Genomic DNA, 72,089 nt, shown 5'->3' on the forward strand with positions numbered 1-72,089 from the left:
ACTCTAAGCTTCCACTTCCACTCTGGAATGAAACTGAAATTCAGGACTGTGGGTGGTTGTAGGTCCAGGAAAAACTGTTTCCTGGTCTTGGCTTCTAACTAGTGGAGCAGTTTGTTGCTTGTTTAATCAAATTGGGAGTAGATTTACTGGGAAGTTTTGTATTTAGTCAAAAGTTTTTGATAAGTAGATCTTCTAATGTCTTCCTGTAGGAGAGCAAGTTGCATTCAGTCTCATAAGAGACCCAGATTTTCTGCTCTAGCCTTCTCTGTTTGAGATTCAGGATGCTGTGATGTGCATGGCGCAGTTAGTCTTTCTGATTGTTTCTGAGAGTCACTTTTTGAAGGGTCTTTATTTACCAGCCTCTAGAAAACAAATCCTATCTATGGATCACTCTGGGATCTCATCTTGCATTCAGCTCCATAGATGAATGTAAGCAATAGTTGTGTGTGTGCAAAGCAGTGGTTAAAGGAGGAGTGAAATTAGAAATGCATTTGGGACTCTGAGGAAGCAGGAGAACCCCAGTGTCTGCTTCCTAATTATGTTTCTTTGTTTGACTCATTGACTTTAGTGAGATGCTGCCTGTTACGTTTTACAGTCTACAGTCTCTCACCTCTCTTAGAAATACTGGTGGGATAGTATTTTTTCTCTCATGTGATTTTAAATACATTACTTACAATTTTTAATAGAACTTTTGTTGTTGTTGTTCTTAATCTGATGCAGTTGAGAAATTAAAATCCCCAAGTGTTTAACTTTCCATATTTTTCTTACAATGATTTTTTTTTTATATATACCAGCTGTAAGGACCAGAAAAATACAAGAAATGCCCTTTCTCAATTTGAGAACTCTTATTTCCTTTTGGTTTCTTAAAAGCTGTTGTTCCTTAAAAAATCCAATCTTTTACTTTCTGACATGGTGTGATTATGCACTTTGAAGTCTAAAATTAATGAAACAATAAAAGATTTTTTTCCTAAATTGATGTTCAATATATAATACAACATATATTGTTATTATTAATATTAAATAAATTTTGGTCTGTTTTTTATCAGGTATGAATCATGTCAGTTGTATTTTATCACCTGTGAAAAAAGTGAGCTGTATTGGCTTCCCACAGAAATATATGGGAGGGGGAAATATACATTTAGTAAATACACATTCAGTCATCTTTCCTATTGGAAGGCATTCTCCCAAACTTTGGCCCAAGATATGTCTGTAACAGGCAAAGAACTTGGAAAGAAAAAAAAAAGAGCGCAAAAAAACCCATTAGATGCCTAGGAGGAATCCATGTAGTACAGGGCGTTGTTGTGTAAGCAGGTAATTGCTCGCATCTCTAATTAGGGAAGGGAATGTGTGCATCACCTGCAGGGAACACGGCACTTGCCACGAGCCACACGGCCTCCTGGGAACAGCCCCGGGCAAGCTGCTTCCACTGTGCTAAACTCAGCCTCAGGGCATCAAACCTGGCTTCCAGCCCTGTTGGATGATGTCTCCGTGTGGCTATTTGCACTGTGGAGCTTACAGTGTTGAAGAACTGGGGTTTGTATCATGCTTAAGAAATAGCCCTCAGACGTAGATACCTATTGCAGGCCTTGCCCGTATCTCCAAGATGAAAATTCATTGGCTGTGTAGTGTGAAGCATCAAGGTTGCTTTGTGTACCTGCTGATAGAGGTGCAGGTTGATCTGCACCTCGGTCTTACCAAGGTGATCAGAAAAGTTGTGTCAGAGCATCCATTCTACCAGGCGTGGGGGAAAGCTTTGTGCAAGCGTGGAAATGCTGTTCACAGAAGGCCATTAGTCTGATGGGCTAACCGGGACCACAACTTGTGGATGGCCCTCTCTAACAGCAAAGCTGTGATGCCAAGACCTGCTGTTCCTGGCCAGCACTGAGGAGCACCAAGGTAGTGATTCACAGAGATAATATTTAAATATGTGCATAGGGGAAGCTGATGAGCTGAGGCAGAGTCTGCAGACGGTGCTGAACTCTTCCCTGCGGTCTTTTACCAGGTCAGCAATTTCTAGATGTGTATTTTGTTTGAGGCCTACGCCATTTGGCAGTCTTATTTCTGCTTAATTAGCTTCATGATTTAAAACTATTTGTGGCCTCCTAATGAACTGGGAAGAACCCGGCAGTTGTTAGCAGCTGGCTGGGATTTTAACAGCAGCCATGTGTGTTCGGCAGAACAGCAATAAAGTAGTGAGAAGAAAAGTCTAGCAGTACTGCCAGGGGTCAGGACATGCGAGGGCTATCCTCAGTCCTGTTAATGATCACCACTAGTGCAGTACAGAATTTCGGCTAGACATAAACAGCCTTGTTAAGTGACAGTGACAATGAAGGCTTTGACAGAAGGCTTGGGTTTGCGCAAAGCCCTGTGTCCTGTGAAGGAGGATTTGAACTAAGATGCTGGATGTGGAGCAGAGCGGCTGAGGAATGAGGGCGAGTTCCCATTGGACTTTTAACTACTTCCCAGCCCTGCTGAGATTTGCCAGGGACAATCTGTCAAAACCCTCAGGCACTGAGTTTCCCAGCTCTATTACACAGCCCTGTGGGGCTTTGCTGAGAGGTGGATGGACCACTGTGGGCGGTGGTAAATCTACTAGTTCTGGTTGTGCCTATGCCTTAGGGCTCAGCCCTCTGTTATGTTCATCACCAGTTTGATGTTTTCTCAGGCAAAGCAACTGAACCTGTATCCTGATTTCCCTGTGATCTGGAGGTGTCCTCCGATCTTTAACAGTATATGACCATCCAGGTGACAACCTCCCAGGACTACAGTCTATTCCTTCTGATACTTCTCCTTCTTATAGTGGTTCTGAGTAATTTCTCTGATGCAGATTTTCACTGAATTGTTTTGGCTGCTCCTGACACCACAGATCGCAAATCTGCTCCATCTATCAGGAAGATTTCTAGCACTAATATGGACAAAAGATGTAACATATGCTTATAGTTCGGATAGCTATACTGAGATGTAGTCTATAACACTTAATGCTCCATTTTTGCCAGTCTCCAATTTAACAAAACTAAACATAGATCACAGTCTCAGAGGACATACTTTTTGTAGCTGCCTCTCCTGTTTTGATTATATTTTCCTAAGTTTAGAGATAATGGAGAGCAGTTACAAAATTGCTGAACTTGTGCTTCAGTGATAAGTACTTCAGGAAAAGAAGCAGTATGTATGAAAGAAGCTATATGTTGTCTGGTGAATCATAGAATGGTTTGGGTTGGAAAGGACATTAAAGATCACCTAGTTCCACCCCCCCCCCCCCCCCCCCCCCGCCATGGGCAGGGACACCCTCCACTAGACCAGGTTGCCCAAAGCCCCGTCCAACCTGGTCTTGAACACTTCCAGAGAGGGGGCAGCCACAACCTCTCTGGGCAACCTGTTCCTTTGCCTCATCACCCTCATAGAGAAGAATTTCTTCCTAATATCTAATCTAAATCTACCCTCCTTCAGCTTAAGGCCACAACACCTTGTCCTATCACTCCATGCCCTTGTAAACAGTCCCTCTCCAGCTTTCCTGTAGGCTCCCTTCAGGTACTGGAAGGCTGCTAGAAGGTCTCCCCAGAGCCTTCTCTTCTCCAGGCTGAACAAACCCAACTCTCTCAGCCTGTTTTCATAGGAGTGGTACTCCAGCCCTCTGATCGTCTTTGTGACCGTCTTCTGGACTTGCTCCAACAGCTCCATGTCTCTCCTGTACTGGAGGCCCCAGAGCTGGATGCAGTACTCCAGGTGGGGTCTCACAAGAGCAGAGTAGAGGGGCAGGATCACCTCCCTTGCCCTACTAAGTCACGCTTCTTCTGATGCAACCCAGGATATGGTTGGCTTTTTGGGCTGCAAGTGCACACTGCCGGCTCATGTTGAACTCATCAATCAATACCCCCAAGTCCTTCTCCTCAGGGCTGCTGTCAATCCATTCTCCGCCCAGCCTGTAGTTGTGCTTGGGATTGCCCCGCCCCATGTGCAGGACCTTGCACTTGGCCATGTTGAACTGCATGAGGTTGGCCCACATTGGCCCACCTCTCCAGCCTGTCAAGGTCCCTCTAGATGGCATCCCTTCCCTCCAGCGTGTCAACCACACCACACAGCTTGGTGTCGGCAAAGTTGCTGAGGGTCCACTCAACTCTGCTGTCCATGTCATGGACAAAGATGTTAAACAGCACTGGTCCCAGTACCGACCCCTGAGGAATGCCACTCGTCACCGTTTTCCGCTTGGACATTGAGCCGTTGACCACAACTCTTTGGGTGTGACCATCCGGCCAATTCCTTATCCACCGAGCGGTCCATCCATCAAATCCCTGTCTCTCCAATTTAGAGACAAGAATGTCCTGCGGGACAGTGTCAAATGCTTTGCAAAAGTCCAGGTGGATGACGTCAGTTGCTCTTCCCTTATCCATCAGTGCTGTAACCCCACTGTAGAAGGCCATCAAATTCTTCAGGCATGATTTGTCCTTAGTGAAGCCATGTTGGCAGTCACCAATCACCTCCTGATTTTCTACGGGCCTTAGCATAGTTTCCATGAGGATCTGCTCCATGATCTTGCCAGGCACAGAGGTGAGACTGACCGGCCTGTAGTTCCTGGGCCTTCTTTTTATCCCTTTGTAAAAATGGGAGTTAAGTTTTCCCTTTTCCAGTCAGTGGGAACTTCATGACTTCTCAAATATGATGGAGAGGGGCCTGGCCACTTCATCCACCAGTTCCTTCAAGACCCGCGGATGCATCTCATCAGGTCCCATGGGCTTGTGCACCTTCAGGTTCCTTAGATATTCTCGAACCTGATCTTCTCCTGCAGTGGGCGGTTCTGCGTTCTCCCAGTCCCTGCCTTTGCTTTCTGCAACTTGGGCAGTGTGGCTAGAACACTTGCAGGAGAAGACTGAGGCAAAAAAGTCATTGAGTAGCTCAGTCTTCTCCATATCCCAGGTAACCAGGTTTCCCACTTCATTCCAGAGGCAGCCCGCATTTTCCCTAGTTTTTGTTTTATCGCTGATGTACCTATAGAAGCTTTTCTTGTTGCCCTTGATGTCCCTTGCCAGATTTAATTATCTCCTGATCCCTGGCTACCGTTTCTCTGTATTCCTCCCAGGCTACCTACCCTTGCTTCCACCCTCTGTAGGCTTGCTTTTTGTGTCTGACATTGCCCAGGAGCTCCTTGTTCATCTGTGCAGGCCTCCTGGTGTGCTTGCCTGACTTTCTATTTGTTGGGATGCATTGCTCCTGAGCTTTGGGGAGGTGACCATTGAATACCAACCAGCTGTCTTGGGCCCCTCTTCCCTCCAGGGCTTTGTCCCATGGTACTCTACCAAACAGGTCCCTAAAGAGGCCAAAGTCTGCTGTCCTGAAGTCCAGGGTAGTGAGCTTGCTGTGTGCCCTCCTTGCTGCCCTGAGGATCCTGAACTCCACCATTTCATGATCACTGCAGCCAAGGCTGCCCTTGAGCTTGACATTCCCCACCAGCTCCTCCTTGTTGGTGAAAATGTTGTTCAGATGCATAAAATATTTGACTAGCTGATGTACCTGTAGGAAGGTTGGCACCGGGGGCTAAGAGCATTCTCTTAGATCATTACAGCTCTTCAAGAAGCCTGCTCCATCTTTGTTCTGGAGAAAGATTTTTTTTTTTACTGTATCACAAACATTTTTTTTTTTTGTGAGAGTCAGATTACATTTTTGATAAAAGGTGGAGTTTCCTTAATATCTGTCAATGCACCTTTGAGGCCAGTATGAAATATGTCTGGCTCTGGTTTTAGGTTTTTCAATCCATAAATGATCCTCACATGTCCTCTTAACCAGTATTTGTGGAACATTTTGGTGCCTTTGAACAAAATTCTGTCTGGAGATCTGCACACGCTTCCTTTTGCTGTCTCAGGTGCTAATTATATTATGTGGAGCCTCTTCTCAGGATTAGCTCTGATGTTTTATTTTATGGCTGGATGGATTTCTTATATTTTCTTTTAATCAGGTTGATATGCACATTAATAGTGACCTTTACTTTACTGTGGTTTTTTTCAAGTGCTCTGAAAAATATGTCTGCAGTCATTAAATAATGCCCTGGTGTGGCTTTGTTATGAAAATGGTAGGTAATGGAAACAGAAGCAGCAAAGAGTAAGAAATTTAAGTATATCTATTCTGGGTAAGGGTTTCATAGTTCAGGCCAGGATTTCTTAGGTCCGTATCCTTGAGTTGTTGTCCAGGATTTGAGATCAGCAGAGCCCCTTGCTAAACTGAAGAAAGTATCATAAGAAAACAAACCAATGTGTAAGGTTTTTAACCTGCAAGCTACTTCAGGCAAAGACACATGGAAGCTGAGAATTTTAATCAGTCATTCCTTTTGATTTCCAGTCAATGCAATTGGGGATGCACTGCTCACCCACAGGAACTGAAGGTCTGGTCTCTCAGGTGAGGGAGATGTAGTCTTCTCTGCAAAACTGAGACTGCTTCTTCTGAGCATCTTCTCTTTCCCACCGTAGGTTGGGATGACAGCCCCCATGACCTCCAGGTGTAACAGCAGCTGCTGCTTTTTTGGTGTGGCAGTCACAGAAGATCTATATTGTAATATCAAAACTAAGACACTTATAATCTGCTTTTCCCTCACTGCATCCAGAAATGCTCTCGGCTGAACTAGTTGCCTATCTCCCATTCATCAGGGGTCCTTGAGTCTTGAGAGGCATGCCAGAAAAGCTGATCTGAAACTGCTAACCTCTTTGGGATGCCCAGTTGTTATTGCTAAATAGCCCTGCTGAAAGGCTTGACAAATTTTTCATGCACTTGAGGGTTTTTCTCCTCTTCGGCTGCCAGCTTATATCTTTCCCCATTTATTTATCTGGCTAGTTTGGAAACAGACTTCTTTAATGAGGGGAAAACTTCACCACTAGAAGATCTCTGTTTTGCTTCTCCACCTTCTATTGCCTGTGGGTTTGTTTTTCTTTTTCCTGCCCTCCCCCAGCCCCCATGCTGTAGTATACATCTTTCTGACAGTTCTTGACTTAGATATGTACATTTTGAAAGTAAGTTGAACTTTAAGAAATGTATTTGGGCTTTCAGTGATGATAGTCTAATCGACCTTGGCTGCAGTTTTTGTCATTGTCCCTTCGAGTCAGTTCTGTTGTCTTTATCTTTTTATTTATGGTGTGTACTTCTGTTTTTTGCAAAGCGATAGAATCCATTGCACGTCTTCATCCTTTTCAGAATATTAGAAACTGCCAAACCATCTGACCGAGCCACTTCTGGGAGACACAGCAGCAATGGAGTGGATATCTTACGGAAATGGCTTTTCATAGCCATTTCTGTTGAACCAGGATAAAGCACCTACAGCAAAGGCTTTTTCCTTCTGGGGTCTAAGTGTCTTCCCTACATCCTTCTGGAGCCCTTCCTTTGCAAAGTCGTTCTTTGGTGGCCTGACTTGGCCAAAAGTTTGGCCAAACCTTTTTTCACCTTTTTTTCTGTGTTTTCCTTCTAGAGAGAACTCTCATGTACTGTCACAGATTTCTTTTTTATATGGAGTACAGGGCTCCTCAGCTTTCTGTAACGCAGCTTCATAGTCAGTCTCTGAGGAAGCTGAAAACAGTTTTAAAAGTCCTCCTCCAAGTGCTGTGGTCAAAAATTACCTTAACTTCAAACAACTCTTCGTGTGTGTTTGTATCATCCCTTACAAATTCAAAGTGTCTGGTTTTAAATCCCTGTCTTCCCTGCTTTTAGAGTATTTCAGCTTTGTTGGGACTTTGAGCCACTCTGTTTTTCTTAGTTCACTCTAGTCTCACTATTTTGTGGCAGCCTGTAAACTCTCGACGTCTAAGAGAGGCCTGCTTCATTGCTGCACAGTACAGCAGCTAGCTCCATCTGGCATTTATGTCAGCCGTCAGAAATACAGATCCTCACAAATGTTACTTTTTGCTCTTTTATTTTTACTTGCCTGACAGTGAAGTCACCCTAACAACTCTTCTTTCCTGAAAAATCACAGATATAAATGGGATTTTAAAACATAGTTAATATCTGTCCTGAGGCTGTCTTTCATCTATTGCTGATTGACATTCATAGCTGTTAAGGCTGGGGGACCGTTATGGCTCTGGAACATGACTTAATTTCTATATCAATAACTTGTGGTGGGATGCAGATATAGTACTGTGGGCCAGTTTAAATCTTTTTGTAACCAGTAGGTGAACTGCTGTCCTTTTTTTTGATACTCACAAATATAATGAACAGTGGATCTCCTTCATTGAATAAAAATGTTGAAACTGTAACAGCTTCCATACAAAGCACAAGCATATGTCATTGCTTGTGCAAATGGACATGCACTTATATTTGTGTATCTCACCGTGAAAAAGAAGCAATTATAACTCCAGACCATTGGACAGAAAAGAAGCAAGAAGTCAAGCAGAGCACGCATTAAGTGAAAACCCCGAAGGATGGATGGGAACTTACAAAGACAGGTTTTTGAGTTCATTGTCAGCTAGATGGGAGTTGAGCACTGTGAGCAAATAAGCTATCTCCTACTGTGTTCAGGGAAATAGATTTTCGTGTATGCTCATTGTAAATAGCAAGACCATGTAAGAGATGTGCATCCTCTGTATCAACTTCTTTTTTAGAATAAAATGACATTTTGACCCTGAATTTCTGCTAACTTCTTGGATCAGAAAGGAGTAACAATGTTTCTGCTTAAACAATCTGGTCCTGATCTTAAACCTATTTACTGCTGGAAAATCTGACACCCTATGATAAACTGTTCAAATCATTACATATCCCCACTGTTTAAAAACATGTACTGTAGTTTTAGAATTTCAGAGGGAATTGGGAATGGCCTGAGGGAAGAGCTGATGCAAAGTCTGTAGGCAGCTGCATTTTGAAACAAATGAAACTTTGGAAGCCTTTTGCCAGTACTGTTTGCCTCTTATGCATGTTTGGTTTTTTTTTTTCTAGGTTGTAATTTTTTTCTTGGAAAACCTAATTTCTTTATTTAGCAGGCTGCCCCTCACCAACCTTCCCCAAGAAACCAACCATTAACACTTTCTCCTTTGTTCTTATTTGTAGCCAAAAATGTTTGGATTAAGCTTTTGACAGTAGCCAAGAAATTTTGAAGATGGCAGACACTTTCCGTGAAAACAGTTATTTCTGTAAACCTGTTTATTTCAGTCTAAGGCTTGCTGAGTAGCATCAGAACTCATTTTCATCACTGCCAAAATCTGAAGTCTGGAGGTGTCACTAAGCAGCTCTCTTATTGCAGTTTTATTTCCATGCTATTTGATTTCTTAAGTCATTCCAAACACATTAAGATGGGGAAAGAACAAGTTGGAAAGGTATAAACAGAGCAAGGAGAGCAAAATTGACAGAGAAAGGAAAAAAGGAAAAAAATGCTCTCTGCAAAATAGTAGAAATGTAGTGGATCTGTTTAGCTGCAGAATGAAAGATTTGCTTTGGTTTGTGGTAGGTCAAAGGCTACTCGCCCCCTTTTTTTAAATAAGCTGTTTCTTTTTTGTATTTTTAAATTGTTTTTCTTCCCACACCTTTTATGTCTCATTTACTTACTTTTCATTCCTTGTCTCTCCTTTCTTGGGAGGTAATTTTAGATGCAGTTCTTCACTGCTGGCATGCCAGACTCTCAGCCCTTTGGCAAGTTCTTCAAAGTCAAATGGATGTTTACAGTGAGTAATACAATGCTGGTGTGGGGGGTTTTTTGTCTTTTTTTTTTTTTAGCTTCCAAATTACAGGTGCAGTTCATGCCTGAACTTTCCAAACTCACGGTTCATTAGGAGTTATAAATCAGTGTGTATTAGTTGATTTGTGCTGGTAATTTATTCATTCTCCATTCTCTACAGATTTGAAATTGGAAAGAGTTGTCCCCAGTCTTCATCTTGGCTAGTGGAGTCTCTCATTGCCAATGAGTAGCTGTAATGTTCCATAAAAAATTTAAGTTACATCTTTATGAGAGGACATGCTAATGACTCTATGTGGAGTGGAAGGAGTTCACACATTTTCTAGGCCATGCTCACTATTAGTACCTGGGGTTTCTTTTATTCATTCTGTTTCCCCCTCTCCGTTCTCTTTGTGCTTCTTGCTCATTTTTGTCTTTTCCTCGGGCTCTCTGCCATCCCCTAGTCTGAGCCAGAAGGTCTGTGTTACCATGTCATCATGTTTGCTAATCTTTTCTTCTCAGCCATCTGGAAGATAGGAGGTTTTCTGCTGAGTGTCTAAACAACACACTCTTTTCCTCCTGCTGTCCCGTCAGTGACGTCTCAAGTGAAATCCTTCATTGGCCTACCTTGGGCCTCATGCTCCAGAGTCTTTTTCATTAAGAGTTTGGATAATAGAACAGAAAATGCACTGAGTTTTTGTGATGGTTTGCTTTATTAAAAAAAAAAAAAAAGTAGGGGAGTGCAAGCTTTCTCCAAGGGTGGTATTGTAGATTACTTGCCCCTTTCCTGTGAGATCCCAGATGCAGTACTGTGTGCAGCTTTTCCTAGCACTGTGACATAGATGTAAATAAATCGGAGGAGGTTCAGAGTGCAACAGTAGGAATGACAAGAGATTTAGAGAAAGTGACCTATGAGGAATACATGAGGAACTTTTTAAGCAGCGAATCTGTGGCAGAGATTAGGACCTATATTAGAAAAACTGCATTTATAAGGGTAGCAAAGTGGTGGAACAGACTGACTAGGAAGACTGTGAACGTGTCTCAGGAAGGATGGATGTAGGACAGGTTTGTCACAGATACCCTAGGAACTGTTTTGCCTGCTTTATGTCAGAAGACCTCTTCCAGCTCTGCAGTTCTGTGGGGAGGGGAGAGTGGTTATGCTGAAGGCAGCATGCTAGTGGTTGCCATCAGCCAGTTCCGTGACCGGCAGGCAATTCCTGTCCTGTCTGAAGCCGATGGCATTACTGACAAGTTGCCATGAGCTCTGAGTGGCCTCACTTCCCACACCAACATTAGCAGGCTGCTGGTCTCTCCTGCCTAGCGTATCCCCTTACATTTTTTTGTGTTCAAATGTGGCCGTGTTACTGCTAAGCAAACGAAGAAGTGCTGTTAGGGTGAAGAGAAGACTTAATTTTGTTCCCCCTCTAGTAGTTAGTAGTCATCATTGTTATCATAGGACTTGATATCAACATGTAGCTCAGTCAATGAGGAACACTGAAATGTGTTCTGGCCCAGATTCAAATGGACGAAATGCTACCTTGGTCCCAGCACCAACCAGTAGGATAGGACAGTGGTGGTATTCAGGCTGGCTGACTCCGTGCTCCTGTGTCCTCTGCCAAAGACATCCTGGTATCTTGACTTTAGCAAGGTTTCTGAAGTCCTAGAATCACTGATTCAGTAAGCTTTCTCTATGAATGAAAATGCCTGTTTCTCCCCAGGGTTCATTTCTTCTAGTTATTTTTTCTTTTCCTGTCTCTGCTTGAAGGATAGGATTGCAAAAAGATTTTAATTGGAAAAAGTGCTGAATCAAGAACTGCTTTTTTGTAGTGAGCAGTGAGTGCTCGGGATTGATACCCTACTGGTGTGGTAAACGTTAGCTCTCCAGTTATTGAACATTTGCCCTCTACTCTGTAACACTGCTTTGCTTATGAATTGTGTGATTTGGATCCTGTTCTCCCTTGGTTTGCTACTATTAAAACTGTGTTTCTTTTGAAAGTAAGATTTTGTTATCTGCAGGCCTGAGGTGTTAATGTTTTACCTCTTTATTTTTCTCATAGAAGGGATTAATGTGGGTGTTTACTCCTTGGCATTCATTACAAAGCCTGTGCCTGTGCTTTTTCCAGCTTCTTAGTTGGACAGGATTGCTTTATGGTCCCTTTCCCTCAATGGGCCCCACCAACCAGAATGGAAAAGTGCAGGAGAGAGTCCGGCACCTTACCGAGGGACCCTTATGGATCAACAGCCAGCTCGCTGTCTACCTACTTGGTATCTACATTACTGTGCATGTGATCATATGATCATGGTTGGCTTACAGAAGAGCTAATCCATCTGCCTTATCTGCAGGCATGAGTGAGAGCTGTGAAGCCTTGCAGGAGGAACTGCCATCAGCCCTCCCAAAGAGTCCTCCCTGTTACATCACTCGGTGAGGCATTTTTCACTGGGAGAAGCAGTGAAAATGTGTTGCCCTTTTTAGAGCTGCTGCTGCTTGTAGAGCATGACTTCCATGACTGATGAAGAGCATGAGGAGACAGTCCCAGCCTTGCTTTTCATGTCAGAAATCAGAGGGAGATGACGTGAAAGACTTAAGGTTGGTGGAAGGGAGCAGCAGAGAGGACAAATTAATTAATAGAGTTGGGGGGAAGTGGTGGAAGCATCTGTGGGAAGGGGAAGGTGGCAGAGATGCTTGTGGGAGGAAGAGAACTAAGAGAAGAACATGAGTGAAAGCCAGAGAAGTAAGGAGGAAAACAAATAGGTGATTGACAGCTAGCAGCTGTGTACATGGTACACTCCCAAATAAATTTAACTATCAATATATTGTTTAAATGTTATGTTTCTGGTTTGCCTATTCTGATATTTTCTGGGTGTAAACTCAACTTTTAGGAGTCTTCTTCAGGAAAGAATAAAATATGTAACCAACAATTAAGTCATGTTTTTAGAAGGAAGAAAACATTAGCCTTTCATATCCTCTTTCACAGGTGAAAATACTTGGAAGGAAGCATATTTTTCATTTGCCTTCATAGATGCCTTGTTCACCTTATGCTCCTTCCTTGAAAGTGGATCTCCAGCCAAACATTACCTGCTTCCCTAGCTTTCTACCCAGCATTTATAACCCCTGGCACTTTTCCAGTTCAGTTCTCCCATTTTAAAAAGTTACTTGTATTGTTAAATATGCAGAAAAGTAATCTTTCTGATACCAAGCAGCAAACTATTTTCAGGGATGGCTGTTTAACTGCTTAAAAAGCAAAAGTCCACGTTTCACCATCTCTTTTTTAAAAAAATATATTTGTTTTGTGAGCAGGTCTTCATGGTTATTATTTTTTGAACAATCTAGAACATGATAATTTGTATGTTTGTCTTTTTCTTTGCTGATTTTTTGAGTAGTTTTAAAGTTTGCAAAACCCACATTAAAAACTTTAGCTAATGAAATGGTAAAAAAGCAAGACTGTGAGGGTAGAAAGCTGAGCAGGTGAGCTGAGAGGCCAAGAAACTGGGTGGTTTGGCAAAGCAATTTGATGGCTGGAAATTTCAAGACAAATTAGGAGAAGCTCTAGGATCTAGACATGCAGTCTGTACAGAATATCTTTGTCTCCTGTTCTCCTGCCCCGCAGATGAGTAATCTCTAGTGATGTCAGCGGGCGTTATCCCCATGTCCTGAGGGTAATAGATTGGGCCCCTGTCGTGTAAGTAATGCTTCATTTTCTCTTAAGTTGGAAAATCATCTGAGTTTCCCTTAAATGTTTCACAAGGGAGCTGAGAGGGAGGAAGAGAGGTTTAATATTCCGTTCTAGTTGCATCACTTGCATGTCTCGCAGATGAACTGCAGAGTACAAACCCAGATTTTGGAATTGTTTAAATGACAACAGAGTTATTGCTTAGCTTCTCAAATATTTTGGCTGCTCACATACTCAGTCAAGCTGCAGTACTCCCCCCAACAAATGTACTTATGGGAGAGCAAATGGCAAAGAACAGCCTGAAGTAGCATGTCAGTGCTTTTGGCAGGGAGGTGCCAGCTGTCATTGGAAACAAGTTCAGAATTCACTGTGAGGATCTTTCTAAGGAAAGCGAGTCTTCAGAAAGGTTATAAAAGGAATCAAACCCAGGGCAGCAATTCAGCAATGTTTACTAATGATGTTTATGCTATTTTGTAAAAAAAGGTTAGTTCAAAAACTACTTCTGACAAGTTCCTTGTTCTATATAAAGATACACACACACAATTTTGGAGAAAGAAAAGTTGTCCTGATTCTTTAGGTTCATGAGCCTTGAGTGATTTAATTAAAAAGAAGGAAAAAAACCCAGCTTGTGCTCAGAGAACATGAAAGCCTAAACATGTGAAACTTTTATGAGTTATGAACATGGGAGCTGTGCTGTAGGAAACTTCCAAGGAAGTTCTGTAGCTTTCTAGTGGAAATCTAGCACAGAGCTATTTCAGATGTTTAAAGGCCTTTCCTTTCTTCAAGTAAATGCTTGCTTTCATTTAAAAAGGAAGAAAGGGGGGGCTGGGAAAGATGGGGAGAAATTACTAGAACAAATGTTAAGTTTGCAGATCCCAAGTGGAAGCAACCCAGATAGGGAGTAATTTCAGAGCTGGCTTTTCCAGGAGAAGCAGCTCTGCCCATGCTAGACAGGTGGCTGAATGTCAGCCCCGGCACTTGCAGGGTAACGTGCCAGGTGATAATGAAATTAGGGAGGGCTCAGGGCAGCCCATTGCTACCCCTTTTTCACTGAACAACCTCCTTCGAGAGCAGAAGGCCCCATGTTAAACTTGACTCTGTCCTAACTGTCCCACAGTTTTGGCTTGTTTTTACCAGAGTTGACTCTCTCTTTGAGTAAAGCAGATCCATAGCCTGTGCATACTGAAGTCTCATAAAATGCATCCTTTATTCATAACTGCCTTTCCAGCATTGCTGCAGCAATTCAGATTTAATTTTTGGGTAGGAATGATTTGCATGCAAAGAACAAGTACTTCAAAGTATGTGAAGATAAGGGACTTATGCAAAAACTGAGCAGTCCACAGTCCATAGGGTAACTGCGGTAGCTTTTGCATCCCAGTCAGAAACCATAGAGAAGTACCAGAACGAGAGAGCACTCCAACTGGAACAGCACAAAACAAGTCTTTAATGAAAGCAATTGGAATAACACTAAATAAACTGTTTTAATGGAGCTCCAAAAAGATGTGTAAAAGCTGCTAGTAAAGTCAATTGAAGGCCTGTCAGTGCCTCAGAAGTCCCTTCACAGCCCTCCTGCTAGCAGCAGTTCAAGTCTTTTTACAGCACATTAGAGGTAAGCACTGCAGTATTATACCAGGCCCTTTGAAAAACTAATAAAAATGTTCTCCCTGTGAGAGAAGCCCACTGCTGCTAGGAGAGGAACTGCGTGCTCTTTGGTCTGGGAATCATTTGTTTCTTCAGCTGGGATAAAGAAAGGTCTTTAATAATTCGCAAAGCTATTGTCATAGTTGTATTCCCTGCACTTGTCTCCTAGTAGCAAGAGACATTCATTGAAATGTGCCACTCAAAACCAGGTCTAAACAATACAGTTCAGTGCCCTAAAAGTTCTCTTTCAAGTTCTGGCCTGCATTGGGTAGATTAAACTGTAGCTTATGCCACGTAGCACCACCTTGCTGGGAGACTGTGCTCGGAAGTTCTCGTGCAGAAAGCCTTTTTGCTTGGGCGATGGTCTCTTGCTCTGTGAGGATGTGAGCACGGGTGTAAGTGTACGAGGTGAAGCTCTGGTCCTTTTTCTGTCGGCACCAGCCCTGTGCCATAGGGAGGCTTCTTTGGAAACGCAACACGATGAGGCGCGGGGAGCAGTGTCTTTCCTCTACGGTGATGGCTCACCTGGGAGAGCATAGGTTCTGCAGCACCTGTGAAACAGAATTTCCCTTAATGGGTGACAACCTTAAAAATTAATAGTAAATTGCCTCCACTGAGGAAACTGCTGTTCTCCTTTGCCATGTGCTGTGGACCTAAACTCACAGGAAACTTATCCAAGGGGATTTTGCCCAGGCCCACAAAACCCACAGAGCAGCATTAAGTCTTCTTTCTCCCAGGTATACTAGATCTGGGTTGTGTAACTGCAGAGAAGATGAGCCCAGAACAGGTGTGAATGCAAAGGCTGTTAAAAGTGTGCCCATATACTGAGATTGCAAATGTATTGCTACATTGTACGTAGAATATGAGAAGATTCATGGTGTTGTCAGAAGAGAAATTTTGAACTAACAGAGTTTGCATAGAGGACAAAAATCCCAATTCTCAGAATATTTTCATTAAAAATATGAAATTACTTAAAATATTCTGAAAAAGGATTTTCTTATTAATTTCATTTTCATTTTATCATCTGTATTTTACGTTTAATTTTGATTTTACTCTTCCGATATTTTATACTACAAAATATTTTTACCTCATAATAAAATGTTTGATAATTTCCTTCCAAAACCAAAAATGAATTAATATTCTCTGCTAAATGTTCTAATTCCTATCAGAACAGCATTTTTTTACATGAAATTGTTCAGATAGGAAGATTTCAGGTGGCCCTCTTGAGAGTCATTTGAAATGGGTACTTTACCAAAAAGTGAAAAATCCTTGGAAGAATTATCCTGGTCATCTTAAATAAGGTCCAAAAAATCCCTTATGCCATAATCACTGCATTCTGTACGTGTCATGTATTTTAGAAAGAAGTTATTTAAGATATGGTTCAGAGGCTTTTTAAAGAGTCATTTATCAATCCCTCCCTGTAAATCTATGCTCTGCTTAATACCATAAGCATAGCTGCATAGCCTTAATGGGAAGGAGGTTGTTAAACAAGCTGATTTTAAGCTTCTCAAACATGAAATGATTTCAACAGAAAAGAAATTTGAAGATGCTAGACATTAGGCCAAGTTAATAGCAAGGATACTCGGATATCTTATGAGATGTGGGGCATGGGAAGTGGATGCTGGTCCGTAATTATTCTGTGTATCATCTGACCTGTGTGTGATGGCAGGGAATTAGCGTCTGCGATTCCAGGTAAAAGGCTTCTCTTCCAGTGGGGAAAGACAATGCGGTGGCCAAAAAGGATGGCAGGCGTTGGATTGCCCAGAGCCCTGTGTGACCACAGAGTAACTTTCTCCCAGGCACTGGATTAGCAGGATGGGGCTGAGAAGAGTGAAATAAGCTAAAGTAAATGCATTCATCTCATGGCTGTTGCCGTTTTAGTTCCAAATTTGTATGCACACACGATTCTGTTTAGAACTAGACAGATGGAGAAAACTTTTAGCTGTCATTTTTGTTACATTTTAGACAATCAAAGTATCTCCCTGCGGCCACTTCTGCTGCACCCGGCCTAGGCTATGGATCACTAGTGACTCATAAAGATAGGGGTCTATGCTGTGTGATTCTCTATCTTTGTTTTTACTATCCGCCATTACCGGTAACAAAGAGATTTGTGCAGATGACTATCAACAGTTGCTGGAAAGAGAAAGAGAGGGAGAGAGAGTAGCCCCAAAGTATTAATAAAACCAGTATCTTCCATCGCAGGCTGGGTGAGGTTGGGCTGTGATCTCATTTCCTGTTCTTCAAGTGCACAACAGACCGGATAGTATTGCCACAGCCTCCCAAGGCCTCCACATTTTATGTTCACAACAGCTTCTCTCACTAGAAATAGGAGGTAAAAAAGGACTAGTAGACATCTGTTTGAGGTTTGTAATGCCTCGGGTGGGGAAGCCGTGCTCCCTTCACTTTTCCAGTGATGTATAATCATCCATTTGGCTGTATTATGATGTACCGCTGCAGAGAAGAGAGGCTGAGGTATCCGGCCATTTGGAAAATGGAGGATTTAATCACAGGGAATAGTTTAAGGATCTAAATGTACATACCTGCCGATGCTGCCTACTGCATTTGGGCTGCATGTGTTGGCATGTCTGGATTGATATTTCACTGTGGTCTTAAAAAGAGAAGGAGGACTTTAAGTTCTGTGTATGTTGAAGAAAATGTCTCAAAATAGTGATGCAACAGCTCAGAAAATGCCTCGGATGACTTTTTTGTCTGTGTTTATCTCAGTATTCAAGATGAAAGCAGGGCAGTATTGAGCTAAAAATTGACAAAGGGACTGAGAGAGAGCAGATCTGGACTGGGCTTTGGAGGTTGTGCTTTGGCCTTTCGTGGCTGGGGTGTAGGATCCTGCCATTCCACTGCCTGGCACCTGGTGATGGCATGTGTTGCACGTGGATACAAGCACACCGTTACCCTTGTGATCTGCTAGCAAATGCTAGGTGCCTCTCTACCACACCACTGCAAAAGCCTTGTGCTCTGGTAACCATTCTTCTGTGAAAAATACTTTTGAGCTTTTCAGAATAATTGGATGGGAGGATTACATGTTTAAGATGAACTTGGATTTGTTCCATTTGAACTGTAAGTGCAGTGGGTATTTAATGGTCCTATGTTGAAAAAGACTGTTTATTTTGTATCTATTGTATAGGCAAGGCCCTACAAGATAAAATACAAGAGTATTGAAGGAAAGCTTACATGATTTATAGGCTCAGGTGATTAATAAGGTGAATAGTTAAAAAAGAAAAAAAAAAGTGATTTGGTAAACTCATTTTCAAATTCATCCTTTGAATGACTGATCCTGGCAAAGTAGCTGTAAGAGTTATTCTTCCTGCTGTGCTTCCCTCTTCCCTGTGATTTTTCCAGCCTCCCTTTTCTTGCAAAGTCTTGACAAGCTAAAGGCTGATGTCCTTCCTGCTTGGCTCTTTTGATGCTGATTTCCCTCAAACCATTGCTTTGGTCATTTCAAACCTGAATCATTCGTAAACAAATGCCAAATGCCATGGAAACAAACTCAGCTCTCATGTAATGGGCTTGACCGTTAACCTCTTGTCTTAATGACTTCTCAACAGAAGCAATTGAGAACTTGAGCCATCCCAAAGCACCGAAAGGAGGAGAGGACAAATATTGAAGGTACTTTTAAATGCTATTCTGCTGACAATAGACACAATAAAGAATAAAGGGAAAAGGTCTTTTATCACCTCAACTGAGGATATACCAGAAATGCCAGGTTAGTTGAATCCCGTTTACTGCTTTCAAACAGGTTTTTTCCTTAAGGAAAGGGTTTTTATTCCTCCAGAAATGCTCTATACTTTTTTCTTTTCCCATTTTTATTTTTTTCTTTTTCCTTTTACTTTATCCTGGGCCATCAGATATGCCTGAGCAACCACATCAGTTCTCCTGGACTCCCACTGAGTCCCTGTTCACAACCAACTACAACTTCTCATTTTGGCTCTACAGCAGTACTGAATTAAACCCTCCAGAACAGAGTTTAAAAACTTATTTACTAGGGTACTGTATGAAAAAAAATCTGTATGTAGTAAGTATAGTTAAAGCTGTAAGTCCTTGAAGGTTAATAACAAATAATCATTAAAGAAAGGATTTGGGGGTGGGGGGAGTGTCATATGGGCAACCTGAGGTTTACAATCCATAATAAAGATTACAGATAGAGAATGTGATTTTGCACTGAAGTGTACATACTTAAGTTTCTTAGAATACTTGACAGAATGTTGCTAAATTGGTCGAGCAGATTGACGAAGACTTGTGCCCTTTTGGATTACGAGTTAGATCATGAATCCATCTTTCGGATACCAAAGCTCTGTTCTTTTTCTCTGCAGAGCTTCCTGCCTCCTTTTTCAGTCTTCACCTGACATTTCTCCCTTTTATGTATATTTCATCTGTGAGTGCATTGCAAGTGCTCTGGTTTTTAACCCCTGTCCTTGTTCTTTGTGCAAGAACAAGAATTTAATCATCATCTCTCTTCAGGAGAAAAATACTTTGAAGGCAGAAACATCTCCTGATTCTGCAGGAGTCAAACAAATCTTGCAAAAGATAGATTCTCTCCATCTGGTTCAGAGGTGATTTTCTATCTAAAAACTGATTAAAAAAAGAAAGACATACTGAATTTTCATTAGCAGTGACACACATACCTGTCTTTGTGTACTTCAAATCAGTAGTGCAATGGAGTAAGTTGTCCCCTAAATAGTCATCTCAGAGGAGAGGAAAGGCCAATGTAGTGCCTGCTTTCACAACTGCTATGAAGTCTGTGGGTTGTCTACCTAGGTGATTGCTGTATGTGTTGTCTAAGTAGCCATATACATGTGCATACTTAGTGGGTCATAGAAATAATCCTCTGTGGTGTAATTCCTTTCTCTTGTTTAAAGCTGGATTAATTGGCATCATTGCCAATTAATTGTTCAACTCTGGAGATTAGAATGCAAAATCCAACTTTTTGGATCGGGTTATGAGGCTTCAGCCTCGGATTTTGAGGCCAGTCTTCTAAATAGCTTTCCCATATCCCAAAGTACTATCTGCTCTAGTCTACAGCATGTGTTCCCTATAGCAATCCTGCATTTTCATCAATGATCCATGATCACTAAGTATTGATTGGCAATTCAGCAGAGAGGACGGTAAGGAACATTTCCTCTCTCTCTTAGCAGTACCCCTTGATGTGAAAAGGGTATAAAAGCCTATGTAGTTTATTGCCTGATATGGCTTTTCTGAAAATTCTTAGATTTCTAGAGGAATTGCTTCTCAGGGGTAGAAATCTCTGATTTTGATAATTTAGCTTTTTGCTCAGTTATGAGCCATATTTTAATGATGTGGCTGTTGTTTCACGTTCTTGTTATGGAAATGTAGCTGAGGAATTCTGCCAGGTGCCACAAAAATAAAATCACTGGTCTGGCTTTTTGCCAACAAGATGAAAAGAATAAGCATAAGAAATGATAAGTTTATACACTTGAAAAATAAATTCTATATAAAGCACAAGGGCAACATATCATGTAATGGTTCTTTGTTGAAATGAATGCTGGTTAAAAGCATTGTATGATAGCAGCAAGTACATGATTGCCATATGAGGAATTAATATTTGGAACTTACACAGCATTTTCCACTAGTATCTTGTTTCACACTTTTCAACAAATACTGCTTGAACATACAGATGGGAAACAGACCAATAGAATTGTGGGTTATAACACTTTCTTTAAAGTATGTCCTGAGGAGAGGTACTTTCTTAATAAATACCCTGAGTGAGTACTTTCAGCTTCCACTAGGCACAAATACACAAGCACTCTGCCATTCGCTTTGTCTGGGTTTAGATTATTTTGAAGTGTACCTTAGTGCTCACATAACTCACTCTTTTAGAGTCCCATCCCATTGCTATCTGGAGTGGGAACAACTCTTGGTTGTTTTCCTGTACTAAACCTACTGTAATGGAAATAATGTAATGTGGGAAGATGAGAAGCATGAACATCCCCTGCTCTCTGTACTGTATACTTGGAAAGAGGAACGTGTCTGGGAAGGTACAGAATGAAGCAAGACTACAAAGCTGGCAAATGATGTAAAAACCCACCAATTTTTAAATGCATTAAAAATAAATACTCTTTAATGTAGCATGTAATCAACTCATGGGATTTTCTGTCACAGGATTTTACTGAGGTGAATAGTTAGCAAGACTCAAAAAAAGGATTAGGCATTTATATAAATAGTAGTAGCACTTGAGGCTTTATTGGGTAGACCAAAGATTTAGAAGGGTCGTGGCAAGTTTTTCTTTTCAGGGCATAAACTGAAAAGAATGGATTTTCCACTTCTTTGTGTAGCATAGGTTACAGAGTTAGCCAGAGGCACAGGAATTTGATCTAGTCCAAAGACCCAGTCCTCTGAAGCACCAGCAGAGACCAATGTCACAGACCAGACCATGAACTGGTTGGGCTAGTTGCTTGCTTAATTACATCATTCCCTGTTTTCCTCAAAGAAGTGGTTTTGTGATAGAGGGCCAAGGGATGGATTGAAAGTGTAGGGGCTGGTGGTGGAACACCCAGAATTTCTGAGAATTTCTGTCATTCAGTGTTTTTAAATTGACTGCAGTTTTTACTGGTTATCTTTTTGTTGATTGTTGGTGATCATCTGAATACCTAGCAAGCAGTAGCTACTGAGTGAATAAGCTGGATGAAGGTGATCTACTACAAGCGTGACATGAACCTAAACTCTCTGTGGGTCTGTTTTGATGTCACTTTCTAGATTGCAGAAACTTCCAAAGTCCTGATCAGATTGTAGCCAGGGTAAATTCATTCCTCCTGTCCTTGACTTTGCTGTTTCCCTTTGTGAGGGAAACCAGAGTTTATACACATCAGTGAGAGCTTTGAGGTGGATCTGCCTGTACCTTTTCTTTAAGGTAAGCTCTCCAAGACAAAAAAAAACCCAAAAAACCCCACAAAAACCCCCACCAAAACCAAACAAAAACCCAAAACCAAACCAACAACAACTAGGCAATGTGGTCTAGTGGAGGGTGTCCCTGCTTATGGCAGGGGGGTTGGAACTAGATGATCTTTGAGGTCCCTTCCAACCCTAACCATTCTATGACTCTATGATTCTGTAACAACAAAAAACCAAACAAACAAACAAAACCCCAACCCCCCCCAAAAAACGTGATTCATTAGAATGTCCTTTTATAGGAAGAACGTAAAACTTCTAGGAATGTCTCAAACTCAGAGTAACTAAGACAGATATCATAGAAATTAGAAACATGATTTCTAAATAACCTTCTCTCCAAGGTGATCTTGCAATCAGCTTCTGAGACCTGTCGTCTTCTCTGTTCTTCCCAGCAGTTTCTCAGTCTCCTCTGTAACTGCAGGCTCCCATTTTGATGCTATTCGCTCTCTCCTCCCCAGCCACCCTGCAGTCTATAGTCTTCTTTCCCCTTTGCATGCTCAGTTACTTGCAAGGGAAGGAGTAATCCTACTGTCCTTTCAGGGCAGTCTGCTGCTCTTAAATGAACATAACACTCGAACAGAGGGGAAAAAATACCCCAATTAAACAGATAACAACTTTCATGAACATGTAGAAGATTCTTCATTTCTTGCCTTTTTCTCCAAATCACACTGTAGCATTAGTGATTTCTGAGGGTACACGTCAGTTCTAGGCAGCAAAATATAGAATAGAGATGCCTGAAACTGCATGGACCTGCCCAGGCTTGGGAGCATAGGCAGAAGAGCTGCATCAGATGGTGGCTTAAAGAACTCAGGCCTTTGTCTTGGTAAGAGGCCAAGCTTGCTATCTTGAGTGCAGCACAAAAGTCATTACAAAGTCATCCCAGGTAAAGCAGTGTGTTTACAATGCACTCATGTATAGACAAACTTCTTCAACAGTTTTTACTGAGCAGGAGGGTATCTCTGTACCAATGCCTATTGTGGGGTGGATTAGAAATAAGAACAGCTGTATTTTAGTCCAGGTTGCATTTTTAGATGGGTGAAAATAGTGTTGTCTATAGCTCATTTTTATAGCACTTACGAGCAAGACATGAATTCTTTTTTGGAGGCAGTAATCTGGGCTAGAAATAAAAGTAGTGGCTGGACCACGACCAGCTTGAATTTTCCTAGGTATTTCCTAGATTAGCCAACTCTTAGCTAGATAGCAAGACACCTTGAATTTAGAGGGACCAATGTTCCCTTAGTATATTGCTTTATGTGTAACTCATAGATTTATGGGGACCTTAAAGTGGTCTCCAGAAAGAGCCACACATTAACAACCTGATGATAAAACTGAAAATTTTTCATAACAGAATGTTCAGGCTAGCACAGCTCACTTTAGATGCATTTATATTGGCATTCCTTTACTTGAGCAGAGCAGAAACATGAAGCTGGTAAAGTAATGGAGATGAACTGTTTGGAAAGTCTGTGTGATCTGGGGTACACATGAACAAGGATCGCCAGGTTGTACCTTAAGGTAGTTACATGCTTTTATGGCCAAGTTGTATCTTAAGCAGAGTCAGGCCAAAGGCTACTTTGGCACTGTCATGCCAAGTACATGCAAACTAAGCTTAGGTTAGTTGTGACCAGAAATGAACAGGAGAATCTTGGTGTGTTTGTCTGTAAGATGGAGATTCCACATTTCACTGCCTCACCATCTTGTCTCCATCACTTCTTCAAACCTAACTTGGAGTTGTTGGAAAAGAGGGATGATCCGTTGTCTGGTTACTTATTTAGTTTGCTATAAATTTATGCTAACGAAGAGCTGGAGGATTACACCTAAGTATGAGCCTGGCTGGAGCACAGCTTTCCTTTTTCTCTTTGTATGCAGAGGTGATCTTGAGGGGTGCTGTGAGAAGTTCTGAGATAATGTGCTTGTCTCCTCTGGTGCAGTTACCTACTTCTAGAAGAATTGAATTAATTGAATATTTGAAGAATTGCTTAACTGCATATTTCAAGCTGCCTGCCAGGGTCCTTAAGGTATGAGAATCATGTCAACCATTCCTGATAACAGAGAGCCTTGGGCCTGGTGGACTAGAGAGAATAGCTTGGAAAGGTGGCGAGGTACAGTTAAAAGTCACCTCCTTAGACTGCAAGTATAATCTGCTGCAAAGGTGTGGAAATGCAAACATAAATCATTCCTGTTGTTTCTTGTCTCAGAGGAACGTGAGTGCTGTACAAAAATCAACTAACATGCTTGCACCTGAACCCTTTACATTATGTATGCTCTCATCTAATATGTTCACTGTATGTACATTGTGTATGTAAAATTATACAGATTTCTATATAATGATTTATGAGGAATCTGTGTCTTAGACAACTGCTATTATTTTACTGTGATATGTTGCAATACATTCAAAACTAAAGTATGATGTATATCATAATGATTCTAATTTTGTTGTTCACTTGCCACAACTATTTATCATACAGCTAAACCCTCTGTGGACACATACGAACTGAAACAAACCCATCTGCAAATTCACAGCAAATTTGAAGCTAATTAGATAAGCATTTACATTGTATGAAAGTTCAAAAGTTTTTTCAATGTTTTCCTAACCTTTTTTTTGGCTTATTATAATATAGAATGCCTTGTCCTAGAACTTAAAATTTAGTTAATCTGTTGGTTTTGGCAAAGACCGATGTCTTGACTAGTTGCAGAGGACTTGTTGGCAGAATTAATTAGCACTAATAGCATTAATAACATGGTTTCTGCATACCTCCAGGGCTTCACAGTGCTGATGAATTCCACATGGTCCTAAAAAAGGAATTAAGTGCTGGAGCAAATAGAAATGGGGTATACAGTCTCATTCTTGCTTATCAATGACGTACATTCTTGAAAGCCAAAATCATAAACAGTTTTCTGGAGCATAGCTCATTGGGAAATTTATGCTTACAAAATAGCTTTATCATATTTAAGGTGGCTATAGGGTATGAGCTATTTAGCTATGATAAACAAATGAACTGAAAATTAGTGGGACAAGAGCAGAGTCAAGGATGCAGAAAAGACCTTAATCACGTCTCTTCCTGACTCATAGTATTTGAGTTCATGAGTAAGTGTGCAGATGAATGTTTGCTTTTAAGATTGCTACATTTTTCTAAATATTTTCCCTTGAACAATATTTAAATTTTTGACATTTTGAGTAGCTTTTTCTCTGCATTTATCCACATACAGGTGAAACAGAAGACAGACTGGCTGTTAGAATGATATTTAGTCTCGCTGCCCATTTTCTTTTCTGTGCATCTGTTTATTCCTTTTCTAACTTGCTTTACGATTTGGTTTTAAGGATTTGTTCACCCACATTTAGATGTTTCTTCAATATCCTGAACACCAGGGTACTGTAGCAGAGCAGCACAATGCAGCTTTTAAAAATTATTTCCTTTAGTATTTCTGTGATAGGGCTTTAAGCTGATACAATGCTAGGAACACCGTAAGAAAGGTAAGGAGTAGTTAGTGGTGCTATGCAACTCAGGTAATAAGTTTGAAGTGTGACGTGAGCAATTAGATGCCGCACTAGCAAGTAGGGTGCCTCTGGTTTAGCGAAGGGTTATTAAAGGCCTACCCAAGGTGCCAGGAGAGTTCTGTAGATTAGGAATATCTAAGAACAGCTTTAAAAGAAAAAGCTGTGCACCAATCTGACTGTATTGCTAATGACTGGGACCTGTGCTCAGTGCGCCGGTGAAGTAACTTCTCAGTTAGAAAGCTCATAGTAGAGGACAACTGCTGCACAATGAGTTGTGTAAGGAACTGCTGAAAAATTTATAAGGTACAGTCAAAGATGGAAATACTTGAATTCTGGCTGCAGGACCCTTAGACCCTACTATATGCAGTTTGATTGCTGGCACGCATGGCTGGTCCAGTGTTGAGCCTAGCTGCATGGCTGGGTGAGCTGACTGGTTAGTTCCTGAAGGCAAGAGGGCTGGAAATGGGCTCTGGAGCAGTCATCTATGGTGTGTGGATCAACTGTATCCTGACATGCAGTTATGGGTTAGTGGAAGGGAAAGGTCGAAGAGAGATCATGGAAGATGCAGTGAATGATAGGGATTGACAGAATGTGTCTAATATATACTTTTTGCAGTACCATCAAGGTTTGGGTAGAGGTGAAAGAAAGAATGGTCTCCTGACATGCTTTGACGTGTGTTTTGTATTAAAGGAAGAAGCATTACTGCCTTTCCTGTAAGCATCTGGCCAGCTCAGATGCTATCTACCATGTTGGCTAGAACGACTAATATTTAAGTTTCAAAAAGGGAGTTCTTAAGTTTAATGAGGTACAGAGTTGCACTTGTGCACAGTCATGTCTGAAGTAGAAATTCTTTCATTTCACGTTAACAAATATCTTGATTTTTCTGATGCTAATTGAGGCATTTTAGATAGAAGTTTCTAAAGAACTGCACAAAAAATATAATTCAATGCATGCTCAAGAAGGTTTTGTAAGTAGGGGCTTTGCATCTTGTTTTGAGCCCCGGGCGAAATGTAAAATGCCAAGTGTGCAATAATTTGCCTTGACAATCAAACTATGTCTTAATTATGAGATGTGGTGGTGACCTGATGAATTGTGGAAAAGAATTTTCACAGAAAACCTCCAGAATACACTGTTTTAGCCTGTGGGTCGCTAAGTTCCAGCTATGCACAGTTGGATGAAATTAATAGTCTTCTTTACGGAAAGAACTGAAGCCTGTTTATACTATTTATTGTTGCTTTGCGGGGATGCGTGTTTATTATCTGGCAACGATCCTAGCTCTTGCTCAACTCGCTCTACTAATAGTATTTTTCCTACCTGCCCGTGCGGTGAACTCAGTGCTGGAGTCAGACAGTAAAACTGTTGTTTCTACCTCATGAATTATCCTGAGTAGCAAAAGAGAGGTGTTCCAGCAGAGTAAACTGGTCAGAAGTGTCCTCAGCTGGGAAGGCAATATAAAAAATACATCCACAGTACAAAGCCTACAGTTGTCTAACCATCTCTGCACAAGCATCACAGAAAGAGTATTGGAAAAAAGCAGTGAGAGTGACCGTCTTACACCAGCTGAGAGCTGAGCCCACAGTCTTTTTTTGTCATAACATTGTCAGCAATGCACTTCACTGCCTTTCATCATGATTGATTAATCAGGTTCTATGAAAAATGATGTTAAGCCAGCAGAGTGGGGGTTTTTTAGTATTATTATTTTAATCTATGTCCTCTGTAGGCTTTCGTTGATAAAACCAGCTTTCATATAGTGGTGAAAACATAAATGCATTATAAGAATATTTGTAGGTATCAAATGAACAGCACATTTCTTCTGGCAACATCCTCAGAAGCTTTTAATCCATGCTGGCTGCTGTTCTGCATATCACCTGTTACCTGGTGGGAGAGACCAGCTCCTGTTCCAAAGCACTTGGAGCAGTGTCCCTGGCCATGGCTCTCGCTCGCCAGTTCCCGGGCAGCGCTGGATGCAGAGGTGGGGCCATGTCCTTCTTGTTCAAAGATCTGCCAAGCTCTGGAAGGAGTAAAGGCCTCCAGCAGTATCTCTGGCTTGCTTTTGTTTAGGAGCACCTTTGAATGGAGATGACTTTTTGGTGTGTTGAATGGCCTATGGAACAGTGGTTTATGCAAGCGCACCAGGCTCATGCCGGCGTTGCTGATACTAGTCTGGAGAGCAGGTGAGGGAAGAGTCAACAGTGCTCTCTGCTGTCCTTGAAAGACTCTCTCTCTGCTTTTTGGCATTTTTATAAAGATGTGTTTCACAAACGATAGTTATCCTCCTAAGTCACAGATATGTCACTAAGGTGGGATTTTCCACTGGTTGTGAAGAAATCAGATGAGACCGCTGGGAACAGAGTAAAAAGGCAGAGCAAAAATTCAGAGGTCTGAATGCTGTCAGACCTTTGACAGCTGGGGAATGATCTCTCTGAAAAGCTTTTATTTCAACAGGTTGACAGATCCAGAGGACACAAAAGATTTGTTCATTTTTTTCTAAGCAGTTATAGCTGTTTTCCTCTGTTTTTTCCATGATTCCCCTCCTTGTCCCCCCACCACTGGCCTACATAGTTAACCAGGAAATCAGCAAGTCAGGAGATGGGAAATGTAGTATAGTTTCTGTAAATACCACAGATTAGAAGTTGAGGTTGAGGGTGTGGCATCAGCAAGCTTTGTGAAAACTTATAACCTTAATGACTGATCTGAGTGGATTTTTTTCATTTTCAGGATTATTTGTAAGAACAAAGGCCAGTGGCGTTTTATTTTAAGAAAATAGGGGTTAACCTTTTAATTTTGCTTAAAGTAGGCTGACCCATTGCCTGCAGGCCTCCATGTTTACCTGTGTGTTTCCATGAATCTGTCGCCAAGAGCCATGAAGGAACCACTTTTCATGCTTGAGGATTCTGAAGGTCTGCTTGCTGCACTTTGGTCTTCAAGTATTACTCCCCTGGCATTAAATGAAAACAAAATTCTTTTGAAATTCAAGATTCCAGTCTTTTTCTTTTTTTTGAAGCCACTAACCACACTAACCGAGTGTTGTTTGGTTTGGGTTTTTTTCCCCTTGCCTTTTCTCTCATCAAAATCTAACAATAAAGGAATGCTACAACAGTAAGTAAGGAAGAGTTTCTCTTTCTTCTCACAGGATTTTCCCCTGGTTTGGGTGCCTAGGGAATTGCTTTCTCCTGTCTGCCTCCCCCCCAGCAACTTTAGTAGTATGTGTCATGGATATGCAATCTTTATGCAGAGGTCTTTGCTGAGAGATCTTTTTTTGAAAGACCACACAGCAGAGGGTGAAACCCCCTTCTTAATTACTTCCCGCCCACTGGCTGGTATTGTAAAGTAAAAGAATCATACCAGTCGTCATTGCAGAAAATGCATTTTTTATATATTTCTTGTACCTTCAGCTGCTGTTCTGCCATTTATATTCACATTTGTAGCAATGCAGATGTCAGATTATCGTGACAGTAAAATGGGACAATTAAGTTTTCTTGCTCAATATAGGTTAAAATAATATCTGGAATTAGTGAGTGCCTCTGTCTAGATGGTTGTATCAAAAAACGGGGGAGAAAAGTATATTCTCATTCTTGAGCAGTCATTCTATCAGGCATCATTGTGGTATTTTCCCAAATTGGTAGAATAGTCCTGGGTTTACTGTTTCCATCCTTTTGTTACTGATTGTACTTGAATATTCTAGAACATTGACAGTGGTAGAGTTGGACTCTCAGATCAGAGCTCAGCTGTTTATATTCCAGCTCAGATTCAAGAGCTCCTTAACTGTGTTTTGGGTCCAAAGTCTAGTCTAAACCTAATATGTATATATATTCCTTGCTGTATCTCTAGTTTGAGTAGATTTATTTATCATTTCCAGAAAGGAGACACTTATGAGGTGCAGCAGATGAACAGTAGATCATGGCTTTGTAAAATTATATCTTCTTGGTTTTCGGTGTTAGGCAACACATAGCTTTAGGTTTAGTTTTGCTCATGTCAAAGTGAGGAGGAATTTCGCCATTGATATAAATTAGTAAAATCAGATCAGGAAAAGTAGTTTTGTTGTAAGACCTGTACAGACCAGGACATTAATTCTCCCATGTGGAATATGCTTAAATTGCAGACATGGGAATGTAAATAGAAAACATGCCAGTGTGACTGAAACAGTGACGCTAACATCCTAGCTAAATTATTCACACTGGGCTGAGGCCTACTGGTTTTGTTTTAATTCATATCCAAGGGTTTTAAGAAAACTTCACTACTACCTAATTTCTAAATCTTTTTGCTGCATTGCCAATCCATTAACTGCTCAGGTTTATAAAAGACTTCTGAGCAGAACCAGTGTGTCTCTCTAGGAGGTGTACAGGTGTGTACTCTAGGAGGGTACAGGTGCTGGAATCCACATTGGGATGGTAGCGTTGTGAGATCTGGGGCGGTGCTCTTCCCCTCTGCCCAGATGGATCGTGGTCACTAGTACCAGTGCATGAATCACGTCACTTACAACTGCATGCTCTTGGCAGATCTCCTGTGTCAACTCTTATGCTTTGGGTTATGTTGAACACTAAACATTTATTACTGTACATTGCACTTCCAACAGCACTGATCCATATGGATATGAAATCCAGAAGAGAAGCTGCTTTCAGAGATGATATTAATGACTGTGGCATTTATCCTTCATCAGACCCTTGACGTGGTTTGACAAACTGCTCTTCCTTGAGTGATGACTCAGTACTGTGCTGTTTTCGTGGCTCCTTGTAGCGGTTAGTGTACCAACTGGCTAAGCATGTGTCAAATGCAGTAGAGCAGACACAGAGTACACAAGCCCCAGGTCACTTGGGGCCAGGTTTCTAAAGGTTTCCATCAATTTAAATTGGAGCCAGGCACCTAAGTACTTAGGAAAAAAAATCTAGTCTTTGCTTCTTAGTGTACCAGTCACTGAATCTTGAAAGTACAAGACAAGCTCTGTGGATAAAGTAACACTAGTGATGTGTTTGGAACAAAAATAATGTACAATTGGCATTTAAGCCACTGTTGGCAATGACCATCTAATTGAAGGGACCTCATTTATTATACAAGCCACACAGGAGCTCATTACAACAGCCTGTAAACTAATTGCTCCCCGTGTGTAAAAATTAGGGGAATAATTAGGGCTTTGTTTTATTTTGGATGCTTCTGCTTTTGTGTACCACATTTGAGAGGGACTGCCATGAGAAGGTCAAAAGATTGAGGGAGAAGCAGAGACTTGGATGGAGCAATCTGTCCTCTAAACTACAGACATGCTGACATAAGAGGATCTTGCTGAAGCCTTAGATAATATAAGCAGGAATCCACGGTTGCATGGTTGGATTTTTTTTTCCTGTTGTGCTGAGCACTCTCTGTTGTATTTAAAATATATTGAGTCTTCAACAGAATGGTTGTGGATCCCTGCATGAAAGAAGGAGGCGTAGGTAGGTGAGCCTTGTAGAGCCTTGTAGATTGCATGTATGGTTTTTATGGTTCTTGCCCTGGAACTGAAATTCCACCTCAGGGAAGAGAGGAGTCAGGGCCTGAAACCACAGCGGTGTGCATTCAAACCAGACCAGAAATAGGGACAGGGGTTTAATTCCATCTATCTCATGACAGGTTGCTTGATGCAAGGATGCCTTGAGGAAGACAGTGATTGCCCCTGCTGCCACATTTATCTTGGAAAGCCTCATGTTTAAACACATTCTAGGCAGTTGTTTTGCCAAGAGGGATATCTGTGCTTCATGTTTGGATAAAACCTTGTAGCTCTTCTCCAGGATTTGATTCCTTTTTCTGGATAAATGACATATGCTGAAGCCCCGCTGGGCAAGCTAGTTTTTTTGCTGAGTAGGCAAGAGGAAGAAGACAACAAACCTCTCTGAGGTACTGGTCATTCTCCAGGAAAAAGGGTGATGCTGCTGCAGGCTGGCTTTTTCATTCAGGTTTTCTCCAGCTTCCTCAGATTTGGGACCAGCCCAATTCAGCAGTACCGCTGTCGTTTTGCTTACTACAGCTGACATACACCTCGCAACTTTTCACATTTGTCCCTTGGAAGTTCTGGTAATGCTCACTAAGGTGGTATCAAGCCTGGGACAGACCAGTTAAAATGGGAAGCCTGTTTCAAATATGTGTTTCTGCTTTTTATCAGAGTTGCTTTTGGTACTTTACCTGCTCTAGGTGAAACTGCTTTAGCAGGGGGGTTGGACTAGATGATCTCCAGAGGTCCCTTCCAAACCCTACCGTTCTGTGATTCTGAGGAACCAAACTCCTTCCCCAATTGAAAAAAATAAATAAAATTTCCCTTGGAAGTATTTTTCATGGGCACTGTAGTGATTAAATTATACAGCCATATCCTTTGGTCATGAATCAGAGAGCTTCTCAGCCCCTTAGAGTTGTGGATTCAAGAATAGAGCTAAGGAGTATTGCTTTGTGCTACAGCACAGGTACCCTTGTTATTAATCCGTAAGTACATAACCAACACTTGGCAAAGATGACACTTATTTCTGATGATTATACAGTAATTACACTCAGCCAATTCCAAATTAAAAAAAAATATTGAATAGTTCTTTGCAACACAAAAAGTTAATAGCAATATTCTGTAATTTACTTGTGATGAAAGTGTACACTAAGGGTCAGTGCTGCTGCTTACTTGGGTTTTGGCTCATAAAATGAAATTATATGACTATATTAAGTCTCATCTGGCTTTTAGGATTCATTATGCTGGAATCTGGTTTTGTTTCCCTTAAAATAATTACTGGGAATTACATAGTTTGATGGCGTTAGTGAGGATTTATGCTGATGTAAACTGAGATCAGTTTCAAGCTCAAAGGTTTACAACTGCAGTGGGAGAGGATGTAGAAGTATTTGTGGGTTGATTACTTACTACAGGGTTTGTTGTTGGCCTCTCCTTGTAGGCTGACAGTGACAGATTGCACTGTCAAACAGAAGCTTGAGACTGAGTGAGTCAAAGAGCCTGGGCTTGAAGTGCTGGATTTCTCAAGCAAAAGGCTGGGTGGTAATGGAGAAGTTACTGTGCTCTATTTCCATATACATTCCTATCAGGGAGGAGACACCAAGAGGCACTAAGTGAAATACAGGCCACATTAAATACATGAATTTTCCTTGACTGTAACATTGTCTAATTTTGTATATGATGGAACATTTTGAGGACACTTTTTGTTTGCTTTACAAATGGTGAGAGCTTTGGTAGGAATTATATTGTCCTTGTGTATACTTCTAAGCAAAGATATGGCAGAATGTAAGCAACTCAACAGGATACTGTCTGGACACAACAGAAAAGCAGTGTCTGGAAGGGATTGGGAGAAGAAAAAGAGGCTGAATGCAATTAAATTATAATAGCATGATGATTAAAATTCCCCTGGTTTCTGAAATGGGTATATAACGTGGTCTTAACTGAAGGCATGTGTAGTTTTTTAAGACAGCTGAGTAAAAATGGCCATTCATATCTCTGCCTAGCCTTGCAGACATGTATACCTATGAGTGCTAGTGAATCTTCTATCATCTTCCCATTTAGAAAAAAACCCACTAAAACCAACAAAACCAAAATACCACCTGTGTTATTAGTCTAGAGGTTCATTGTTTTCTTTTTTACTCTGGTATAAATCTGTGAAGTAGAAATAAATGTGGTTGTCAACATAAAAAAAGAGAAATTTAACTCTCTGCAGGAGGATTAAGCTGTAAGACAAACCAGGTATTTGTATGTCTCACAATACAGTAGATCTGCATTTCTTCTCCAGTACTTTCTTTTATATTAGCTTTATTGGGCAAAAAATAATTTTTAGTTAAAAATAAGGCAATCTATTTCATGCAGTAAAGGGAGTGAGGAAAAGGTTTCACAGTGCTACAGCAATTTCTGATTTAGAGCCCATAATACTGTGAGACATCTGGATACTTTTTTTCTCTAAATAGGTTGACCCTTCTGCAGTTCTCTTGAGTGAAATCCTGGCTTCATTAAAATCAAAAGCAAAATTCTTATTGACTTCTGTGGGCCAGGATTTTGTCTCAGCACACTTTCCATAAGACCCTTTCCTCTTTCAGACCATGGCTCTGTGGAGCACTTAAACATATGGTTACCTCTCAGAATGTCTATTTGTTAGCAGAAAAATGCTCTTGAAAATATGTTCATCATCAAGATAGGTAATACTAGCACCACTCAGAGACATCAGCTGAGAGAAAATACATTTTGAAAAAAAGGTTCCAGTTTTATTCATTTTATCCTGTGAACATTTAGCCTGCTTGTAAGAATCCAATGGGTGCATTTTTCCTTTAGATTTGCCTAGTAACTTTTCTTCCCTGGCTTCCATAAAAGCAGAAGTCCTTTGATGAATATTGCTGTGGAGATAATTAATTCCAGTATTTCATTAACTGTATATTGAAAGTAGAAGAAAGAAGGGAGGCTAAAGAATCAGAAAGTGGAGTAGCCAGTTTAAAAGCATGTGGCTCGTAAAAAGGTTGTGCTATTGCTGCTGTTCTTCCAAGGAAGAATTTAATTAGTTGACTGTTTGCTACTTGCTTTTTTATGCTCTTCAGATTTATAATACAAAAAAGGTGAAAATACATCTATTGGCTTATACTTTAAACAGTCTGCCAAAAAAAAAAAAAAAAAAGGAACATTTAGGTCAAAGGGTATTTGTCCGCTGAAGAAAGGGAATTGCAGATTGCTGAGGGCATCTCATTAACGTCAGTATCTGCTTCTCTGACCGAGTGGCAACATGTGGATGTCACAGCTGAAGAACAATGAGAACATACTGCACCTCAGATGAATCCTCCCAAATATCACCTTCCCTGGCTGCAGCTTTTTACCTCTGCTGAAAGCCCAGTGACTAGTGATTTCTGGAACTTCCTTTGAACTCGCAGGCTGTTGCTTTGCAGCCCATCCAAAATAGTGTTCAGGAGAATTCAGCATGTTGCAGAACCAAGGGCAGTCACAGGGCTTGCTTCTGGAGACACAGAGATCACTAGACACTGCTCAGCTCTGTCAGGGGTTGGGAAAACTGACGTGTGTTAGTTATATGGCTAGGTGCTGTAGATGCGAAATTGTCAGTGGCACGTACCTGGCTCAGGAATACAGTTAGAGCTGACCCCAAGGAGCTGCTGTGGAGAAAGTCACTTGATACCATCAAAGGTCTACCACTTTTCACTAAGTTTTTAATTAAAAAATGTGTATATGTGAGTATAGTCAAAGTAACAAGCATAATTTTCATTGTGGATCTCTTGGAAAAAACATGACTGTTTTATTTAAATCAACAAAATCTGCAGCTCCCATTTGGAAACGTAACTCCATATACCCCTTCTGGAAATACAGGCCTTTGCATTGGGAAGGCTGTGGTAGAAGGAATGGCTGCTGTAATTTGTATTCATCTCATTAGTTTGTTTATAGAATGCCCTAAAGAGAGACTTTTGTGTGAGTCAGTATGAGCAGATGGAAATAAGACACCTAGTAATAAAATGTGTGCTTAAGGAAGACATAAAACTTTACATGAAGGCAGAGCAAATTGAACGTGGGTCCCACTTACTTTTAAGACAGGTTGTACCAGTGTGAACAAGGGAAGAATTTGGCCCAGTGGACATTGCTAATTTGGTTTTATGTACAAAGATACTGGGAGCATACCGTATTGATAATTAGGGCTTCAGGGTACTGGATCTCCTTAGAGCTATGAAGTGCATACATGTTGTAACCAAAAGTTAAAACAATACAGGCAGTGAGAAAATTTGTGAAATCTTTTTTTTTTAATTCCCTGTAATAACATGCCATTTAAATTCTAAGAGGACACTCCCCTGATATTTCCATTAACTGAACCCAGTGTCCCAGGAGGTGAAAGGGAGGAGAATGGGTGTTCACGTTTCCTGTCTACAGTGAAGCATTTTCTCATACCTATGACTAAGGAGGGAATTTTGCAGCTGAGGCTGTTTTTCCTTTCTGTCTACTATGTTTCTTAGTACAGTGATAGGAGAAAATAGGACAAAACAGTGCTTAACATCAGTCACTTGACCAGGGGAGAAAAGGGGGAAGGGGACATGCACATGTTGGCGCAGTGTCTGGTGCAGGGGTGAGGGACAGATCTGTGACCCTGCAAAACTTGCCCAAGGAGACTCAATCTGGTTTTGAATCCTTCTGTATTCACTCTGACTTTTAACTTCCTTTCAGAGCAGCAACTGTGTAAGAACTTTGTTCTGTCTTGGTCTCCTGCTCATCCTTTTCCTCTGGTCCTGAGTTAGCACAGTCTGTGGCAACCTGCTGCTGGTTATTTTAGTGCCTCCTTGGCTGCTGCACTTCTCCTAGACCCTTCCCGGGATCATCCCAAATCTTTCCTACTGCCTGTACAACCTGTATCTGCATGCAGAGCCCTGACAGGATGGGTATGAGCCCCTCAAGCACTCAACAGCTGTTGAGAGGCTCTTTGCCTCTTTGCCTCTTTGTTGAAGGCATCTCTGATCTTCCTCGATGCCAAAAGTAATGGACCTCACAGTCGCAAGACAGTGTAGTGCTCAGATTGTCTTGGTTGAAGACAAACAGAAGAAAGTAAGGTTTAGTAAGGTTTTGAAAGGTGGTAAACCTTAAACATTGCCACTTACAGGCCTCAAACTGTATTTAGATCTTGAGTTTTTGAATCTGAACTGGGGCAGGTTGCCCAGCATGGTGAAGTGTCTGCCCTTTGGTATAAACAGATTAGCTATTATACAATCTGATATAAGGAAAGGTAACATAGTCTAGTCTTGGTGATGACATCACCTTTAAGAGTGAAGAAAAATCCTTAATGGTTCATGGGGAACCAAACAAGATTTGCTTACGTGTAGCTCACCGCACAGGTCATGTCTTAATGACGAATAGTCTGCTGGATACTCCACAACCCATTCACAATTATTTATATCCTCTCCCATGTGAGATTACAACATTTCCCTGATGACAATTACAGCAATGGCCTACCTGGAATAGCCGTATGAAAGAGTCTCTGATCTTTCAATTCACAGGCAGCAGCCAGAGACGAAGAGCAGAGCCAGCTAGTTGGTCCAGATGATCTGTCTCCACTTGGTCCACAGAACCTGCTTTGAGAGGTTCTGTTTTGCACAGTGATCTTCTGAACTGTGCACACAAGCATGAGGGAGCAAACCTATTTGCTCTTGGACTTTGAGCACAGGGAAATAGGCAGACATTGGTGAATTTAAATAAGATAAATATTGCATAAACCTGCTGGCTACCTTAATTATTTATGAAGTAGCAAAAGAGTTTAATTCCTGAAGCAAGAAGGACTCAAACCTCAAAGCTTTCTGTACCTGAGCCCTGTGACTTAAGGTCATTGAATAATTGACCTAGAGATATTTTCCTTTGACTGGAGAACATACATGCAAAATTCTGAAAATCTTATCAGGGAGGACTTGTAGATATGGTATATGTGACTGGGTATTATCACACTTATAAATGCTGCTGGTATCAGGAAAGCTTATTTATATCATTTGTAGTTTAATATCAGCTACAAATGTTGTCTCAACAAATAAGAATGATATTCAGATTCTGACAGTACTTTAAATGTACCCCTTAGGCCATTTAAACTTCGTTTTGAAATTAAGTGTCCACTTCCTGAGACATTTCAGAACTGGGAATTTTACATTATGTGCTCCAGCTATGGTTAGTCTTGAAGAAAAAAATGTGTTCTAAGGGTCTGTAACTCAGAGTCAGAAATGGTGAAGCAGGCAAAGTAAAATTATTTTAAAATCTACCAAGAACCATTTCAGGCATAAAACTGAATCTCAGATTCAAGAATCTTGTTTAACCAAAAGACCAGTTCTTCCATATGTTTTAAATAATTCTGAGAAGTGCTGTTTAGAAGCTAACTTAAGACTATTCTGCTTACTCTCTGGAATTCTTTATACAAAATTTGTTTCAAAAATATTGCTGTTTACAGAGGGAAGCATATGGAAAGAGTTTCACATATTTTTTTTTCTGTATCATAGCTGGGATTGATTAGTGTGACTCGGCTTTAAAAAAAAAAAAAAAAAAGAAAAGAAACCAACTCCTTTACAGCAGTAGTTGCTTCCAAATGAATGGATCTGATTTCCTTTCTAATATTTACAGGGCAAGAAATGACTGTTCAGTTTGTTTTAAGAATCTTCCCTCCTGTTGAAGTTTATTAGGTTTTGTCATTCCAAAAATAGTGTTTCTGGTTCCTTGAGTTACAACTCCTTATTGAACTTTTTAGTGGGGGTAATAGATTTTTATTCTGCTTTCCACATTGTGCTTTTATCAGATCTCAGTTTGGAGCTGTGACTTGTGTTCTGTGAGGTCTTGCCCCTTTTTTTAGCCTTCAAAGAGGCACAAGGAGCAGCAGCATGACCGCGTAAACCCTCAGTTTATATCTTACAGTGTTGTAACACATGACTTCATTACTCTCTTATAATGTATATACCGCTGTCATCAGCACTTGACCTCAGGTTGACTTTCAAGTTTACAGTATTTATATCTGAAGGAAGCTGAATCAAAGTAGGATCAAAACATAAAAGTAGACAAGCTGCCATAACCCAGGAGGACTTCTAAATGCGCTGACTCACTGGGCACCCCATTAAGAAAAACTGAGTAAAAGTAGATTTTTCTTGCTTTTAATTCTGCCTTGGAAAAACTTTTCAGAGGTTATTTTCCTTAAATTCTGTCTTCACAGTCAATCTCTGTACTGTACTGACTTAAAAAAAAGACCCAGCCTTCAAACTTGGCCAGAAGAGATATAAAGTTTCTCCTTAAAGTATAAAGCTTTGGAATATAATAAATGAAACATTTTAAGCCAGCAAGCAGTACCATTTGTAGACTAAATTTAGACCTTGTAATAAAGCTGTTCATAAAAGAAAAAAAGAAAAAAATTATCACTCCACCACTGTATATCACTCCTGGACTGTCCTGTACCCTGCTGCCCTCATCCCACTAGTCTGAGAAGCGCTTTTGTGATGGTGTGGGAATTGCTGGGCTGGTCCCTGTGCAAGGCTGTGATTCTCTCCAGCACCTGTCTTTGCTGTAATGGCTGCAAGGGATCTGGTGCAGAATCCTGATGGAGATGCCCAGCATTGACTTGTTCACACTCACCAGTCTAGAGCTTATTAAGTGACTCACTGTTCTGGGTCATTTGTTTTCAATGCATTGCTTTTGTGAAGCAAAGATGTAGGAGGTGAGGCTAAGCTGACTGACAAAGAAGATGGGGATCCTAACGCAGCAGCTGGGATATGGAAAAGGAACTGCTGACCAAAGTGTGCCTGTGCTTTTCACCCAGCAAGGCTTGTGTTCCTTGAGATTGCTTACCAGCTGGGGTCTTTGGCCTAGGCTGAGCTCATCTTAAGAGATATTTGCAAAATTGAAGACTATTCTGGTCAAACAACCTGTTGAAAGCCATGGAGTTGCTAGTCTTTAGCTTATGAGGTCAGTGCAGACTCAGAAACTTGGTAATGGCAGCCTTAGTTTAGAAAGATTGGCTATTTACTGTTGTGTCCTGGTTTCGGCTGGTATAGAGTTAACTTTCTTCCTAGTAGCTGTGGTTTGGATTTTGGATGAGAATAATGTCCATAACACACTGATGGTTTACTTGTTTCTAGGCAATGTTTGCATCAAATCAAGGACTTTTCAGCTTCTCATGCTGCCTTGCCAGCAAGGAGGCTGGGGGTGCACGAGAAGCTGGGAGGGGACATGGCCAGGACTGCTGACCCAAACTGGCCGAAGGGATATTCCATACCATATGATGTCATGCTCGGTATATAACTTGGGGGAAGCTGGCGGGGGGTGAGACCACAGCTCGGGAACTAACAGGGCATTGGTCATCTGCCTTATACTACATTGTGCATCAGATTTCCTGGATCTTGATGAGATTTCATACTTCAGTTTAGATGGTGCAGGAGATGTCGGAGATGTAACTACTGAACTCATAAGAAAACAGTTTTTAAAATTGAAAGCATTTAAGTCAAACAGAGTTAGTGATATGAAAAATGAAAGGCAGTATGTTGCCAAAACCGTATCAGTGACTGAGGATTTCAACCGCTGTTTGAAAATTATAGTCCTGGTGCTTACACTGTAAGTGTATATTATAGACATACCCTGTATAGAGTAATATGTACTTAGAAGCAGGATGTAAGTACTTCAGTAATGTAGAACAAAAATGTGCCAGTTGAAACTGCTTCACTTGTCATCCCAGGGTTGATGTATGCTTCTGTAATAAAAAGTGCATACAAAGAGGTTCAGCATACAGCTTGCCTTGTAGTCCAAGCTTGGCAGCTGACCACAGATTAGATTTTTCAGAAAACTAGAGGAAAAGTTGGTTTTAGGCACAGGAATATGAGGAAATATCCAACTCGTGAGTATGGCTTAGAACTCTTCAGTCAGCAGTGGAGGAGGAGAACACTTCAGAAGGAAATTCAAAATAAACGAGCAGCCAAAATGGAGAGGGAGGTTAAGGAGGGAAGCAATTTAAATAGATCAGGAGGATTATGTCAGAGCAAGGAAGGTATCTTTTAGACGGCAAAACCTTTTTTTTACCTCCATTAGTCTTCTGCATTACAGTATCTCTTGTCAACTAGTGAGGGAAGGAGGAGGTGGTAATGAAAATAGCTATTTTAGATTTTTTTTCTCTTTAGGTTTTTGATTTTGGAACTCTGCCTGGCTCATGGAAATTGGTACTGAAAGGCTGAGCAACACTGAGGGAACAGGAGTTAATCTCTTGACCGACCTCTTAACTCAGGCATTGCCAATATAGAAATTAATTAGAGGTCTTTCAAGTAATTGAGATCCATTACTATTACTTAATAGACCACAGTGCACAGAAATCCTTCATTGTTTCTTGAACTAATAAGGAATGTGTTCCTATGAATCATTTATATGGCACCATAAATATATGCTCTGTGTGCCAGACGGCGCTGGCTCAGGTGCCAGAGGTGTGCTCCCAGGGGGACGGGAGTCTGCCGGCACCCTGCCTTTCACTGTGTTAGCTAGCCACTGCGGTTGCCCCTGTGTGACTGCCCCTCGGTCTAGTGTCCTGGAAGACAGGCGTTGCAAGTTGCCTCCTGTATGTGTGTTTCCTGCCTTGGAGATTTTAAGAACTGTATAAATGACAACATTTAGCAGTTAGACAGTGCTTTCTATCTTCCAAGCTTTGTATGAACATTAAATAGTAAACATGTTACCATAAACATGACAAATCGAGATGGAAATAGCACAGTTTGGGTGAAATTGATAAGTGACTCGGCTAGAAACTTTCATGAGCGGGGAGATGAACCGAGCTCAAGCTGTACTGACTGAGAAAGATGCAAAATGGGAGTCATAAAAAATAGGAGACTGCTGCTCTGCAGTTGGATGGTTTCTAATTCACTGTCAAACTTTGCTCTCAAATGTGCCACCGGTATTTGGGGACAGTAGGATGGAAATTTACATCTTGGTCCTTGCTCATTACGTGCTTCAGGACAATGGTGTTAGCAGATTACTCTTGCTCCTTGTTATGTCAGTGTGGGACTTCCACCACTATGGAGTGTGCCCCAGTAGGAAGTCTGTGATTCTGTACCAATTTTAGGTAGGAGTGAGCTGTTGGAGACCAGAACTGAATTTGCAGTCAGTATAACTGCCCACAGACCTGAGCTGTGATCTGGAAGCAGTGTCACTGTGGCACCGCAGAGGTTCAAAGGAGCTGCAAAACTCAGTGGGGAAGCTCTGCGAATAATCAAATGGTCAGCCCAGGCTGTGGCTGAACTTCTGTCAGCACCTACACTAGTGGCTTTAGAGCTGGCTCTGGCGTGTTTGCATTGCATCGCATTCCTGTCTCAGGGAAGTGACTCATAGCAGACCTGGAGAACTTGATGAAGGTTGTTGTAAATGCACAGAGTTTCCGTGGGTTTCAAGTGAACTTGGTGAATGTTTGGAAGAGTATTCAACTTTAAACCTTTTGAGGTTTAAAAAGTAGACAAACCACATCAGATTCAGGAAATCTTCTGAACTAGTAAGAGCTGGAAGTTGGGAAAATACTCAGGAAAAGGAGCATATATGTCTACCCTCTTCTTTTCCTTCCCTTGGTGGCCACTTATGGCCATAAGTGTCAGAGTTAGGATGCTGGGTTAAATGGACTCTTGGTCTGAACTCCTATGGCCATTCTTTTGCTCTGGTGTCAAGGAATCACCCTAGCAGTGAAATTACCTGTCAGAGGGCCTGGCTAGTCATAAGGTGGCAGCAACTGAGCTATGTGGGGCTTTTCAGCCATTTCCAGTTGCCGGAGGTGAGGAATGAGAATTCCCTGTCTCCCCAAACCTAGCAACCTTTCTTTTTTCCCCAAGGACTGCTTCTTTCCAAAGGAAAGAAGCACCAGAGTGGCAAACCTGGCATTAGAGATGCTGTTTTCAAATGATTTATAATGCCTTTATTGGCTTCTGTACGTGTCTGGCACCATTGCTTATATGCCTCTCGAGTAATTAAACTGTAAGCCAGAAGGTTGAGGTTCAGAAAGATAATGTTTTTCCAGAAGAAACACTGATGTACCTGAGGGACGAGAACTGGGGTGAGTGTTTATGTTAGTTCCAGCTTTCAAGGATTTGCCTAAAATACTGATTGTCTGTCTAAGATTTCAGAGGAATGGGGATCCAGTAGCTGGCTGTTCTGGGAATGATTTGGTGGCTGTTAACAAGTGGTGTACAAACAGATTTTGGGGTTTGTTTGGGTTTTTTTCTACAGATAGCACTCACATGTTTCTCCAGATCATTCATAAAACACATGAAAAAACATACATCCAAGAGTGAAGCTGTGCAGAATCCCCTCTGACACGGCTCTGGCTCAGGGTTCTGTTTCCAGCTGGCTCTTGAGAACTTCATGTAGTCAGGCTTTAATCAAAGTAGCGTGTTAATTTTTCTGTTTCGTCCTTAAATGTGCTTAATTCAGCTAAGGAACTTACTGATGAAAGACTATTAGGACTGAATTTATCAGAGCTTAGGGTTTATCCTGCAGTTCAGGAAGTTTACCTTGTGAAGGTAGACATTTTTGATTCAAAGCCATATTTTGCCATAGGCAAAGTAGATTTATATTTGTCTTCCATCTCTTAATAGCAAGTCCTTAATAATCAGGAAATAAGTACTTCAGGACTTCCTTCCTTCAATCTGTATTGATGGAGCTGGTCTGCACTATTTCGTTCTGTATGAAATTTCTAAATAGTCCTGGAGACAGAAAGCAACTGAGTGGGGATTACTTTGTAGCCTGGAGATGAGACCTTGAGAAAGAAAGGATGTGGGTTGAAGCTCTCCACAGCAGAGGGGAGATATCCCCAAACCAGTTGATATGTTGGAAAAGAGATAAGAAGGACAATTAATAAATTCATATCACCAGAAAAATCTTTCTCAAGATTGAAAGTATTTGGCAATGTCAACCCAAATGCATAATTTTTAAACACCTTTTTTTTTTTTTCCTCCAGCAAATTTTCTAGATTAGATGGTTGGGGTTTTTTTGGTTGGGGATTATTATTATTATTATTATTATTATTATTATTATTATATAGTTCTAATGTGGATATTGATGTAAATGCTGAGTGAGTGGGAAATTCTTGTTACTACCCATTAGCATTTGATTTGTACATTTCCAAATAAGTACTGTACTCTTACAAACGATTCAGACTAATTAGCAGACAGGGAGTTTGAAAAGCAGATGTTATTTACAAAAGGCGATAGACAGGAACTTATGGAGAATAGTTTGGAACAGAAGAATAGAAGCAGAGACCAGCAAACAATCTGTTTTTTTTCTTTTTTCTTCTTCTACTAAATTTAGAAGGCAAAGCTGCATTTTTTCCAGTGCTGTCAAAAGTGAAGTGCCTTATAAAATGGAAGAGATTTAAAGTAACTAACTCACAAATAAATAGCTGCTGTAGCTAGAGGGAAAGGAATAGCTTAGAAAAGGAAGAAAAAGAAATCCTGCAGTCTAAAAGAGACTTAGCTGAGTCTAAATATGAACTTTAATGTCCCTGGCACTTTTTTTTCCTGAAATCATACATCCGAGCCTGTGGAAGACAGAAAGGGGAAATTCATTCCAAATCCACAATGTAGTGAGGGTGTTCCTTTAGCATTTTAATTGAATCTTGATCATCATCAGTAGCAAATCAAGTTCAGTAAATCAGATTTCTGCTATGAACAGAAGTGTTGAGTGATATGCCTCAGTCTTTCTGATGAAAAATTAAAATATCTTTGAAAGATTTTTGCAGAAACCACGTAGAGTGAATTTTGGAGTTGCCATTTCCTTATGTGCCACAAGCATTGAAACAATTATTCTTTATTTAGGTATTTTTAATTATGGAACTTTAAACTATGACTTTTATTCCCCACATATTCTCAAGGTCTCAAAATTAGGAAGATGCAAGGCTAGCAGAGTAGTTATTACCATGGATGCATCTGCCATAACAAAACTGGGGACAGAACCAAAAAGTTGTGAGACTTTCTGTCAGAGCAAGGAAGTGTGCAGATGCCTGTTGAGAAAGGGCTTGACTAGCTTAAAATTCACTAGGTGGGAGAAAAAACATAGCTCTTGCAGTGGACCATACCAGATTATCGCAAAGATGATGGTTTTCCTTATGCTATGAAAAAGAGCATTGCTCAGGTTTTACAGAGGCATGAAAATCCACTTGATCCATTGAAATGACATTTATTTCTGTCTGTCTTTCCACAGAATTCAAAGTTTAAACTTAACAAGGTTGAAGGAAGCCTGCCTGCATTTTCCCCAGTTGATTGAAATGGGAGCATGAGTGGACCTTCAGTTTGCAATTTGGACAGGTCTGGACTAATCGAAACTACAGACATGTACATTTATAGCAAAGGTCAGAAGCTGAATTGTTAATACTCACCCATAATTAAAAATCCTGAGTTAAATTTGGTAAGGAAATCTCATCTCTTACCTTGCTGTAGCAGCTAAGCTTTATTGAAAAGCCTAATGCATTTTATGCTGTTACTGAATATTATAGCTTGAAGTTTTGATTCGTGTCTCGAGCTTAGTTTGCAATTAGCGATCCTTAGATAATGTACTGTAAATCCTTCTAATAAACCCACAGAGCCTGTTTTTTGTTGAAAGCATTGGGTTGATAGAAGGCTGCTTCCCTCAACACTAGTGCTTTTACAAGCAGCATATGCCATAAAAATGCTGTTAATGTGACAAAATTGTTTACTTGCTCCTTAAGGAACCTCACACTAACAACTGGGAGAAGTAGCGGTGCTACAATTGAGTCAACAGCAACAGGGCCCAGAATGTGAAAGCAGTAGGTTTATAGTACATAGGGCTAAAGAGACAGGCCACCCCATGCAGCTCATCAGACAGGGCTGCCTCATGGAAGGCTTCTTTTGTGGATTTCTGTCGTAAGTGGATAGGCAGGATAAAAAAAGCGTCAGTATGATAGAGCGCTACTGGTGCTGGCTTGAAGGTCTGTGCTAAGCTACTGGAAGGGTGTTTTGTAATTTTACAACAATTTTACAACTTGAAAGGGAAGCTGAAGTACAAACAAGCTGACTGAGAACATGTCTGAGTGGAAGACCCAAGACTTCTTGTAGGAGCCCAGCTCTTTCCCTCTGTAAGAAGAAGGAAAGCTTGTTCAGGCACTGGTATCCACCACGGTGGGGATTACAACTTCTGCTGACTGCTTAAGAGAACCTGTGCATCCATTCCACGTCCCTGCCTGTCTGGGGGAAGAGAGTTTGCCCCTCGGATTGCAGCAGCAGCATTGTGAAATTGGGTTTGATATCAGGGTTGTACCCTTGAAATCTCATCTCCTATCTTCAGCTATATCACTGTCTAGTAAGATACTGTCTCTCCTTGCAAACCTTCCTTCTGTGAAATCCAGGTCATAGTCATTATCCTGATAATACTGAAGGTAGAAATGCTCCAGTGAGCAAATTATCAGAATGACAAAATCTATTTTGGCAAGTCTCCTTGAAATTTGTGGATTCCTTAAACTGGCTCTGGCAAGAATATTTGAAGCAAATACGATCCAAGGAAAAAATTATTTTACCGCTTATTCATCATTTTGTAATAATTCCAATTGACTTCAGTGATAGCAAAATAGTGAAAGTGATTAACATTCCACTCTCTACGAAATAAAAACATAAATTCCTCTGACTGGCAGGTAAGAATAGTACTATTAATTGGAGGGAAGATGGATCTGATGCATTTCTAGAATTTTAGGTGGCCTGAAAGCTGCACACAGTGTGTACTAGGGTAACCACAGGAAGGTATCTCAGAAAAGGGCCATTTCTTGGACCCCTGAAAACAAAAGGGCCTTTTGTAGTCGCTGACATTTGGTCAAAGTGGGCTGACTCACTATTCTGCTTTTGTAGTGTTTCATACCAGTTTTAAATTTTTGCAAGTCCTCAGCTCAAGGAAGCCATTTCTTGTAGTGATTTGCCCTACTGCTTTTACTTCAGACCCTACCAGGAAAGAAGGTGAGAAGTTCTTACGTGTGCCCCTGACACTAGGGAACAGTTACCCAACATGATGTTTGTCCTGGGTGGATGCCTGCTGAAGCCACAGAGGCACCAGCTGACCAAGTAGTTGGCCTGTGACAGAACTGCATAGGATATAATACTGCAGATAGCACAACCCAGATGTTTGGTCACATAATGCCACTCAGCTATGCACTTATAACAGCAGTGTCAGAAATAACAGTAACATGTGGAGTATGACCAGGGTTTCTGTGACCTTATGAAGTGGATCTCCGTGAAGCTTGATGTCCTATGGGTTTGTGTCCTGAGTACCATATAATGTGCTGCCCTCCAGAATAATACCCGCTCATCTTTGAGGCTTCATGGCCATCTGTCACTGCTATAGTTTGTCCCCTTCCAAAGTCCTGAATGCCACTTTCCACAATGCCTCTTTTTTCCATCATACCGCTTAATCTCCCTTTTTCTCCAGACCTTCTGTGCAGGTACACATGCACACCGTAGTTCTTCTCCTTGTTCCCTACATGTTTAACTGTACAAATCTGTGTATGTTGATTAGTTCTGTAAGGTGCTGCTTCTTGGAACAGATAGGGCTGTTTTTGCCAGTCTTTCACTTATTAGGGACTCAAATATAGTCTCCTCCCTTTAGTTGGACCTCTTAGTTCCACAGAACTTGCAGAATTTTCACATCTTCAGGAACTCACCTGTATTTTCAATCTGACTGATATTGACCAGTGGGCTAAAAAAATTATTAGGAGAAGGGGCTGACAAACAATGTGATTGAAGAAATGGTTTTCCTCAGGAAAGCAGGCTAAAAAGCAGATATACAAAAAGTTTTGAGATGGTTCTTGAGTAATAAAGGTGCACACAGCATTCTGGGATAGTCAACAAAAAAGCGTAAGGACCATCTAACAGATTTCACTAAGTATCTAAAATGAATATATGAAATAAATGTGAAAAAATATTAGAAAACATCCTTATTTTCCATTTACCTGGAGGTAGGTTGTCAGCTTTGTGAGCAGGGAGTGCTGACAAGGCCCGGCAACCCTGGCTGCACTTGTGTGATTAGGCATTGAGAAATGAGTTTGGATGTGGCATTTCAGCCCTTTTAGGGAGTAGAATATCACCTGAAAAGATGAGAGAATCCATGTCCTGAAGATCTTACCAGTTACAACCTGGATCTGAAAAAATGTAGCATTGTGTGCATTTGCAGATTAATGGACCTGACAGTAGGGGACTCTCAGATGTTTGGGTTGGGGATTTCCTCCCTCCCTGCCCACCATCCATGGGCCTATGTTTTAAGTTTAAGCTTGGGAATGAAGAGGGAGAGAGGGAGGGAGGAAAGAAAGAGAAGCCAAACCTTTCAAAGCAGCCAAGCCTCAGCTACATCAAGGAATGAATAACAGTCTACATGCTCTTGGGAGAACTTCCCACCACTGGGGACGGATGGACCACAAAAGCTAGGAGGAATTGTGTGAGAGCTGAGAACCAAGCATTCCCTGCAAGGAAGCCTAAAGGGATGATTTTGGTGTCCATCACAACAAAAAAAAGCTTGTTTCATCCATTTTGAGGAAGTGGTATAAAACTCATAGACAGAAACAACATTAGTAAGACTGTACTATGCAGTGGAGGTCAAAGTTTGGCATAGTGAAGAAATAGTACATATTAGGTAAGGAGAAAAATGGAGTCACACCTCCAAGAAGTCCCAGGTTCTTATGTAGTCTTTAAGCTTTTTTCATGTCAAGGAGAGAAATGAATGTTACCCAAAAAGGTGAAAAAATCCCTGCCTCAAAGTACTTAGCTGCTAAAGCTATTTTAAATTATCTTTGCTCCACAAGTTTCAGTTTTCATGAAGCCAAATTGAGATAAATCTGAAAATTTATATAACTTTAAAAGAGCATTTACTAAAATGCTCCTGTCATTCACAGTAATATGGAGGGAATCAACTTGTTTCACACAATGACCTTAACTTTTTTTCGTATTCCAGAAAATTTTGTACAATCCCAGGAGTGTAGGTAAAGTCCTGTGTATCATTGACATTCTGCCCCACCACTCTGATCTCTGGCAAAGTAATACTTTCTGAATGCTGTGTCTGCTAATTCTTTCTTTCTTTGTGTAAGAGGTGGATGCATGTATTGCCTAGTTTGTCGCAGAGAATCAGCGAAGTACAGTTTTATTTGTATTTGCAGAGACAACAAAATCAAAGAAGATAGTAGCTTGGTGACTCCAACTGAGATAGTAATTAAGATAAACCAGTGATGTTTCTAGAATATTTTAAGAACCCTGGAGGAATTAACATAGCTTGCAGGAAACTGGGCTGGAAAGAGATATTCTTTAAGAACAAACATGAAAATACTGTCTTTTTATCAAGTATGATGGAGAACTAATACATCTCTCCTGTGTTTGGGTAGGTGAGTAGGTTGGTGAGTTAAGAGGAGCTGAGAAGAGAGTTTGCAGGGCAATTGAGAAATGCATGAGGTCATTCAACCTCTTTTCCAAACAAGCATTTTTTAAAATCCTGTATTTCTGTTGTTATCCAAAAATGTTAACACATTCCTTTATTTTAACTAGTTCAGTTTTATGGATAGCAGCTAACTATAAAAAGAAATAATAACCTGAAGTGTCCTTGGAGCCATTAACTGTACCTTTCTGTCTATTCCCTGAGAAGATGCCCTGGATTTAAAGACTATGTATATTAAAGCAAGTAAAAGAAGAAACAGTTTCTTTTCTGACACTTGCACTCCTTCAGCTTGTGTGGAAGGCTGACAGCCCATCTCATTCCCACCAGTGGTATCCCACCAGCTCCCCTGGGAGTTCAGCACTGCATTTGTCCTGTTCTACTGATCTTCCTGAGCCCCTCATTTCTGATCTGCAACACCACAATCCTCGAGAAGTCAGGTAGGAGCGGAAGGCATTTGACACTGCTAAAGAATTAAGCCTCAGTTGGCAGTTTTAGCCATTTGTCCTCCAGGTGTTTGTTTTGCTGGATAATGATTTAATTTTTGGTTTCGTAATATGCTCTTTGTAGAGGTTATTTTAAGCTTCCAGTAGAATAGCAAACAAGTAGGTATCCTCCTTCCTTCAGAGGAGCTGTGCTGATTTTAGCTGATGTTTGCATATTTTAGCTACCACCTTGGCACTTTTAAGGTTAACAACCACAGATCGTTAGAAAAGGTTAAGGCACATCTCTTAACCTTTGTCTGCCTCACTTCTCTTTGTGATACACAGTTGTTAATCAGTGGTGTGGGGCATTTTAAGATTCTCACACATAAGGATCCATCTTTAGGTAATCATTTAAGTGTAGTCCTGGCTTTAAGCATAGGTACAGCCAATGATTATTAATCAAGTTATTATAAAGTATAATATAATATATAAATAACTGTGTATTAGTTTTTATGCACATCAGTGAAACTGAGTCTGTTGGGCAAAAGATCTTTCTGCTACTCAGGTATACCCATACATCAGCTGATTCTTCTGCAAGCTGATCCAAATTAGGGGCCAAGCTGTGCTTTTTTTATTACCTAGAATGTGCTGTTTGTGCATCTCATGTATTTTGTCCATTAACTGACTTCTTACATTGTGTCACCCCATTAATACCAGCTGTTGTACCCAGCATCATGTTGGGGGTGCATGGAAAACTGACAGAAGGGAGCAGAGCTGCTGAGGAACAGGCACTTTGTAGTTAAGAAGCAATTTATTTGTTATTTGAAAAAAACCTGCTTGAAATGGCAATGGGAGAGCTTACAGACAAAATGATTATGCCCATTTGCTCTGAGAGAATTGCTGGCGAGGAGGCCTTGGGGTCAGTGATTTGCTTTTCTCCTGTCCACATGGTTGTTTCACAGGCAGTCTGTGTGAAATCTGCAGAAACATGCCCCAGCAGCGTGTTAAGCCTCTGGGTGTGCTCAGCTACGTGATACTGGAAATGCTCTGGAGAGCAGTGCCTGAAGAGTCTTGTTGCAGGCTCACTACATGGGAAGAGCAGCATCCGGTCTGAGACCAGAAAGAAACAAAAGGCATAATCAGTGGGTTGATCCCTCCCCCTATCCCTCCCCAGTTTGATACTAGTATGACCCAGAGGAGCTTTCTGAAAAATAGGTGTAAAAGCTGCCCAAAAATGTTTTATTTGGAAAGATGAATATATTGTGAGATTGCAAAAGGAGCACAGTACTTAATCAACAGTGCCCAAGGATATGGCATCCATTACGGTAGCTGCTGCAAGCTTGAATCCCAAGTCTCACTGAAGTGTTTGCTCAAAGGATGAATCGGTTAACTGTTACTGGAAGTTACACTTTCCGGTCTGAATCATATATTTGCACCTCTGAGGTCTCACTGGGCAATCAGGTGGAAAAGCCACTGATGCATGAGCAACTGTAGGAAATCATGGGATTGCAAAACTCCGACCCATTAAGAGAAAATTAACTGCTTATAGCTAAAATAGGCCACCCTGAAAACAAAATGTGAGATTAAACTACCAGAATAAATGGTATGCCTCAAACTAATTATTCAGACACTTCTAGCACGTTGTTCCAGCTCCCATTCATGTTAGCTTGCCCCTAATATGGTTCTTATAGTCCTTTGCTCTCTACAGCTTCCTGAGGAGGGGAAGTGGAGAGGGAGGTGCTGAGCTCTTCTACCTGGATCCAGTGATAGTACATGTGAGAATGGTTCAAAGCTGCAGCAGGGGAGGTTTAGACTGGCCCTTAGGAAGCATTTCTTTACTGAGAGGGTGGTCAAACACTAGAACAGGCTTCCTAGAGAGATGGTTGATTGCCCAAGCCTATCAGTGTTTAAAAGGCATTTGGAGACTCCCCTTAATAACATGCTTTAGCTTTTGGTCAGCCCTGAATTGGTCAGGCAGTTGGACTAGAAGATTGTTGTAGGTCCCTTCCAACTGAAATATTCTGTTCTATCCTGTCCTGTCCTGTCCTGTCCTGTCCTGTCCTATTTATTGCCAGTTAGCAGTAACACAGTTTTATATGGAAATGGGCACAAACCAAAATTTGAGATGTGAGTATTGTTGGGTTGTTAAATCATTCAAAATAAATGTGGAAAACATTTCCCTGCTTATCCCTGCCTCTCATCTCTATAATAGATGGCATCAAGTCCCTTTGGCTTTGAGCACTCTGATGTAAGAGTTGATGCAGGCCTATGATCTGGAATAGTCAGGGGTATGAGAAACTACATAATCAGAGCAAGGGAGCATCCTTGTATCTAAGTGGCAGCTCAGCAGTACCATTTGTCCAGTGATCAAAGGGTCTTCTGAGGTGATGAAAATCTTTGGCAGCCCAACTTTCCAGTTGAAAGCATCCAGTCTCCAGGAAGCTTATAGTGAGATGTTGAGATCATTCATCAAGGAGGTGGCTTGTAACCTGAAACGCGGTCTGCAACAATCCAGAGCCCTGGAACAGGACAGCAGCAATACTGGAGGAGTCGTGATGAAGTCTCAGAAGTACTGTGAAGAAGCTAAGTCAGCCAAAGCTGCAGACCTCTAGGGATTGGAGTGGAGAGGAATGGCAGAAATAAGAAGGTCATTATGACAACCCCTGAAGCATGCTGCAGCACAGAGGAGCTGTGTCAGAGAGGCTGTTACCATGACATTTCTTTGGATAAACATCTGGAGTCCTTAGGACTTACTGGTGTAGTGCTTCTCCAAGAGCCAAAAACTCTGTCTCTACTTTAATTGAAACCCTATTGCTTACAGAGCATTCAGCACCACCTCCACTGTGAAACTACTGCCTTGAATGAGTGTAGTGTCTCCAAAAGAAAGGAGATATCCTTCATATGAGATACAGTCACATCTAGAAAAGAAAAATGGTCTTGTGACTTAATCTGAAATGAGGATCCTTGCCCTTGGCTTCTAGAGACTGTCATTTTGTCCTCTGGCAGGTCACTTCGGAACAACATGATTTTAATGGCACATAACCAAAATAACTGCTTTGGTCCCTGGGCTGTGGGCGTGGGTAAGAAGCAGAACACGTTGCGCAGTACACAGAGGGAAGGGCACAAGTTTACCTTTCTCTGCTGGGGACTCCATGAACCTACCTCTTATTTTGCTTTGCACCCTAGGTTAAAAAAAAAAAACACAACAAAACAAAGAATCAATTGATTTCAGCTCCAGCCTCCAGGAGCGTAAGACTTGGCTTTTTGGGTCATTTAGCTCTCAGAACACCAGCTCTGAAATGACCTGTCCCAACTTTCTAAGTAAGTGCTTGACATCTCTGATGTCAACACAAGAACTGTGTTCTGGGGATCTGGAGTCAAATAGTGATGTGGATTTTAGAGGAGACACCTAATCTTGGGCTTAAAGTGTATTAAGAGGCTGAATTAAATGCCACTAGTTAGAGCCCATTAATATCTTTAGTAGTGTGTGCTGTACAAGTATTAACAGGGCTTTCTGGGAAGTGCATGGCTTTGTCAGTGCCACGTGTGAACTGCAATTCAGAGCTGCTTTTAGTTTTGACCCATTGGTATTCAAAGAGGAGGAAAGCTTTGTGTGTTCTTTAGGTGGATTTAATTCAGGTGTATTGAAGAAAAAGCTGAAGAGTAGAAAAGACCATCCACTATTAGGAGAGCAGTTTATCTTTCTCCTAAAATGCCTTCTTTATTCAAAAGTACTTTCACCCAGAGGATTCTGTATTTCCATTACACCTTTGGTGTGTGTCTTTGAGTTTATCAGCTTGCCTCTAATTTCTCTGTCAGGGTTTGGTAAGCTGTGGCCTGTTCATTTAACTCAGCAGCTTTGAAAATAATTTTGAATACTGTATATGAGTCACTGTATTGAAGGAAAAAGGATGAAAAGGAGTGATTGTGGAGAAAAATTGAGTTGTTAAATGTGAAAGGGGGACAGATGCACCCATATATATATGCAGCAACCCAGAGGCTCCTGGGATGGGAGACCAGTGTTCAGTGGGTCTGCAAAGACAGAGGCCAGTAGAGTCCGCTTTGTCATATCCAAGTCCAACAAGGTCACTTATGGGAGCATCTGGACTTGGCAGCAGGCTTCTTGTCATTAAAAGAAAATTGGTCTGATCTCTGACTTGACTTCCAAGAAAAGGAAGAAGACAGCTTTCCTGATAGCCAGAAAGTGTTGCTCACAGGGTCCCACAATGCAGTGTTCAGAAATTTGGGAGCCCAGTAGGACCAACTGGAGCTTATGAGTGTTCAGGCTTATATCCTTGGGAGAAGATAAACCAGAGGACCCCAAATTTCCTTTGTCTAGGGCAAAGCCTCCTCTAAAGTTCCTAGTGAGAGTTTGCTCATCTTTGAAGAAGATGTAGTGTCTTTTGTGTGAAGTTGGTTAACCACTGCACGTTGCTGGCTATTTTGCATGCTGACCCATCTGGTCAAAGTGTGTCTCTGTCTTTCTAGCCTACTACACATGCCCTTGTTCATGCTTTGATTAACCTCCTCCAGTTCCCTTCCTTCTGACCTTGCCACCAACATTTTTGTCGTCTTTAACCAAAAGGATTTTTTTATATGCATCCACTGGTCAGCCATGTACTTCTCTTTGCAATGCTGGCTCTCTTCAGATTCTGCCTCTTTCCTTCCAGCCTTTCCATTTTCATTTTGCTGTGCTACCGGATGTACATAAGGTATCTTTATCTTCTATAATGCCCACATTGCTGTAAGCCACCCCTTTATTCTAGAGGGCAAAGTCTGAGGGCTAGAAGGGAGCATCCTGCAGGGCAGTTTTCTGGACCTTATTATTCCAACCCAAACATGGATTCAGAAGTAAACTCAGGCAGCAGAAAGCAGCTCAGCATCTTCAAGCCCGATGAAAAATTCCATTTTAACTTCTAATCTTGTAAGTAAAGAATTTTTCTTCATTACAATAAAGAGATGGATACTGCTACCACACAAGAAGTATGAACATGTGTCTGAGGCAGAAGGATTGCACTTGTTTCCATGGACCTCTAGGTACAGAGAGATCAATGGGAAAAGGAAGTTTAAAGACAGATGACATGACTAAAGAAAAGCTAATTGCCTGAAGCAGTTAAACTAGGCTAAAGATGTCATTTGTTGAAATTCTCATCCCAAGGAGATTTCACCCAAGGGAAACCTTAGTCCTTAGTATGCTGTTAAGAAGGGAAGAAATCTCAAGGGAGAAATTTACAGAACAACTTGGGACTCTTAATTCTAGTGAACTGCCAGGACCAGATGGTGTTCATCTCAAGCTGTGAGGGATCTCAGCTCCAAAACTGGAAAGCTTCTGATAAACACATGCAATATATCCCTTAAAATAGGAGTTCTTCCTGGTTGCTGTAAAAGTGTCACCAGGGAGCATCACTTTGAAAATGCAACGAAGAGTGAGCTTGGGAGTTGCAGGTGAATGTGCAATATCCTACATAGGGTAGTCAGAACAGAAACATATACTTAGAAAAACAGAATTATGTCATCTGACCAACAACACAGTTTCTGCTTAAAGTTCTCAGCTGGTCTTTGAAGTTATTTGAAGACTTTATTTAAAATATTGGGAAAAAAAATCTGTCATATTTCATCCAGGTTTTTAGGAGGTTTTGATTATGTTTGTAAGAAAAAGGGACATTATGTTATGCTAGACAGGTAAATTTTTGTCTCTAATTAAATAATGGCTAGGCATAAAATGTTTTAAGTACTGGCTGTTTTTCAAAATGTAGGTGACCTAACAGTGGCATACAAAGATCTGTCCTGGGATTGCTCTTGTACAATTTTGGTGGTGATTTTAAGACTGAGTTGAAGATGTGGTCATTACATATGACCATCCATGTTAGGAAAAGCTAGAGGAGCACACAAAATCTAGAAAGACTTACTTCAGTGAACAAAAAGTAGGTACAATTCAACTTGTATACATAAATGTACAATAGGAAGAAAAATCTATTTTTTTCACAGGTGGTAATGAATCTAAACAAGGAACTTTTCCTTTAGAAGCAGAGATCTAGGAGTGGTTATTGACAGCGGTTCAGCCTGCTTTAACGAGGCAAACAGAGCAATGAGAAAGTCTTGCTTTAGGTTCTCAGAAAATAAAAGCTGTAGTCACATGTAGCGGCAATTTGAATATCCTTAAAACAAATTAAATAATTCTGCTGAATTCAGTACTAACAGCATGTCATAAAAAGTAAGCTTTGCAAGATCTAAATGCTTAGATCATTCTGCTACCATTAACAGCTTTAGAGCAGACAAGTTATATGAACAATATCAAACATCAAATTCTGGGTTATAAGCTCCACTTCTGGGAAGTAAAATGAATAAAAATACCTTCCATAGAATTATATAATAAGAGAGGCATAATTTTAGTTGGACAGAGGTTACCTTCATCTTACATAGAAGAGTGACCTGAGGAGGTGAGTTAATATGCCACTTTGCTGTTGAATTAGAATCATAGAATGGTTTGGGTTGGAAGGGACCTCAAAGATCATCTAGTTCCAACCCCCCTGCCATTGGCAGGGACACCCTCCACTAGACCAGGTTGCCCAAAGCCCCATCCAACCTGGCCTCGAACACTCCCAGGGATGTGGCATCCATGACTTCTCTGGGCAGCCTGTTCCAGTACCTCACCACCCTCACAGTCAAAAATTTCTTCCTAATATCTAATCTAAATCTACCTTCCTTCAGTTTAAACCCATTACCCCTTGTCCTATCACTCCATGCCCTTGTAAACAGTCCCTCTCCAGGGGACTGCTGATGAACTCTCATGACCCATCTTAGGCTTTCGTGTTTCTGAGGAAGAGAATGCCTGTCTGTGGGTTTGCATCAATTGCATGTGTTTCCTCATTAGACATTTTATGGAGAGTGGAAGGTCAAATGAAGTCAAATGAAGTTGTTGGCAATTTGAAATGTTGGCCACCTCCTTTGTCCTTTTTATATTATGTAATGTGGTAAAAAAAAAAGTTGTATGTTATGCTTTATAGCAATGATTTCCAAAATAAATGTAGCCTACTCTACTAAGTGTTTTCACTGAAGTCCCAAAAGTCAAGTGTAGTTACTTTTGAGTCTGAAGGTCAACTTCAGTCTCATAGTTACAAAATTTTCCAAGACACTGAATTATATATTAATATGTAATAGAAAAATATAAAAGTATAGTAATTGTTTTTAAAATGAAACTGGGAAAAAAAAGAGAATAATTTCTTTTAACCACAAAAGTCATTGATGTAACTACTATTTGTTATTGGAAGTCTGATTGACCTTTTACTCAGTGTATTCCCACTAGACTTGAAGAAATAGGTCTTTTCTTCTTTTTTTTGTTGTTTTCCTTGTATTCTTTGAGTGAGAATTATAAGACATTTCACAGCAGAATAGACTATTGACGTAATAACACATGTAATGCTTAGTTAACTCACATTTACAGACATGCTGCAATTACTATCATTTTTCTGGCATTAAGTTATAACTCCTGAACTCTGATAAAGCCCTGCCAAAGCCAAATCTTTAGACACCAGATAAAATTGTTGAAAGCACTTAAGGGGTTTATAAATGTTGTTTGGCATTTAGCCTTAGTTTGGTGTCACCTTAAAGAACTCAGATTTGGGCTAAAATTTTCAGATGCAGCAACATCTTTGTGTGGTTTTATATATATGTGTGTATATATGCATAATGTATATACATATATATGCACACATATATGTAAATGGTAAATATACATTGTAAATACCACCATACATGGTTTAAAGAAGAGACTAGCAGGTGGGCTTACCTTTGGGATTTTAGGACTGAAGGAGTCACATTTTGAAGGAGGAATTCAAGAAAAATACTTTGCATCAGTGACATGTATATTCTGAATCTATAGATGCAGTCTCTTCTCTCTCTCAAGAAGTGCCATTTCCCCATAAAAACTGAGGAAGACAAAAAAGTCTACAACAAGCTTACAAACCATTAGTTACAAATTAGGTGGTTATATATGAACAGTTCCTGAATTGTTCTGTCTGGAACACAGTGGTACTAGGCAGCAGAAGTTCCTGATGTGATCATATATTAGTGGCAGTCTCTTGACGTCTGGGAAAAAGAGCAGAGTATTGAACAGAGACTTAATTGTCACTGATTTTTTTTTTTTCCAAAAGCTTTACCTTCTAGAAATTAAAATTGCTTTCTCTAGGCTGATCTATCACTGTAAGATATCCTTGATATTCCGTCTCAGTAACTAACTTGTCTCAGTGGCTAAATTAGAAAGCACTGCAAATAAATCATGTACTATGTTTAGAGCACTTCTGTCTGTCATGATCAAAAGTGTTGTGATAAAGGTAATGGATTACTCCTCTTCACTCAGTGTAATCACTGCGAGCATCAGCAGCACAGCACCCGATGTGACCAGTAGAACTGCAGGCCTTGACGTAATCAGTCATGCCTCTGCGAGGCTAGTTTTCAGGCTATGAGGAACAGTCTGTGTGGAGCGGTTCATCTAAGATCCTTGCTTTGTTTTGAAATTCACTCTGAAGCACTCGGCATAGCTGACAAACGAGCTCATTTTTCTGGGTGCGGTTCTCTAGGGCTTGGGAAGGACAACTGCAGAGTTCTCAGGGAAAGCTTTTTTAGAGTGCTGAATATCGATGAGCTGTTAAATTGTTTTGACTAGTTTGTTGGTGGCAAGGGTGCTTTTGAATGATGCGCAGCCACAGTCAAGAAGAACTTGCTTGCCATGAATGAGAAAATGCCATGAGTGGTTTTTGTCTAAGACTTGCTCTGGGAGTCAGTGGGGCATTATTGCTCTGCTGTGCCCTGCCCTCTGGGTCTCAGTCAGTTAGGGGGGAGAGAAGCAGCAAAAAAAATTAGTAAGGACAAGCAGAAATCCAAGAAATCAGTCAGGTAGTTAATACATAACCAGGTTTACACCAGGAAAAGGGAGAGAGCCAAGACATATACGTATGGTTCTGGATTCCTTCCAGAGGTTTCTGAAGACCAGGAATGCTGTTGCTGTTCACTGACACAGCCGACCTGGGCCTCTGCCAGGGAAGGGGGCAGGCAGATGCGGGTGTGTGTGTTTGTCTTTCCCTCCTCGGTATGAAATATGTCTTCTTTCTTCTGCCATTGGCAATGCTTGTGACCGTGTCTGTTTGCAAAATCACCATCTCCCCTGTGGAATGACGAGGTTGTCTGAATCCCAAGTTTGAAGGGATGGGCTGCTGCATAACATTTATTTTTGTTTTCCTTTGTGTTTTGTTAAGGTTTTGCTTTTCAGTGCTGTGATAAGTTGACGCTGGCTGGAGGCCAGGTGCCCACCAAAGCCGCTCTGTCACTCCCGTCCTCAGCTGGACAGGGGAGAGAAAATATAATTAAAGGCTCAGGGGTCGAGATAAGGGACAGGGAGAGATCACTCACCAATTACCGTCATGGGCAAAACAGACTTGACTTGGGGAAATTAGTTTAACTTACTACCAATCAAATCAGAGTAGGATAATGACGAATAAAACCAAATCTTAAAACACCTCCCCCTCACACCTCCCTTCTTCCTGAGCACAACTTCACCCCCCATTTTCTCTACCTACTCACCAGCAGGGGCACAGGGGAATGGGGAATGGTGGTTGAGGTCAGTTCATCACACATTGTCTCTGCCGCTCCTTCCTCCTCTGGGGAGGACTCCTCACACTCTGCCCCTGCTCCAGCCTGGAGTGCCTCCCATGTGAGACAGTCCTCCACCAACTTCTCCAACATGAGTCCTTCCCATGCACGAACTGCTCCAGTGTGGGTTCCTCCCACAGGGTGCAGTCCTTCAGGACCAGACTGCTCCAGTGGTCACAAGTCCTGCCAGCAAACCTGCTCTGGCATGGGCTCCTCTCTCCATGGGGCAACAGGTTCTGCCAGGAGCCTGCTTCAATGTGGGCTTCCTACGGAGTCACAGCCTCCTTTGGGCATCCACCTGCTCTGGCGTGGGGTCCTCCATGGGCTACAGGTGGATACCTGCTCCACCGTTAACCTCCATGTGCTGCAGGGGGACAGCCTGCCTCACCATGGTCTTCTCCACAGGTTGCAGCAAGGGAATCTCTACTCCAGCACCTGGAGCACCTTCTCCCCCTCCTTCTTCACTGACCTTGGTGTCTGCAGAGTTGTTCCTCTCACATCTTCTCACTCCTCTTTCTGGCTGCAAATGCCTTTGGTGTTTTTTTCCCCCTTCTTAACTCTGTTATCCCAGAGGCACTACCACTGTCACTGATGGGCTCAGCCTTGGCCAGCAGCGGGTCTGTCTTGGTGCTGGCTGGCATTGGCTCTGTCGGACATGGGAGAAGCTTCTCGCAGAAGCCGCCCCTATAGCACCCTACTACCAAAACCTTGCCATGCAAACCCAATACAGGTGCTTATGAGGAAGTATTCTAAATACATCTTTTGTTTCTATAATGGCAATGTCTGAAATGTCCCCTTCTGATTTTTATTTGTGCATGGCTATACAGTATTTTTAATTTCCTCTATTTGGTAGCCTTTAGTGGGGTCTGATTGCAGTCAAGGACTAAAAGCCTTCTGAAAATGTTGTGTTATCTTACAAATAGTCCCTAATAGGTCTAGTACATATTTAAAACAAAGTGGTTTACAGTACATTTAATAACTTATGAAAAATAACTTGTTCATTTTGAACTGATTTACTACTGTTATGCCCATAGACCAGATTTATACATGGGCATGGGGACAGTGGCCCACAAACAGTAGGATACAGGCCAGGAAGTCTTGCATCTACCACTGTTTCAATGAGTGCTTGCGTGTCACGCCTTATGCCAAATCAGTTGGCAAAGGGATAATTTTTGCTTGTAACAGTTTGCTGTATGCAGTTCAAAACAGCACGGCTTCCATTGCCGTCCTGTGCAAAATGTGCTCAACTATACTCGGTGCCACACCTTACCTCTAACTCACATACGTGTTCTTCTCAGCACTTGTCACCTACGGCCTGGATTAAGTCACCTAAAGACAGGCATGGACAGGCAGCGGTGCGGTGGCTGGCTGGCTGGGCTCCAGTACCATTCCTCTTGGAGAGCAGTGCTTCATCAGGTTCCCCGGTGCCTTTTGGGAACATGCACGTTGTGGCGCATGTTGAGTCAACATGTGGCTCATGTTGAGTCTGGTCCTGTCTCCGCTCCCAACCCCCTCTGTGACTCTGTGTGGTGAGGAAGAAGACAGGACTTACCTTCTGCCTCTGCTCAGGTACCAACCCAATGCCCAGAAAATGGGAGCAAATACTTGTATTAAAGTCACTGTGGAACTGCAACATCCCTCAGGCAGAACTGTCACACAGTATGAGCTGGGGAAGCCTGGAGAGGTTCAAGGTTGCCTAGGAATACACAGTTTCAGGAGAATCAGACATGGTTAACTATGTTGTCACTTTATGGTGGCCAGAAAGGGAATTTGGATCTATCTGAACTGTATCTCTTTGTAAGCAGATCATTCTGGGTGAAGTAGTGTTATTGCTTTTGTCCAGACCCAATTAGCAGGGCACAGGAAGGCTGGCTTGCTACTTTTCTCCCTGTTATACCCAGTAAGAAGAATCACTTTCTCTTTCAATAGCAGTTTCCTATAAGGATAGTGTGCACAGTGTTCCTTACTCATGCCTATCTGTTTAGCTAATGAGGAGGATCAGTCCATCTCTGAATGGTCTCAATACATACACACTAAGAGCAAAACCAAACCTAATGCTAATGACAGCACTCTGTTGAATGGAGATCAAAGCTGCTGTAGGTCACTTGATCAAATGCAAGCTGAACTTAATGCATTGAAATGTGTCTCAAAAGTTCTGCAGAGACCCTTCTAGAGTCTTTGTTTTAGCAAATGGAGGAGAGATGGCCTAGATTACCAATGCCACTAGTGCCAGCAAAATTTTTCTGGCCAGACTGCACCGCAGAAACTATTGTCCCTCCCACTCGTTGCTGCTCAAGTAACTGATTTGACATTCAGGGACTCTTTGAAAGGTGGCAAGCTTAGAAGTGTTAATACCTAACATCAGCTAAGCGGGATGATGAACAGCACTACCAGATATGTGAAAATCACCAGGAAAATTGTTTTCATGAATATTTAGGCCTCTGAGAAGGACTCTCATAGTCACGCTCTGTTCCATGCACTTACCTTGCTAGAAGCTGTATTAGAGGCACACCTGGTTTCATCAGCTCCATGGCACAGGCCCAGCTGTGACCTGGAAGCAGTGTTCTTCTGTTAACAAGGACAGCTGCTTCTGCTATCAGCCACACCTGGTCATTAGTGAGCATTTTTGTAGCTGGGACATCAGGCACTGAAGTTTATTTAGTGAACAGCAATGTTTAATTTCATGTAGGACTGCTTCAGAGTTGGAAGTTCAGCATCACTGACTAGAACAGGGGTGATACAGGTATCCTTGTGTTTCCAGAGGGGAGCACCTAGTCTGACACCAGAGCGTTAAAGCTGTAGAAGAAAGGGGAGTTAGGGGAGGAGAGAACTGGGAGGAGGAAAAGCACTTTGAGTTTATTCCCTGTATTACAGGCAATGCTCATGAAACATCCAGTGCTTGAACTCTGTGTATGTGGTCAGAATTTCCTCTCACTTCTGAATGACCTACTGTGCAAACATTGACTTGTTGACGTATAATAGCCGCCTTCAAACAGGATATTACTCAGCACTCTAAAATAATCTAAAACTCATTTGAAATAGCCAGGTTAATCCCTATCACCTGTGAGTGAGGAATAAAAAATAAATTATTCACAACCCATTACTTCCCTAGTAAAGCCCCACAGATTTTTGCAACTGTTAATGTGGCTGGAATCAATTAAACTCCTGTGCCATTCTTTTAGGGTCTTAAAGTATTTAACTTCTAAGTTTGAATTTCAATGTGGACGGTGGCATGCTTTTCCTAGTATGAATTCACAGCACTGCAAGGGCCGTATTTTAAGGTGTTCTGGACCAATAAAGACTTGCTTAGAAAATAAACCCGTTAAAGGCAGAAAGGAGAAAATATTTCCATTTAAAGAAGGCGGCTTGGTTCCATGGGGTTTGACTTTGGCTTAAATTGTACCAAGTGAGCTGCTATGAATGATGAGATGTGGATGGATATACAAAGCTTACTGGAAAGAAACAATTGCATCTGATCAGTTTATAAGACATAAAAGCAACATGGGTCATACTTGTACAATACCAAAATTCTTGTGACATGAGGCAATACTAATTTGGCCTATTTCAGTTAAAAATGTAATTCTTTACCTTTAAAGAAATTGCAAACAGAAATGTGTTACTGAGCAAAGTGGCCATCCCTGGTATTCTCTCTGCACTGCCATCAGGGTTGGGTCACCCATGGCCAGGTTTTTGACATGCCATCAATTAAGTGCCTCTTCCTGTAAGCTCTTTGAAAAGAGATGGCCTTGTAACCTGCTTTTCAGCTTTTTGGTGTGGGTTGGAGGGAGGCAGGAGACAGGACTGTGCTAGGAAAACATCTTCCTGAATAGGGAGGGCTGAAGGGTCAGTCGTTTTCTCAAAAAGGGCTGGAGAGGTGGGGTGAAACAGTTTGCTTTGTAGTTAGTTAAAGGCAATAGATGTTCATGCAATTTTTTCTTTGAGATTTTCCCTCCGCTTTGGAGGTGACTGCACAAATTAACTGACCTCTCTCTGGCATGACGTGCTGGAGAACAGGCGTGCTTTGCAGTTTCAAGCCTTTTCTTGGGTGTGTTCACTAGTGAGGTGGGCTTCACGGTTACCGAGAGGGTCTTTGCTAAGCCATCCTTTTGTCATGAGGGGAAAATATTTCACAGGCAGCCCTCTGAGGCTGCTAGGTCTACTGCTGGCTTTTCTCCACCATTCCTGACCTCCCTGCTTCCATCTGTTCTCCAAAATGTGCTTTTGAGAGGTGAAAGGGGATACTTTTGTCTGTGTATTTTGCTGTCAGTGATCACAGTAACAGCTAATCCCACAGCATTTAAAACACGATGATGCCAGTTGTACATTTAACAGCCTTCAAAGCCACTATTAGGACATTTCTTTTGCCAATGAAAAGAATATAAATGCTTGTCAGACAGCTTTGGAGTCAGGTGTGTAACGCGCTGGATCTGAAAAGAAAGCGTTTCATTTTCAGCCCTGTCAACCAACAAAGCCGTGCTGAGCTTTTCCAGTCCTTCATATCCCAGAAGGGTATTACACTGAGCTAGCGACTGGCCTTGGAGAAGGAAGGAGTGAAACCCAAGAGCAGAGACTGACACTTTGCATGACCCTGGCTCAATGGAGCAGCTCGCATGCGTCAGCTCTGCCAATAGCTGCACATGGGTTCCTCTGGAGCCAGCTTCATGTATCACATAAGATTATAACCGTAACTAAACTAAACTTCAACAAGTTAGGATTTTTGGAAACACTTTTGATTCACTGTTTTACCCTATGAAACCCTATTGCTGTTACTGCTGGAGAGAATCTAGTAGTTGTCTGAGCAGGAGTTCTTGCTTATTTTCTAATTTATTCCTAATCATCTTGGTTTCCTTTGGTTTGTTTTGAGAGGGGAGAGGAAAGTAACGCTCACAGACAACAAAGCACCTCAGTTTCTGGAGGGCTAAATAATTTCCATGACTCATGTTACTTCTCCTGGAGGAGCACGCATGAGGAGGATTGCTGTGGGGAGAGAGGTTCTGGCCAGGTAGCCTGTGTGGTGCCAGAATAGACAGCAGAGAGCAAGAAGGCAAGAGAGAGCAGTGGGCAGCTGTCATGAATGTTGGACTTTTATGAGGGAGAGTAGTGAGTGGACTGAAAGGGAAGAGCAGTGTGTTTCGTGATGGTGGGAGCGGGAGGACACAGGTGAACATAAATGGGGGGGGCTTGAGGTAAGCAAGGGAGGCAGGATTGCCTGGTCAAGAAAAACTGTCATTGGAGTTCTTTGTCTGTCTTTGAGTGTTATCACAGCCAAGTCATCCTAGTAGGTTTTCTCCTCAAAATTTCAAAGCTTCCCTGTTACAGTGCACTGAGAAAGTTATCCCACAGAGACACCAAGGCTTCCTGAGTAGCAACGCTCACCTGCCAGAACTCCTACCTTCTGCAGACTTTCACTCAGTGCACTGGTCTGCTCATCCTGTGGTCCTTACTTGAGAAAGACTTGACCCTTTTGAATGTGTCAGGCGAACACTTCTAGATTTGGTAATCAGTTATTGATCCCCCCAAATTCATATTGTCCAGATGCTTTCCTGTAATGCATTGTGGTATTACTCATAATATAAAACTCTGCTTAACGCTCCATAGTATAAAAATTCTGCTTTTATTAGGGCAAATGCCAGGACAACAATATCTTGACAATTTGAAAGCTCATCTGTTTGTTATGGGTTCTTCTAGCACAAACTCATTTTAAAGAGTGGGGAGGCTGGTGAGAATAGTTGTTTTGAATTTTGTCAGCTGCAGAATCCCACAGCAAAGATGTGGTAACAGGTAAGGGCAACAAGGGAAGGGACTCCTAGGTCGGGTTTTAACTGTTTCCAGACACCATGTAACTGGCAATTCAGATACTGTTGCAACAACTGCTTAGAGTGACAGCTATGATGCCACCACGGTAAATGAAAGCAGATGTATCTAATCATAAAGCCGCAATGTCTGCTCCAGGAGGGTGACCACAAACATGAGGACTTCTTTCTAAGCACGGTGTGCCAGTAACAGACACTTAGTAAGGGTTTTTTTTTTTACTTAATTCAAAACCAGGCATTATCAGTTAACAGCCATTTTACGAGACATGTTTTAAGAGTTTTTTTATTTCAACATGTTCTTCCTATGCCTATGTAACTGAAGAGGAGAATGTAATGGAATTTACTTTCTAGCATATTTTAGGCTGAGAAATGCAGTGGATGGAAGAAGCACATGTATGTGCTAGAAACTAGATAAGCCATTTCTCAGCTGGATCTGGTTAATAACTAAACCCAATAAAATGATAGGGATAGGGGTATATTTGAACAACCTCCTCCTGACTGGAGGTCACTGTTCTCTCCTCCATATATGTTCATCAATAAAGTCATGTTGCACATTAAAAGGCTTGTGTTTGTGTGAATTTTGGGAGGTCCACACTGGCATGGATTACAGATTTTTAAACACAGCCCTCCCTATAAATAAAAAACCTGAAAATTTTATTTAGAGAAAACTCAATTGATGATAGGTATGCTACCAAATGTCTATTGTAAGGACACTGGAATTCATTCAGATGATCAAGGAGTAATGAGTCTTGTTTAAATGAATAAAATAAGCATGCTTTTAAAATACAGACAACGTGCTTCTGAATGCTGCTGCTAAGACTACAGACTGTGAGTCAGGGAACATCTGATTGCTCATTAAAATGTCAAGAAAGGAAAAAGAGCAATGATAAGACAAGAAAAAGCAGGCCCATGGTTGCTTTGCTTAGCCCTTGGGATGCAAACTCTTTAGTGTGTTCTGAAAAAGCTTTCAAGGGAAGAATTGACCTCATTTGTGACCTCTGTGACCCTCAGTAATAATCACAGGGCTCTGCTCCTTCAATCCGCTTAAAAGGTAGCAAAGGCTTGTTTTTTTAAGCACCCAGGAGAAAAACTTCCTTTTTTTTTTTTTTTTTTGGTGCAAAACAACACAAATGGTAATGTGCCACTCCCTGAAGGATGAGGTGTTGATACAAGCACCTATCTACATCACTGGGTGGTGGAATGGTGAGGCAGTTGAGATCATATTCTTATGTTTAAAATGGGAACTTAGTCTTATGTGGAGATAAAAGCATACATTTTACCTTCCATAGCTCTTTGGGCTTAAAATTAAGTGTGGTCTGCAACTTACAATTTATGGCCATGTTCCAGTAAACAGTTTGCATTATTTACTCTAAAAAACAGGTATTAACAAGACTATTAAAAGGGAGAAGAGAGGCTTACAATTATTATTGCAGTGTTAGCTTTCATTAAAGTAACACAGCTAGAGTTTCAGTGCTAACAACAGTAAAATAGGCAAGCAATTAGAAGAAAAATCATGCCAGCATTGTCTGTCCTGGGGTTATATACATATGTATGTTTGTGGTGGGTTGACCTTAATTCTATTTTTGACCTTTTACAAATATAAAATTGTGCTCATCCAGACATCCCCCAAAGGCCAGGATTTCCAAAAAGTTAAAGCTACAAGTCTCTCCGAATAGACTGCAGCTGACCCTGTCTCCTTAAGAGAAAAAAGTAATCAATAGCCAAACACCTACAGAGCAGTCTCCATGAGCTGGGAGGAGGTTTACTGAATCAAAGCCACCCTTCCATGAGCTTGTGTTCTGGAGGGTGTTCTCAGTTTCGTACTGAGAATGAGAGAGTCCTAACCAACACATCTGCTCCCTAGGCTGACCTCTGTAGAGCTTAGATTTGATAAACTGAAATTAAAATGAGCGCATCGTTCTGAATATGGTGTGCTTGTGCTCCTCTTTTGCTTCTACTCTGTTGCAGTTATGTCGGTGAGCCTTAGCTACTGTAAGTTGCAGGTTGTCTGAGGACAATTTAGTCATTTACTGGTGTAATGGAGCTGAAACGGAGGAGTCAGTCTTTTAAAGTTGAAGCTTGGTAGCACTGAGCACTTTCATTTTCTTCTTTCAAACATATGATCACTGCTCAAAAGCCCTTTGTGGGAAATTCTTCGCCCCTTTTTATGTCGTCCTAGTAAGGAGATCCTGGCCTGAGTCTATCATCAAGTTAATATATTGAGAGATGTGATTTCATCTACATAATTTGTGTGCCTGCAAGAAGACATTTCCTAGGAGTACCAGAGGCAGTTCTCGGCAGCCATACCTTAAGGACTGTGCTTTCTAATTTAAAGATAGAGAAAAAAGGCAGTTGGTGGCAATTCATGCCTTAAAGCTAGTACTTCAAATGAAAAAGAGAAACCTTTAGTGTCATAAGTCTCTCAGGACTCATCTCTCTGTATAATACCATGTGTTTATTCTTGAAATATGTTTTACTTTATATGTATAAATATATGTAAGTTTGTACACATATATTTGCAACAAAAGATGCTGAAAGGATGAAGGTCTGTGGACTTCAGATAACAAAACTATCAAGAGACCGTAACACCTAGCATTCACAATATCACCATCTCAAAGTCAAAAATACATAAAAGAAAACAAACCAAAAATGCTGCAAATTTCTCTTAGTCTTGGCTCAAAAACTAGCTCTGGAGTTTTTCAAAGGCTTCTGTTAATAAAAATTTTATGTAGCTGTTTCTTCTTCTAGTAAGTTCTCATTTCTTAATAGTTTTATCTTAAGAGGTAACTGTTAGAGAGCCTCCACCGCCCTCACCCTCTGGGAAAAGAGATCACTGCAACCTGAACTTCCAGCTTCATATCGTTACCAAACGCTGGGCGTTGTGAAATGAGATGAGTACAGTTACAGAGCTTTTGAAGGCTGCACAAATAGAAATGAAGTAGCTGAGTGAATTCAGAGAAACAGCCCTGCTAAAGTGTACCCCTGCCCCAGTCTTGATTCAGTCCTGCTGATATGTGGGGCAGGAGCAGCGGGGGTCTGGGCCAGGCAGGACCCCTACATCCCAAGCATCGCCAGACTGCAGCTCCAGTGGGTTGCTGGGCAGGATTCCATCACCGCATGAGGCTGTTGCTGCTGTTCTGTGGCAAAAGCACTCCAGTCTCCGTTCACAGAAAGCACAGCACGCGGGTTAGCCTTAACCTACCCAGCTTAGTATTTGCAGCAATGTAGCCGTTCAAACTTGGCTGCAAAGGCTCTGTGAGGAATTAGCTAGGTTGGGCGTGATGCTTGAGCTGGCTTGCTTGCCTGTGACCCATATAAACTGCAGCCTCAGCATTCCTGCAGCACACAAAGCTAGAAATCACTGTATCTGCTTCTAATGAATGTAGGCTCTGTCCACACTTGGCAGGTTTCTTCAGCTCTGCTGGTTAGACTAATAAAAGATATTATCTCTCTCTCTGAGTTTTACCTTGCTTATATCCTGAGATTATCACTGCTCTGCCACTTGGAGGTCAGACAGAGTAACTCTTTGAGATTAGGTAAAGCTACGGTGATATCAGAAGAAATAACTTGAGCATTAGGCTCTTAAAGCAATATAAGTTTTAAGTCCAGGGAGTGGGTAGTTGAAAGGGCTTTGAAGTCCCTAAGTGTGCTCTGGTTTCACTTAGTGACACAATGCCCTGCAGAGGTTTCCTACCAGACAACTCCTTTGGCATCACGCTACGCAGTGTTTCTTCCTGGGGTGTGTGCTGTGCCTGGTTTTGGGCAGGGGCAGTTGTTTCTTTTATAACAACCTGCCTATTTTTGATGGACTTCGAAGCAAGCCAGCCTTCTTAAAGCAATACCAGCATGATCTCTTGAAAGCACTTCTGTGGACTGATTGGGATTTGAAAGATACCATGTGCATTTGTTGTGTGGATTTTACCTCTCTCCACTTCTTACTTGCTAAATCATAACAAATTGAGGATTGTGTTTCATACTCTTTACTGACTTGGTCATATTTTCAAGAACTATTTATTTTTAATGTAAACAAATTAAACAACCTGCCTTGCCTTTTCATATCTACACACACACCCCTGCTCCATATTTGCAAAACACTGCAGCAGCCTAACAAAATACAGCATGTGGTGTTTCCTGCTGTGACCCGAAACACTCATGTGCTCTAGCCCAGACATGATAGTTTGCTGCTTTTGGCTATGAGTGGTGGATGCTTTATGGCAGTTAACTATTACATTCCTTGTATGCACATTATCCTATCCACATTCCCTGCCAAGGCAGTTTCCTCTTGCAAACTTCCTTCATCATCTTCCCACATCTTTTCCATGGTGGGTGGTTTTTTTGTTTCCTCTTATGCAGCACCATTATCCGGTGTTTTGAAAAGCCAAAAACAGCCCATTGCTTGTAAACCTTTCTTCCTTTTTTTCTTCTGGTGCACCTCTGTTGCATTTAATATTTCTAAGTCCTCATTTCCTATGTTTTACTTGTCATATTTCATTTCTGAAATACCCATGGTTCATGTCTCTTCCAGATGCCATGTGCTATTTGTGTTATTTTTTCATCGCAGTCTTGTTCAATGTATTTCCCAATTCTGTCTTTGTCCACTTGATCCTTAGTAAGAAACAGTGGCTTGCAAGCATTACAGTAAAGATTCAGCTAAATACCCAGTATTATCTGATTAAGAATGGGTTGGATTTCCAGGCATGTTCTTTCATTAGGCAGTATGTCTCAATATTCTGGTAAAAGTCCTTATAGTACAATGTGTCATATAAATGGCATCTTGCTTTTCCAGTCCATGCCAATGTTTGTTGTCCATTAAAAAAAGAAAAAAAGAAAAAAAGGAAAAAAAAAGAAAAAAAACAACACCACAAAAAAATCCCAAAGGAGCTCAAAACCAGCTTTCGGTGAATTTAATGCAAGTTAGCAGTAGTCAAACCTCATACAGTGCAACAACTTGTAATGGCTACTTTAGGATATGAAGGTTTTGCAAGAGTGCTTTCCTTTGAAATGAGTTAGGGAATAAAAAGGTAGTTGGTGGCTAAAATCATTTGCTCTGTTACAGTGAGCTGCCAAGGTCTAAGCCACGTTCAGTGTTCAGAGTCCTCTGCACGGGGCGGGGTGCGGGAGGACTGTCCGTACTGGGCTGGGAGTTGCCAAAGCAGAGCGGCACACTTTCTTGGGGGTAGTAGTCAGACATCAGGTTTCCTTGGTGTCTCCCCAATCCTCTTAATTTCTTCAAGGCTTCTGGGTTTCATTCCAAAGTACCTTTCGCATATCTCAGGGCACAATTTAGATTTATTGACAGGTTCTTCTTGGGAGAGCTGAGTAGAAAATGGAAATGCCTTGCAAGGACAAGAGCAGTTTCTCCTCGCCAGAGCCACCTCAGGGGCAAGGCAGCAGGAGAAGACGCAAGTGGCCACAGCCCGAGCGTCCCTGCCCGCTCCCGAGTGACCAGGCAGCCGGCCTCCGGCTCTGTCCACTCCTTCCTCCTTCATCACCCCATGCTTCCACGGAAAAATAATTTCATACAAATTTTAGAGGAACATCCAGTTAATCAAAACATAGCAGGCTGCCAGTGCAGCCTGAGCAGAACGGTGCTATCACACACCATGGCACTTTCAATTCTGCTGCTTCATTCTCTTGACAGAGATATTAACAAAAAGAGGAAACGGGCTATTACCATGACAAAGGCTTTGACAGCGCGGGGAAAATGGCATGTTAACTCATCATCAGGAAGGCTGAACCTGGCTGGTAATAACTATGCTCCCCGCTCTGTACAACTCAGGGCACTCAAAACCTTCCTCACCGCTGTGTGGGTTTGTCTGCTGTGGAGCAGGGCACGATTTTCCACACAGCGATACCTACCTGAGCACTTAGGCATAGCAGCCAAGAGCCCCACTTTTAATAGCCCTGTACTATTAAAAGATCATCTTCAGTCTGTTTTGTTTCAGATCTCAAACCCTCCAAGTTACATCCAGTGACGTATGTATCAAGCAAGTGAAAAGTTACACTCTATTTAATGGACGGGGGGTGCTTTTATTTTAACAGGGAGTCAGCTTGCGCTGTACATGTAGAAGCACTGTCATCTGCTTTTATTGCGAGCAGATGTCAGAGTGTGTTTGACTTGGAAAAACCCATGAGACTCAGAATTAGCTACATTAATAGAGGTCATTTGGTAAACTGGGTATATTTTCGTTATTTCAAGATCCAATTCAGATTGCGACAAATAAGGATCAGTTTTCTCTGGGTCTCTAAGAAAGCTCTGGAAGAATGTCCATTCCTCTGTTCGTTTCTCCCTGTTTGAGACCCACTAATGTTCGGTGTTTGGGAGGCTGCTGTGTTTGCTCTCTGCCATTTCCATGCTATGGGTCGTGCGCTGGCGCAGTAGCACGCCGTGGTTAGCCCTGACATAGTGCATTTAGCTAACAATACACTGCGCAGCACCTTTCCGCCTGTGATCTGTCTGTCAAACCTCTACTATTAAACTAGCCAAAAGATGAGCAACTACAGCTGTGGATGGTACTCTCGCCATTTTTCAGTTATGACTTTAATTGCTGTTGCTGTTCTCTGGAGTCCAATAAGCAAAATAATTTTCCTGGCCTCCTCTCTCCCAGTTTATTTAGGTCCTGAATCCCTTAAGCCAGGAACTGCGTTTCAGCCCATGGCTATAACTGGGCTCACTGTGTTCTTCATCAGTGTGAATAGTAACACAGAGACTACCTTTGTATGAAGGTGTAGCATCTTCTGTTACATCAGGTGATGTAAATGGAAAAGGTAGACAAGCCTGGGGATGTTTATTAGGTCTGACAAAGCAAGAGCAAAAAAAAACCACAAAAGTTTTATAAATTCAAGCTCATAGAATCATAGAATGGTTTGAGTTGGAAGGGACCTCAAAGACCATCTAGTTCCAACCCCCCTGCCATGGGCAGGGACACCCTCCACTAGACCAGGTTGCCCAAAACCCCATCCAACCTGGCCTTGAACGCTTCCAGGGAGGGGGCAGCCACAACCTCTCTGGGCAACCTGTTCCAGTGCCTCACCACCCTCACAGTGAAGGATTTCTTCCTTAATATCTAATCTAAATCGACCCTCCTTCAGCTTAAGGCCATTACCCCTTGTCCTATCGCTCCCTGCCCTTGTAAACCGTCCCTCTGCAGCTTTCCTGTAGGCCCCTTTTAGGTACTGGAAGGCTGCTATAAATTCTCCCTGGTGCCTTCTCTTCTCCAGGCTGAACAACCTCAACTCTCTCAGCCTGTCCTCACAGGAGAGGTGCTCCAGCCCTCTGATCATCTTTGTGGCCCTCCTCTGGACTCGCTCCAACAGCTCCTCGTCCTTCATGTGGGGGCCAGTTCACTGGAGGGTGTCTGGCTACCCAATCTTTTAAAGTGATTTTTCTGGAAAACAAAATAAATGTAAGCAACTGGTAAGTCTCTTTTTTTGTTCTTTTCCCTTAGTAATTGAAGTTGGATTGATTAAGCCAATCCAAGCCCAGGCTGCTGGCCAGGCCCTCTTCCCTGCCTCCTTGTATTCCTGCTTTCTTCACTGTGCAGGCACTGATGCAGAGATGGACATTTTGAGACCCAGTTCAGGGAGCTGGTCTGTCTCGAAACAGATCACCCAGCCGCTTATTCCTGACCCCAGAGTTTTCCCATGCTAATGCTAGCAGAAGTATTTCTGTGGCCAACCAGTGGACCAAGTTGGGAAACTGATCCAGCTGAAAACTAACCACGAAAACATACTGCATTTTTCTCCCAGCTGAACCAGTTTCCTAATCTGATATGCCAAGCTGCTGCGAAAATACAGTTACAGGCAGAACACAGTGCAGGGGCAAGAATGAGATCATGAGAGAAAAGGACAAGGTGAACCTGAAGAGATGTGGATTGAGCTGCGTCCTTGAGCTAGAAGCAGATCTAGGCTAGGGGAGAAAGTAGGGCATTGCGACAGCTCTGGCTCATCCCGGGACGACTGGGGACTCCCGCAGGAGCTCTGTGAGCAGA

The 72,089-nt window shown here is 41.6% G+C and overlaps 1 long non-coding RNA gene across 1 annotated transcript; it reads right to left on the bottom strand.

Annotated features, from left to right (window-relative positions):
- Positions 1-13,789: 13,789 nt before the first annotated feature.
- LOC129202996 (uncharacterized) lies at positions 13,790-56,548 on the bottom strand. Its single transcript, XR_008575885.1, has 5 exons — positions 56,427-56,548; positions 36,273-36,471; positions 32,897-32,948; positions 28,173-28,280; positions 13,790-15,476 (listed from the first exon to the last, which is right to left on the bottom strand). It is a non-coding gene; the product is annotated as an uncharacterized LOC129202996 (long non-coding RNA).
- Positions 56,549-72,089: the final 15,541 nt, after the last annotated feature.

This window comes from Grus americana, chromosome 2, assembly GCF_028858705.1.
Source record: "Grus americana isolate bGruAme1 chromosome 2, bGruAme1.mat, whole genome shotgun sequence".
Taxonomy (NCBI): Eukaryota; Metazoa; Chordata; class Aves; order Gruiformes; family Gruidae; genus Grus; species Grus americana.